Source organism: Panthera uncia, chromosome D1 (genome assembly GCF_023721935.1).
Source record: "Panthera uncia isolate 11264 chromosome D1, Puncia_PCG_1.0, whole genome shotgun sequence".
Lineage (NCBI taxonomy): Eukaryota > Metazoa > Chordata > Mammalia > Carnivora > Felidae > Panthera > Panthera uncia.
In genome coordinates, this window is record NC_064808.1 from 37,308,772 (window position 1) to 37,380,860 (window position 72,089).

Here is a 72,089-nt window from a genome sequence, read left to right on the forward strand (position 1 = left end):
CAATGCTTTGTCCCTGGCATCAGAGCTGCCTCTGCCAGGAAATCTCTCTCCGCTATTCAACAACCTTCCATGGCTCCCAGGGGCCTGTCAGACAGCATCTGGACTCTTTGTGTTGGCATTGAAGGACCTTGACTGTCAAAGCATACACTGCATTTTCAGCCTTCGTTCCCACTTCCCACACACATACACTATACTCCCAGTTTCATCCATCACTCTCTTGAAATGGTCTGTCTTAGGCCCATGCCATCACTTACGTGCTTTCATCCACCCGGAGAGCTCATCTTAATACCCTCTTCACAAACAACATCCTCTCCAGGTCCCTATCTCATGAAATCTTGCCTGATCCTCTCAGCCAGAAGGAATTTCTTCCTCCATACCCCCTTGATATGTTCTTATCCTAAATCCTTTCATGGCACTTGGTACTTTCCACTATATATTATGGCAACGTGTATACCCATCTTTAAGGCCCCACTCACTCTGAGTAAACTGGAGGGAAGGATCTAGTCTTACTCATGTTTTCCTTGCACATTGTTACACAGATCTCTGTTCCTTTGTACAGAGCCATTACTCAATATTTGCTCATTCTGTTAAAAAACCGCATTACTGAGTATCTACAATGTGTCACAAACTCTTAGGTACTGGAAACATAAACAATTAAGACCCTCGGTAGAGTGTAAAAGTAAATTAATGAATGAATGAATGGATCAATGAATAACAAAAATGTGAGTCTGTTTCAGTGTGGATCCACACTATATACTAGTCATTATTTTCTCCTAATCCTACAAGTGTCTGGGGAAGTTTCCCAGAAAACAGGAATGGGGCTGAGCTAAATGACTCACAATATCACAATTCTCATAAAATCACAGTAAAACACAAGAAATGACTATCCCAAACCACACATAGTCTCTGTTTCACACAGTAGAATGTGTAAATCAGAGAAGTAAATCCAATCTTTGTAAAGTTCAAGTATCTTAGAAGTAAACTGGAGGAGTTTCCTGTTGTAAAGAGCCCCCAAGGTGAATCTTCTAGGCAGTGACTACTCATCCCACATGGATCTCTTTGTAAATCCAGTTCCCACAAACAGGCGTTTGTAGAACTTGTGTATCACAGAGACTGCAACGAATGGCCTTGGAACTCCTTGCAACTGTGGATTCTAAATCTCTGGTTCCAGGAGAGACATCTAGAGAGAAGGAGGAAGGAAGCATCAGCAAAAGCAGAGGGGTATCAAAGCAACGAGCTCAGTGAGAAAAGAGTTGCAAAGTCCAGGAGACAAATAGCTGTGAAACAAATGGCAACAATAAGATAGATTGGTCGGAGGAAGACAGAAGAGTTGTAAGAGCAAATGCCATATTAGCTCCTTCCAGGCAGAGCCCTGCAACACTCTGCAGCCCACAGTCAATCTGTCCTGCCATAGATGCATGAGCTCTGTGCTTCCCACATCTTGTCATTGTCCCCATTTAGGGAAAGACTATTTAAAAGGGGGTATACGGACACATCAGAGCATTTCCAAGTAAAATTCTAGGGTTTCAGGGATCTTTTGAAATGTTCCAAAGAAATACCACAAGGTCACAGTTCAGAGTGGTAACAGGGACAGGTGAAATAAACTTGAACATGAGTTGATAATTATTGAAACTGAATGACAGGGACATGGAAGTTCATTATTCCACAGTCCCCACTTTTGCATATGCTTGAGAATTTTCAAAACAAAAAGTCAAAGGAAAACACAACTGAGCAATGGGGTTTCGAGAAAGAAATCTAAGATGACAAGCCAGCACCAGACTCTGATCTCACCAGGCACTCTTCTTCATCTCTCAAGACAAGGTCTTACACTGAATTTGGGACTTGCCACCTGGTCTGCCTGCTGAAGTGCATGGTTATGGACAAGCCTGAGTGTGTGGGTCAATCTCATTACACAGGACGGACATGCATGCTCTTGGCAGGTTTTGAGTCAGCTTGTAAGGCCATTTCTTTTCCCCCTACAGGTGGCCCAGCACCCCCCCCCCCACCCCCATCCCCCCTACCCTGGAGCCTGCCAACACAGAAGCTAAGGATAGATCAAGCTTCTGGGGTGGCAGGATCAGATAGGAATGCCCAGCCACCAGTCTCTGCACATGACCCAGGAACTCAGGGCCCATCTCTGGGCAGGGAACATGGGGGCTCATAGTCTTTACACTGGGCTCTGAGTTCCTTGAGATCTGGTGCTGTTCTATTTCATATTCTGTTTTGCCTGGGGTCTAACTCAATGCAGAAGCTACGTAAATGTTTGCTGAGTTGAAATACAGTTGAAGACTGACAAAGTGGTCATTCAAATACACCCAAGGATTTAACTCGCCCAGTCCCTGTGTTCAGATGCACTCAGAGTCTCTCGCTCCCTCCCTCTCCTTCCCTATGAGGGATAATTAATAATTCAGCAAACAATAGTGTGTTCTGATGATTAAGAATATAACAATTTAATTGATATTTGTTTCTGCAGCGGCGCAATATCTCATTTTCCCGGGAGGGCAGTTTTCCATTTCTGTTCCAGCTTTCTCTCAATAAAACAGATCAATCCTGGGGATACCTGAAGGCCATTTGTTAAGAAAGAAAAAATGTGGGTAATGGGTTTGAAATAAACACAATACTATTATCATCATGTTTTAAACACTGACATTTATTTAGGGTTTGTGAACTCATACATTATTAAGATAAATTCTAATTTATATCAGTATATAATAGGCAAATATATAATACAATAAATTGCATTTGTAGACATAAATACAAAATTTGAGGTAGGGCCTCAAGAATAATGACTTTTTAAATGAATAATGTACAGTATATAATATGTACTCTGTAAGATATATATATGATGCATCATTTGTAACATAATATATTTTCTTCATGTACAGTTAATGAAAAAATATAAGGACCTGATTAGGGAACACATCTTTATTCATAGGCAACAGTACCACATACGATGCCTGCATTTAGGACATTAGCCAAGTACACAATTTCAGAATAAACCTATTCCATGATAGGTCCACAATAAAGTGCAAAAAAAAAAAAAAAAAAAAAAAAAGACAAAACAGTTCCTAGTCAATTACTAAGTATCATCCTAACAATAAAATACACCTATAAGGCAAATGGTTACCTGAAGATGTATTTAATCCATGGCAGGCAAATCAAACCTCTGCTCTCAGAGATGATTCATGCCCAATCTGAAAATACTTTCTCTTTGGCTGCAGGCTGCTCAGAGGTGATCCAAGCCAAGACCACAATTCAAAATTACTTGGCCTTTCTGTACAGTTGAAGCAAACTCTGGGAATGATAGGGAGCTTTGCTTTTAGAAATCCCAGGGACACTTCGTGGAGAAATTACTATCGAGATTAAACTCACCCAAGCCTTTGCTCCCAGCCTGGAAGTTTCGTGCATGACACCCACCCAGTGTGAAACAGAGGAAATGTTCCTTTGCTGGCCTTGGCCTTCAGTGCCTGCAGGACAACCTGCCATACAGCATGCTCCCACTGGAGTCAGCTGCCTCAAAGACGAGTGTCACAAACCCAAATCCAGGTACGGCAGCAGCAGTGTGATGTTGCCATCAAGCACACATTAAGCAACCGTTATTGTGCAAGTCTCTGGGAAGAGGACGATGACTGATGGCCAAGGGAACAAAGAGGAAAGAAAAATTCAAATTTTAGGCATGGGAAGACCATGCTGACAGGTGAAGGTTGTCAGGCAGCACTGAGGCACATGTAGATAACAAAATAAGGACTCAGTTAAGGAAAACTCAACTCTAATGCAATATTAGCGTAAAGACAACCCAAGTCTTAGCCACTTAAAGATCATTGTATTAAATTATTTTTAAAGTGCTGCTCACTGAAGTACAAGTTACATTTCTTACACATTAAAAACACATGGGAAATTTCAAAGACGTTGAGGTCGAGATTTTGCACTGACCACGACTTTCATGCAACAAATGAATATAAAAGAAACAAACAAAATAAAACCAGACTGGACACATCTGTACATGACAAACACACAGCCCTAAAGAGACTAAAAGTTACTAATACGCAAGACAAATATTTGCATAAGAAGCCACAACACCAACAGTTAAGAAATATACATTTTTTTTCTCCTTTAAGGATATTACAAGGTTACTGCTTTTAACATATGGCTTTTGTTTTTCTCTGAATGGATTTCTGGCATTTGTCGGTGTTAGGAAATTATCTCACAAGTGGAAAATACCTCACCATTCTGCCCAGTAAAAACCAACGAAAATTTTTCCTCAGCAGCTTGGTTTTTAACTCAGTTTGAAGGGGAATGCTCAAGGAGCCGTTTTTGACAATGCCCTTCATTTTCTTCTTACTTATTCATTTTTTTCTCATCCAATTGACTGTGGAAGAAAACACATAGCATGGAAACATCCACCTGGTTAGCATCCCAGCCAAGTGTGCGGGGGAAATGTGGCTAAGGTTGATACATGATGACGAATCAGCTTGGATGCTGAACACCTGTCTGCCAGGGAAAGCCTCAAAGTTGAACATGGCTAGAGAAATGGGTAAAAACGGAGTTTACAAAGTCACCGTTTCCAGATAAGTTCGGAACCTTTCACCTTTCAGCAAATTTTACATGAAAATTGGCAATTGTAGGGAAAAGGAAAAACACTCTGGCTGTTCAGGGAACAGCTACTGGGTCTCAGCCTGGACACATCTCGACAAACACAAATGTAGCTGCCTCCAACTGTAACATTCACAGCAGAATGTAGCTAGCAAGGAGGCCCCTGCCCTCATAAGTCAACTTGCAGTTCAAGTTCATATGAGACAAACCTGGCAGCAGCCGTCGGGTACCCCACCCCTTCTTTTAATCACGACAGCAATAATTAGCAGAAATTGGGTTGGCATCCAGCATCGGACTCCAGTTTTAGCCAAGAGGCGAGAGAGGGAAGCCAAAATCATTCGCCCTGACACAAACACACCAGTCCCATGAGAGAATGCTAATTGATTTCAGCTCTTTTCTTCAGGCTTCAAATTGGAAAAGCTAGAGATAATTTCCAAACCTAAGTTTTTCCTCCCTGCCTCTCCAGCTCCACCAGTTATCACCTGGAGACGCTAATTTTCGGTACCACTATGTGAAATCTGCTACAGTAAGGGGGGCTTCTCATCAATATGGCTTTCTTGGGGAGACCAGTGTTCATGGCGGACAAGTCACTATGGGAAACACGGGGGCATGTGAGGCCGCAGCTCAGGTTCCTAACACTGTGTCTAGGGGAAGCTCAGTGTAGTCTCTGTGATAGATTCTAGTAAGTTCTAGCTTTGGGAAATAGGCAGAAAAGGAGAACAAAGAGGGGAAGAACAAACAGGCACTACAGACAAAAGAGATGAAAACCTACAGTTCAAAACCCATCTCTGTTTCCTTTTCTCCCATCCAAGTACTAACCAGGCCCGACCCTGCTTAGCTTCCGAGATCAGATGAGATCGGGCGCATTCAGGGTGCTATGGCCGTAGACTCTGTTTCCTTTTCTAAAGTTTCCACAGGCAGTTCTCAAAAACGGGAAAATCACGTACGTCAGTGTTGGCAAATGACAATGATATTTGCCCTAGAAAAAGAAGAGCTCGGTAAAATGAGTTGAGACCTCTTTTTAAACCAATGAAGTCATTTAAAGTAAAAATATGTTACATTAAGGTCTTTTGTTAGGGTTCACTGCTGTTGAACGGGATGAAAAGGTCACATCAATATACAAGATTTAAACTGAAAACTTTGCCTGAGACCCTGTTACGTGACGACAAACAAGTAAGAAAGTGATTGAGATGGTATCCCCTAAAGAAAACAATTTTAGGTTCAGATATTATTACTGTAAGGAAAAAAAAATCCGGACTACACTATTCTAAACTCACCATCTCTACAGTGATTCTTAAGATATTTATAAGGACAGAAAACACCACTACACATACAGACTACATGAACACATATCACATTTAAAAATCTCATATATGCATGTTCAGGATACAAGAAGATAATAAAGGTCACGGCTTCGCCAATCTCTGCAGACATATGATTCGCTCTCATTAGAGCACAGTTATGAGTATTGTGAATTGGGAAGTCTTAAAATTGAATCGGCTAAATGTAGTCTTAAAAGCTATAGTCTTAACTGGCTCACTTGCTACTTACCTAAGCTGTATTTACCAGAAATTTCTGTAAATACAGTGACCTAAAATGTACTACCAGCACATGGACTATCATGGTTGCTTTCAACTAAACTCTCCATTTCTTTGATTTCTCTATGACCACAGTTGGCATTTATTGTGAATGAAAAAGAGTAAAAATTGAGAAGTGTTCTGTCTTGTAGGAGGTTATGTCTTATATATAGAAAATATATAGACACAAACGGGTAAATCTTGTTTTCCCAGAGGTTGGAAGACCAGGGATCTACAGCTCATAGAAAGACATTTTGAGGAGAAGAAACATGGGATCGTGACACTGAACCACGGCGTTAAATGTCATGTAGAAACTAGAATGGAGCTCTGCTATGCCCATACAGAGGCAAATTACAGGATGGCTCCTTGTGTACAGGTGGAGGAAATGATGAAGAGAATTCACAAATATAGTTACTTCAGAAAAAAGAAAAAGCAGAAGACAAGTGAAGGAAGAAAACTCTCCACTGAGATTCGCAGTGTGCACAGACAAGTCTCTGAGTTCTTGGCACACTTGAGACAGTTGGCCCAAATGAGGGAAAACAGATCCCCAATTGTAAATGGAAATCTACAATTGGACACCCCAGCAGTGTCCACATCCACTGGTTTGTCTTATCCTAAACCATTTTCAGACCCCTGCCGACCATCTAAATATACCCTCCTAAACTTCCTGCATCTGAATGAAATCACTACATTGCTCAGTTCAGCAACACTATGGAGCCCAAACAACAGTCTTGTAATTCTGCCATTTTATATAAGCCTCCGTGGCACCACCAACGACAACACACAGTGGATACCCCCGCCTGCCCGGGTCTCGAGTACCTACTCGTGACTTCACCGGAAAGTGCCCACTCACCTAGTTGATCCACTCCTGCCGGGTAAAGCCTGAGCTTCCAACCCCTCTGGAAACTGACACCATGGACACAGGCAAAGCGCCTCAAGTGGTCTGTCTAGCTCCTCACTACAGCATGCGACACCGTGTCCTACTTTTCTATATAACCATTCTCATGCATGGACATGAACCAAGACGTGAGGAGAGAGAAGAAGATGGGAAGAAAGCCGGGGAAAACCTTAGGGGAGGCAGAGAGGAAAAACAGGATCAAGTCTGGGCCATCCCATGCCATTGGACTAGCACTGGGTACCCAGTTCCAAATCCTTCACTGGCAGTTTGAGTCCCAGGGAAGAGGTTCCCAAAGGGTCGATCATGTTCTTGTAACGCTCCCCACGGTGCTGAGCTAAGAACGGGCCCCAGTCCGGCTGTGGCGAGCACACCAACTTCAGCCTCTGCAAAGAAGCCAAAGACACACAGGGTCACAGAAGTAACACGCCATCCCTCCCCTAGGCACCACCCATCTATCCCCAAACTGCTTGACACCACTTTTGCCAGAACCTTCCTTAAGCCAAGAGGTCCCCGGCCAAGAGAAGCGGTTAGGAAGATAGCCCTCTTAATTAACGAGGTCAAGGGACGTTAAGGAGGAGACGGGGTTTGGTTCGCTTGAAGTTATTTACATCGCCCTGCAAGCAATATAACAATTGCTCGGAGTTTGCCTTGCACAAGATTAACAGAGGATAAAGGACCCAGATTTTAATTATACATTTTTTCCTTCCAAATGAAGAGAATTCGCAAGCTTCCCTCTCCACTGCCAGACGCAGTCTGTAAAAGACATGCGCTCAGTTACTTTTGTTCCATAGTCCCAACAGTAGGTTGTTACATCAAAATAATTGGATTTTGTTTAGCATATTTCCCCAAAGTATATAAATGGCCGGGGAAAAAAAAACACAACCCCAAAAACACACTGCCAAGAGTGAGCAAAGATTTTAATTATCTGTTGACAAAAAATATATGCTCCTGACTCGGTTCAGCAGTGTAGGCGAGCCAGAAATAATGGGACTGTCTCTGATCCTTCAACTGAACTTTTTACAGAAAACATAATGTGATGGGAAAATTTTCTAGAAAAAAGTTAAGAAAACATATTTCAGACTCCATAAGGGGGAACAATTATATGTTTATTACCTATTAAAGTGAAGCTATTTCTTATAGCTGTTAGTTTAATCTCCCCTTAATCATCAGTTTGCAACCTTTGTGTCCCAAATCAACCATAATAAATTTACAGAACCAACTCATCAGTTTAGGGAATTTCGGCCTAAGACAAAAGTAGCAGAGGCTACACTAGCTTCTGTTCAAAGGGAATGAGATTTCTGGGTCAGTTGGTGGGAGGTTCATCTGGGGCAAGAGGGAGACAGCCCTGGGGGTAAAGGGGCCCACAGTAATTTACCTCAAGGGGACAGCAGACAATTTCCTGAGGATGCAAACTGGAATACCGCTTCAGTAAGGAGACTCCTACATTCCCTTTGTCAACTCTGTCTCCATTTTCAGTCCATTGAAAATAAAAGCCACCCCCTGTGTGGGATGTTCCCAAGACCTCTCTTCCTCTTCTCAATCTGACCAAGAGCCAAGCCCATACACCTGTTCTTCGCTGCCCTCTATTGGCAGGTGTTTCTTTGCCTTGGTCTATCCCAAGGCCTCTGAAACTTGAGTGTGCATCAGAATCACCTGGTGGGCTGGTTAAACTACAGACTGGGGGGGTGGGGTGGGGGTGGGAGGTGGTTCCCGTTCCCCACCTCTGGTTCAGTGGAGCCAGCTGGAGCCTGCTCATTTGCATTTCCAACAAGCTCCCAGGTGGTGCTGATGCTGCCGGTCCCGGGGCCAAACCCTGAGGAGCACCGGTCTGGTCCAAAAGGTCCAACCTCTGGATTTTCAAGACAGAGGCAGTGCTGATCTATCCCTAGCACACCTGAGCCAGTGGCTTCTCATAAGTAACAAAAGCCTGACCACACTTCACTGGTGGCTGAACAAGTGGCAATGCGTTCCCAGACACCCTGGAGTCAGGGTGGGGATTTTTTTTTTCTTTAGAAATGAGGAAAGTATCCATCAAGGGATTAACAAGGACAGGTCTCACCTCACACCAGCCATGCCCCGGACCTCTCATTACATTGTATGGGGATGGTGACATGTTCATGAGCTTGGACCCCTCAGCCATTCTAATACCAGTCCAACAGGAAGGGGTAGTGATTTAAAACGTAATGGGAATAGATGTTTGGAGGGAGAAGACTTGGACAGAGATGCACATCAGGAAAGTGGGAATCTGACGTGTGGTTAAAAACCAAATATCAGATTGAAACCGGGGGGTAGGGGGGGGGGGGGGAGGGGAACTCCAGGAAAGAGGAGACATGATCGCTTATTCCCCAGAGCTGCCAGGGCACTAAGGAAGAGCATAACAGCTTGGCCTGCAGATCGGCTAAGTCTCTCCATTAGAGGAATAATACATAATAAAAACGGGTTTAATAGAAACGGTGGCAACTGTGATCACTTAATCACCAAGTCTCCCTGGAGAATAAGTTTACCGAATCTGTTATTTTTTAATGCACGGAGCTCTGAGAGCTTCTCCCTCGGGAGGGGATGGCAGGGAAAAGGAGCTGATGGAATTACCTCAATAAATCTGCCAGGGGCCAGATGCATTTTTATCACAAACATAATTGGAATCCAGATAACCGAACAGGCGAGCATCAGCCATCCAAGCACCATGGACCAGTTAGGGTAGCGATAAGAGCCATAGGTCATGGGCTCCCACTGGTAAAAGCTGAAGCAAAGGATAAACTAGGAAGAAAAGAGAAACACATGTGTTAGGCTGGTGATGCGAAGTGTTCATTCCTAACAGCCAGGTATTGAGCCCCTGCCATCAGTTTGCTGCTTTCCTATCTATGATCCCATGTTATATCCAGACCAACCCTGGAAGAGGTATTATTAATAATCCATTTTCCAAATGAAGAAACTGAATTTCAGGAGGAAGATGACACACACTTGGCCAGCTGCATTTGCCATCTCCCAGAACTGAGCAACGTGTATGGGTACACACACACACAGGCTGTGAAGACACTGTAAGGGCCATACATCAAGGGGACTGATGCGTGGAGCGGGGCGTATTTAAAGGGTTGTCTGTACTTTCTATAGTGGATAATCAAGCTTTTGTTGTGAGAAAGAATCCATTCAATGTATGTATTTAAAAAAAAATTTTTTTAATGTTTATTTAGTTTTGAGAGACAGAGAAACAGAACCTGAGTGGGGGAGGAGCAGAGAATGAGGGAGACACAGAATCTGAAGTAGGCTCCAGGCTCTGAGCTGTCAGCACAGAGCCCGACGCGGGGCTCGAACCCACGAACCGTGAGATCATGACCTGAGCCGAAGTTGGATGCTTAACCAACTGAGCCACCTGGGCGCCCCTAAATGTATGATTTTAATATTTTTAGAAATGAGTTGATGGGGTGCCTGGGTGGCTCAGTCGTTTAAGTGTCCTACTTCGGCTCAGGTCATGATCTCATGGTCTGTGGGTTAGAGGCCCTCGTCAGGCTCTGTGCTGACAGCCCACTCATGCTCTCTCTCTCTCTCAAAAATGAATAAACATTAAAGAATAAAACAAAAATAAATAAATAAATGAGTTGAATCTACCTTGACTTCTCCTTGAATGGGGAATGGCCCGTATCCAGGCACTGCCTTTAAAGCTGGCAGAGTGAGGCCAGGAGTGGTTGGCAAGCAGTGACTGAGCCTGAAGCTGAGTCCTATAATAAACCATGGGGCACAGAGTGGGTGCATGGTGCACTCTCAACCGACTCAGGATGAACAGGCTGTGTCACCCAACAGTGGGCCAAGAGCCAAGAGGCCAGCAGGCTGATCTCGGTTCCACCGCTAACTAGAGGAGGGACCCTCATGTCTCAGACTTCTCTGCTATAAAATGGATATATTTCACACTGCGTACACAACACACAAGGGCTTTCTGGGAACAATGGTCTGATATTTACTCAAAAGTCCCCTCTCAATTTGAAGAGAGGTGATGAGTCATTTTCTGCCCATTATCTGCATCACTGCACACTTCGGCAGGAGCAATGAGCACCCTCTGAAAGCAAGTTTAGAGCAGCTGAGAAGGAACAAGGGAACACCCATGGGAACAAGGGAACACAAAGAGAGGCACTGGAAAAGACAGAACAGGGGTTCTAACTGTTCTTGCCACACCTTTGGGGAGCACTGACCTGAGAAACTATGTTCTTGCCCATGTTCATAGAGGCAATATAGTGGCAGCCGAGAATAATGTACCTAATAATGATGACATAAGTCCTGCCTTCTCCACCCACCCCGCCCCTGCCACCCGCACATCTCATTCTATCTTAAGCAGTAAAATAATGGCCCAAAAATGATTGGAGGGAATTATGTCAGCAAAGATGATATATGGAAGTGTTTTAGAAAAGCATGAAGCAGTATACAAATGTAAGGCATATCTATATTATTGCTGCAAAGCCCAGGCTGCTGGGCCAAGTGATTATTTCAATGCAACAATAATTCAATGTATTGATCTGAAGCAACATGAGCCTGAAGACGGCTGTTGAAAACGTTGCTCCTACGGAAAGAGATGCCTTACTCTAGGCCCCTTTTTAAACATTTGCCCCTAGAGTTATAAACTTTATTAACCAGTCTATTGGAAGTATGGCCTAATGTAATTATGGTAAGTTACTCCATTTCATTTACTATATAAATAGCAATATATCTGCTTATGTGTGCACATAATTCAGTAACGTGATCTGACTATGTATACAATAATTGCATGGGGAATATTTATAGCTCTATAAATCCAAGAAGGCACATATAAAAATGATCAATTTCATTTCAGAGGTTTCTAAGTAATTTAAACCCATAATCTCAGTTCATTCCAGCATACCACAAATACTCGCTTTACAGAAGGGCAAGTGGCAAAAAATAAGTGTTAGGCTTGGTCCTTTGGTACCCATTTCCAGTTGCACAAATTCCACATCAAACTTATGTGTGCACACCTGTTCTTGCCATAAATTTCCCTCTTCCAAGCCAACTTTGATAAAACCCTGCCTGAGACAAGCCTGGCCATGAGAGATAATAATTTAACCACTGAGTCAGGCCCACCCTGACATTTTGCTGATGGCAGCCAAGGAAGGAAAGAGGTACATCAGTTGACAATGGATTTGACCGCTTCTACTTGTCCATAGCTCCCAAACACAGAAGGGGAATCTGGATCAGGAGCTTTTCTGGGATCTCTACAGGTTTCTGATGGGAGTTGCATAATTGAAATCAAGAAAGCACAGCATGGTTGAGAAACTTTCTCAAAAAACACAGCAAGTCCCTGCAATTTCTTTTCCCCGACTCTCTGCTCACAGAGATTAGAATTATTTTAATTCCAAACTGGCCAAACTCCACTTGGAAATGAAAGCACTGAGTTTCTAGAAATTTATTAGAGTGTGGGCTTGAGGCTTAGAAGCCCTGGATTCAAGTCTCAGCTCTGCCTCCTGAAAGCTTTGTGGCCTTGGTCAAGCTCCTTAGCCTCCCCGGGCCTCAGCTCACATAACTGTAGAATGGGGGGAAGAATCACCCACTAAGCAGAGTGGTCGGAAGCTTTAGGGGCAAAGTGCCTTCCTCCAAACAGACCTCCACAAATGGTGGTGCCGGTTCTTACATTTATGTGATACGTTTCTGCAAAATATAATAAAATTCTCTGAAGCTTAATCTCTTCCAAGACAGGAAGGAAAGTCAGGTCTTGATTTCACCCAAGAATAAATCATATGTGGTGGTGACTGGGGGAAATGGTGAAGCTCAGGAGAGCCAGAGAATGCCCCCAGGCAGGAGAGTTTCAAAGTCCCCCCCCACCCCCCACCAATTAGGTAAATCTGAGCTCTTCATATACATTTCAGTCCTAAACTCAAGAAACTGGAAAATCCATTTTGATTCTTTTCACCCCTCGTGCCCCAAATCTAGTGGGACTTTTCTGACAAATTATCGCCTCTAAAATGTGAGCATTGATGTGGGCCTCTCAGTATGGTGTTCATGTCAGTGCAGAGGGAGATAAATGCTGAATGGTTTTTCTGTCTAAACTTATGTCTTTTCGGAAATCAGTTGAGGTGTTTTGATTAAAATTCACTCTGTGACAGTTAAAAAAAAAAAAAGAGGGGCGCCTGGGTGGCTCAGTCGGTTAAGCGTCCAACTTCAGCTCAGGTCATGATCTCATGGTCCGGTCCGTGAGTTCAAGCCCCGCATCGGGCTCTGTGCTGACCGCTCAGAGCCTGGAGCCTGTTTCGGATTCTGTGTCTCCCTCTCTCTGACCCTCCCCCGTTCATGCTCTGTCTCTCTCTGTCTCAAAAATAAATAAATGTTAAAAAAATTTTTTTAATTAAAAAAATTTTAAAAAAAAGGAAATACATATTTTCTTTACAATTTTACTTCATCCTGTCTTGTTTTCCTTTAGAGAACCTGGTGCTGAAGTTAAACAACGGTCTTAATCTGGTTTCCAGTGCCACCTTCCGGCTGCAACCAGAACTACAGCCAGCTTCCCGCTGCCTTGCTTTGATAGCACCCATCACAAGCCAGGGAAGCGGAGGAAAGGCAAGGTCGCAGTCAATTACTGTGCTTGGAGAGTGAATTAAGGCAAAGCCTTCAGCCTGTATCACAATAAAGGAAGGGACGGGATGTGCATGCAAGTCCCTATGCAGATTTACTGACACATGAAGGGCTCTGATCTTTAAGAAGATGAATGTCAGATGATCTCAAAATGTCATCGTCACACTTGAGGATGATGAGATAGTTCTCAAAAAACAATAAAAGTGAACCATAAAGGTCTAATTTATGCTATCTTGGTTGTAGAGCAGCTCTACTGAGTAGTGGTTAAGAGCAAGAGTCCTGGAGCCTTTTGCCTGGCCTCGAACCCAGGCGGTGGTTGCTAATTATTAGGTGTGCAGTGCTAGGTAAGTCACATAGCCTCTGGGTGTCAGCTTCCTCATCTGTGAAATGGAGGCGACTGCAACGCCAGCCCCACAAGGCTGCTGTGAGGGAGAGATGTGGTGGCACACATAAAGTTCTCTGAACAGAGCCCGGACCGTGGTTAGCACGTGGGAAATGTGACTGTAATCTGTTAACAGTACATGAGGAAATGTTCTGTAAGGTTGCTCCAAACTGCATGAGTCACCGCTAAGCACCTTCAGGTGGGCCACTAGATCTCTCTGAACCTCAGTTTCCTCTTCTGGAAGGCAAGAATAATACACCTTGTTCAAACGTAAAGCACCACATACACAGGCGAGATCCAACTACACGATAAAGCGTGCAATCCTTACCGTTAAAATGGTTGGAGTTACAAACGCCCAGCAGACTTTCCAGAAAATGTTTGGCTGGAATCCAATCATCATTTCTATATCTTCACAGAATCTTTGCAAGCCTGCAAATAGACAAGTGGAGACAGCATGAGGTGCAGTGGCAGGGGGTTGGGGGAAGGGAGGGTAGAGGACAGGGTCTAGAAGCCCTCAAGTAAGTGCCATTGGCTAGGGATGGCCCCAGACTGGTGTCAGCATGACCCCTATTATGCAAGAAACCATCAGACAAATGATTCGCTGCCAGGAAGATTAGGGCAAACTGAACATTTAAATAGATATTAAATATGCTCTGCAGTGAGGGTCAAAAATGTCATCCCAAGGTAACATCTAAAAAGCTCAGTTGCAGTCTACCCCAGGCGTCTCAGCACTGCCACAGCCAGGCATAGTCACCTGTGCGGCTGTTTTCACAGATGGCCTTATGTGCTTAGCAACAACTTCGGCAAAATCCATTACGATCGTGGTCAATAAGCACAGTGTATTACGAAAGCCTTGGGATTTAGAGTGAGAGTCACTACATATTATTTTTTGTCCCCACCCTCCCAAGGACACTCTTCCATGAGCCAATTTATCTTCACTCTGTGTAAGATGGCAACGGCCACTGCCCACTCTGTTGGAGCTCAAAGGACTGCTGTCCTGGTCACCGATCAACTTCACTGAAGTATCAAGCAGAGGAGATGGTTATTCTCATGGCCACACATAACTACCATCCCCACACACTCACAGTTTACCAAGACCTTTAAGCTACTCCTTGGACGGAGGGGCCACTGAGGAAGGTTTTGGAAAGGGACAGCTTCTCACATTGTTTCCTGAGCTCATCAGAAGCATGGCTTTCCCCCAAGTGTGGGTCGCCATGCTGATGGGATGGGAAAGCTCCCTGAATTCAAGCTTCAGTGAGTCAGTATTTCTGACCAGGGGCCCAGGAGCCTCAGCTTAAATCTCCCCATTCCTTCATCCTCTGGTCATTTATGTGAAAAGTGGGTACCCTGCAGGTCAAGAGGAGCAGAGGCACTCCTTGGGGAAAGCCCCCATTTCCACTATGCCTCCTCCTTTCAGGAATAATCCCTTGCACATCTTGAGACCTTTTTGTTTGAGACATTGGCCACTTGTTCCTCCAGTTCCTGGGCTCTCCCAACCCCCTTAGGTTTCTGGGTCCTCTGCCCTTAGCCCCATGAGGAGCAGGGTAATTCAGTCGCTGGGGGCTCCCCTTCCACTCCTCACTTGCTATCTCTTACCCTTGGCCATCCACTCCCTGTGTAGTGCCTGTACGAGCTGCCTTCACCTGACCTGTGCCCCTGCCCCACCTCAGCCCAGAGTTATCCTCTAGCCTTGTCCCCTCAATGCCTGCTCTGTGCTGCATGGCAGCAGGAAAGAATAATGTGATATGAAAAAGCAATCTCTTGCTGGGGTAGAAAGCAGACACTGGTATTCCTTCAGGGAACAAAATAGTTCATCTCAACCCCTTTTTTAAAAATGACCCTGATAATATTCTATATCTTGATCTGGATGCTGGTTACCTAGGGGTAAAAATTCATTCAGCTGTACACTCAGTTATGTGTTCCTTCCTGTATACATGATGTTATACTTCAATATTAAAGTTTACCCTCAAAAGTCCACTCTAGCCATCATCCTCAAAATAATGGATCCTGAGACCTTCCATAGTCCTCAGCTCCTGTTATTTGCTTCTACTCCATGCCAAGCCCAGACCCAGAATGTCAGCTAACTCTCATGATCATGAATCACCAGGCCCTGCTGACAGCAGCCATGATGGAGGACAGCCAAGCCTGAGGTTAGCTATAGAGCAGCCTGCTCTGGGAACGGTGTGGGAGGTTCACCAAAGACAGCTGTTCTCAACTCACTCTAAAGTTTCTCAGGTGGCAGCTGAGCTTCCTATTCTGTCTTAAACCCTGATCAGGGTCAATCACAATGTGGTACAAGGGAAAGAGTGCTGGATGGGGAGTTAGGATCTAAGAAATTGAACCCCTGTTCCGCCTCTAATTCATGGTGTGATCTCAGGAAAGGTATTCTGTTTCTGAGCCTTTGTTGGTTTGCTGGGGGGACTGGAGAGATCAATCCATGACACAAAGAGGCTCCAGGTTGGTTCCTTATATTCACAGGCAAGAACTTCATGCCATAAGCAGCTGACCTGACCCTCTTTGGATTTGTTATTTGTGCATGTTCTTTAGTGTTATCAAATGCCTTCAAATGAGTGGCCTCTCTGAGCAGTGAGGGGAGAAACTCAAAGGAATAGAAATCAAAGCTAAGACCCAGAAAAATAGACACAAGACACTGAAGGAAGCCTGAGTGTTTAAAAAAAAGATTCTAGAAGTTTCTGCTACTGTTTTCAATTCTGTTACCAGATTATTCCTCTCCAATAGACCATCCCCAAGAGATGATGATGTACAGCTTGACTCGGAAACTGATTTGATGGAGCGCAGTGTTAGACCCGAGGAAGACACAGAGATGGCCTCCTATAGGAGGAGAGGGATGGCGGTAAAGAGCACTCCAGCTTTCCCAGAGGGGTGAAGGAGCTAGATGCAGAACTGTAGGAAGGGGCAGATGGGGGCTGCTCAGATTCAGCAAGAAGCAGAGTTTGATGCAGAGAGCATGGTGCTGGGATGGTGAGGGAGGAGGCTTGGGTTCCAGGGCCAGCTCAGTGTCCAGAAAGTCATGTCCCTCTCTGGGACTCACATGAGGGCTCTGGACACCTGGCCTTGGCCTCCCACTAGCTCCAGGTCCCATGATGGTTCTGCCCCTTCTGCCAACTTGTGGTCTGGCCCTGCAGGTATAGCACAGGAGAACGGGCTGAGAGCCACCAGGCATTCGTCCTCCTGCCTCCCACTCATTCCTGATCAGGCTCTCCAACCCTTCTACCCTCTGCTGGCTCTAAACCCAGTCCAGTGATACCCATCCCATGGCCGACTCACCCAAGTCCCCACCTGGGTCCCTTACTGTGTCAATGGCTACCTTCCTCTCAGGCCATTGTTTATGTGGCTTCCTCTTCCTGCTCTGTTCTTTCCATTGACTCAAATCCCCCTCACCCTCAAGGCCTAACTCTTCTTTTTTAAAAATTTACTTGTTATTTGAGAGAGAGAGAGAGAGAGAGAGAGAGAAAGGGAGACACTGCATGCGAGGGGCAGAGAAAGAAAGAGAGAGAGAATCCCAAGCAGACTCCACACTGTGAGTGCAGAGCCCAATGCAGGGCTTTATCTCAAGACTCTGAGATCATGACCTGAGCTGAAACCAAGAATCGGATGCTTACCCGACTGAGCCACCCAGTCACCAAGGCCTAACTCTTGATAAAAAGAATTGTTCATGGAGCCTGGGGCATATGCATAGGGACTTGCCTGCTGCATGATCTCGAGTCTGGAGGGGTAAGATAAACTCCAAAAGGGATCTGAGCAACTGCTTGTTACTGAGTTAGCAGGAAAACAGCAGAAAAAATGTGGTAAATCATGGCTACTATTCTAGACTCAACAAACAGATTTGGGGCTCAGAAATTGGTTCCCACAAGCTCCTTATAACAAACCAACCCTAAACTGAGAAATAAAAAACTTGTTTCAACCAACCAATCATTTTCACCCATGCAGCTTTGTGGCTTTTGTCTTTATAAACCATACCCTTGCCCTTGGTCTAAACATGATCTTCAGGGGGCTGCTCTCCCTCCTGTGCAGCCACAGCTGGCCTCCAGGCATGTGAGCTGTGCACTTGTACTGGGCCCCACACTCAGAAGGGTGCTGCCCCTGGATTAATGGTCTTTGGTTGCCATCTTGAAATTCTTAGTACATTTTTAATGAGGGGTTCCGCATTTTCACTTTGTACTAGGTCCCACAAGTTAGGCCTCTGGCACTGTGTGTACCTCAAATTGCTCCTTTATAACGAAGGCCCCATCTCTAAAAGCCAAAACCCTATGTGTTAGCTCATATTTTTCCCACCTTGGTTACCAATAAGCTCAACACTCACTAAATCTCAGTCTTTATTTTCTTTTATATCTTTTTCTCTCTCAGACAGTACCTTCTTGAGATTTTTCCTGGCTACTCTGGCCCTCCTTTTTCTTTGGGCAGCAAAAGCTCCTGACCAGGGATGTGCAGCTTAGTCCTGACCTTCCTCTCAATGTTAAGTGTGAAGTGGCCTTACTCTTCCTGGAGCTAGCTGGCAAATTGCCTGAATATCCCTCCCCACCTTCCTAGGAGCACACAGGACATACAGTAAGCACCTAATAAATACCTGTTCATTTACTCACACATTTACCTGTGTGAGTTATTAATGGACTGCAGCCTGTCTTTCCTAATGTTTACTGAGCCCCAGCAAATGTTGCTGGGGGAATTTGCACTCTGAATGAGAGGCAGACAGTGACATTTCAGTCAACAATGTTCTTAAAGAAGGTGGTGTCATGAGGAACAAAGTTAAGCTTGCATGCGTAGAGTTCTGGAGAGACTTGGTTGTTTTGTTTTGTACTACAAAGCCCTCGATGAGTTCGGCCTGCAGGATGGGTAACAAGAATTGAAGAAGGACATATTCCATCACATAAAAGCCACTGTTTGGTGTGAATCTAACATCCCTCATGAGGATGTGGAGAAAGACAGTCTGGGGGCTGAGATATGAAACAAGTAACTGACCAAAGTTGAAAACACAAGCAAGATAATTTAACATGTTGCATCTTAGAGGAAACACACAATGTAGAGTCTAGCAGATAGCAGACAGGAGGTCTTTGTGATAGCAGTTCAGGCACAAGGTCCCCCAGACAGAAGTCTCCTGAACTGATGAGCTCCAGGAAGGTACAAATCATTTTTTCCAAGTGACTCTATTTATTTAAAAATCTCTTAAAGGGATCTCACCTACACAGAACATAGGGAGTTCCACTTTTCAACCTGGATCCCTCAAACCCAGATATTGGCCTTTGAGGAATCCTGACTGTAGAACCTGAATCAGCTACTCAAATCCAAAGATAAAACTTGCAAAGTACACCCACCATATTTTATGTGTTCAAATGACCTCTTCCTCCTCTGGAATCTTGAGTCTAGAGACTATTAGAACCAAAAAGAAAACACAAATCTCTGCCATTCACTTGCTTAGTCAGGAAGGGAGAGCCTCACATCAGTCAGGTTCACTTTCATTCTTCACAGGTCTATGTTAAATGGCCTAAGACTAACTTTGCATTAGTCTGGCCTCATCATCTGAGTAAAGAACATACCACTTTCTGGAGTATAAATTATATACATGTTCAGGCTTTTCCTTTCTTCTAAGATTCACTTCTTAATATTCTATCCAGATCTAGGGCACCTGGGTGGCCCAGTCAGTAAAGTATCTGATTCTTGGTTTCAGCTCTAGTCATGATCTCATGATCTCACAGTTTCGTGAGTTCGAGCCCTGCATCGGGCTCCATGCTGACAGTGCAGAGCCTGCTTGGGATTCTCTGTCTCCCTCTCCCTCTGTCCCTCCCTGACTCAAAATAAATAAATAAACTTTAAAAAAATCTTAAAATTCTATCCAGGTCCAAATCAGAGGTTCATGCCGACTTACTGCGCTCACCCTGAGCTCAACACAGAGTCAGCCTGGTTCTGGAGGCAGCTGAGCGCCAGCTCTCTTAGAGTCCAGATAATTTTCTTGATGGTCCCAGAAAAATTAGCACAGCTCAGGGACTAAGGCACTCAGGGTTTATTTTTCCTTCCGAACCAAGAAATCTATCAGATTTATAATGGGGAGGGGGCGCAATTTCACTTCTAAAAACAGAAAATTTTAAAGGCCTCTATCTTAATGATGTATGTAATCCACACTGGGAAGCACTGTTTTATAGAATCGAATTGTGCAAGTGTGCCTTTTGTGGCAGTCGGCAGTAAGGACACAGAGTAGAGGAGGTCGAGACAGCTCTCTGTACTTGGTCCAAGGGTGCAAATGAAGTTCCATCCTGACTCTGCCAGCGGACCACCACGAGGGGCTGAGTCTCCAAAAGGGGGCCTCTGGGCCTCTTCTTGCCTCTCCATGGCAAAGCCTTTGGTGTCTGGGCACAGAGCTAAGATTCACAGTGGTACATTGACTGGGTTCCTGCCAGTGTCTGCTCAGGTAGAAGGCTCTCTGACACTTCACCCTGACTCAACGGCAGGTCCTCAATCAGCCTTCACTGCCGACTCCAGGCTATCTTTTCCGCCCAAAGTGCTGGCCCCATGCCTGTGGCCAGCAGAAACTAAACTCTCCCGGCAACGGGGATGTGATTTCTAGACTGAGACCAATGTCCCTTCTACCAACACCCAAATGACTGTAGTATCTTCCTGTTTCTGGGGCACCCAAGTTTTGCACCCAAGACGTTTCCTTTTCACATCGTGATCATCACCACCACCCCTCCATTTTAATGAAGTTTTCAGGAGAGCAAGAAGCTGTTGAGCACCTGTTGGGCAGGAAGTTAACAACTGCGTTAAAAGCAAGATGCTCCTACCAACGACAGATACCTGGCCATACAGTGAAGTTTTCTGAGCCCCCAGCTTTAATTAAAAGGGGGAGTTCTGCAGAGTTGTCTGGCCTGACCCCTCTTCCTCCAGACATTTGTCCTTTATGTGTATCGTGTGTTCCAAGTGATACCCTGAATTTCTTTTTAGTTTAGAGCATGCTGCTATGTCTTTTTGGTTTTAATATACAAATAGTCTCTACTGGCATTGTTCACATTCCTGGTTCTGGTGACCTTATCTATGTTAGGGAGGCCTTAGTCTGTGGATGGTTCTAAGACTTCCAGGTACGGAGAAGTCATTAGTGCCTTGAACCCAGTAGGGCTTGCTTGTGTGACTGGCAGTGCACACAAGGGGGCCAGGAGATCCCCTGGTGAGACACCCCCCCATCAAGCACAAGCACCTCCACACAAAAGGCAAAAATGGCATTTGCTGCCCTACGTTCCTATTGTTCTTGATAATAGCCCCCATTAATTACGGGATGCAGGTTGCCATGGTGATAATAGGACAGACTAAACTGTAAGGAAATTGGAAGTTCATTCCTGGGAAAAGCTCGGATTGAGTTCTTGCATCACAGACTTCCATTATGTTAATAAAGTTTCCTAAGACCAGTGAGCCTGGTGGTCTCTTTTCTCATTGTGGTATCTGAGGCCCAGCCTTGAAGCTACTTCTTGCCTCAAGCTCGATGAGGATTGCAAGACCGGGAAATAATTTCACACCTGCAAAGCAGCTTTCCTCCTCCCTAATCTGGCCACGTCCACAGATCCTAAGTCATCACGTGTCAGACCATACCCAAAGGCATGGTCTTAGGAGTTTCTGAAACAAAGAGGGATTTCTGAGTTTCACCATCAGCCACCTTTTGCTTCTCAGTTAAATTCGGATCACGGTGGTCCCGAGGCAAATTTGGAAATAAAGGTGCAGCCCTCTTATGTTTCCCAAAGAGCCGCAATTAAACCTGTCATTATCTTATTAAATATGGAAAACCCACTTGCCACAGATGCCTTATGACACTAAGTCCTCCCTTGGCAGTCAGCATGGCAATCTCCTTACCGTACACGTAGGAGATCCCCACAAGCTCAAAAATGGCAATGATGACGAGGGCGTAGGACGCGGCATACGTGTCCACAAGCTGAAACATGTAAATTCCGCCCTGGTAGGTAAAAGAAAACGATCAACACCAGTGGGCTTGGATCCTGGCTCTTCCCACTTAGAACAGCCAATCCTTGCCTTGTGGGGAGGAGAGTCAGATACAAGCAGGAGTCAAAGGCTCTCCCCTCCCCTCCACAGTGGTAACCTAATCCCAGTCTAGTATGCAGGCTGGGGGCCTTGCCATGTTAGCAAAGCAATTTCTCGAGAGAGACTCTGAGCCAATCAATAAAACAAGCACAGAAAAGTGATCTAACATCTCACTCTTAAAAGGCAAAGGTCAACATCTGAAGACGTATATGTGAAAGCAGGCAGATGGTTTCATTTTTGCCTTAAGCAATAGACAGCTCTACCCCTAAATCTGCACTCCCCTGACCTTCATATGACCTTTAGGTGTCATTGGGCACTCCTCACACATCCCCCTGCACCTTTACCTTGCTCTTTATGCCTCTCCATGACAGATGAGGCTTAGAGACTATCTTATGCCAATTCATCATTTTACAGATGAAGAAACTAAGGCCCAAAGGAGTGACTTGCTCAAGGTCACAGAGAGAGAGAGAGAGAGAGAGAGAGCAAAAGCAATACATATACTGAGCAAGCTAACGTGCAGGACTAGAAGGAATCCAATAGCTGTCTGACTCCCATGTGTAATGAGTAACCAACTGGGAATTTCTCTGGTCAGTAAATTTGGATTTTCATGTATTCTATTTTCTTAAAAGTAGGACACACCTGTCTTGTTGGCTCAGGGAAGCGACATCTCAATTATGAAGATGCTACAAGTAACACTAGTAGCCAAGGTGACGGGTTTTTATCTGTGGCCAGAATCCCTCATGACTGGGTGCTGTCCACACTGGAATGGCAGTGACTCGGCTACTACTAAGAGTCTCGAGCAGATAGCCATCGGGCCCCCACGTGCCCCACCCCAAGCCTGTGGCCAGCAGGCAGCTCACCTGAGTGATCATAGGGAAGCCCATGATGAAGAAACAAATGCAGCAGCCCAGAGTGAAGACCGGCTTGTGTGTGCGCAGGTACTTGGGGAACTCATCTGAGATGGAGGTCACGATCGTCTCGATGGTGGCAAACTGGAATGGTGCCAGGAGAGGGGCATCTGAGACAAACCACCCAACCCAAAAGGTTCCCAAGGTCCTTTGTGTTTCCCACCGGGGAAAGAGGTATTTGCATGAGGTTTGGTTCTTAGGACTGCATTCCCCTGATGGGTCTAAAAGGCTTTGTTGGGGTCCAACCCACAAGGCCAGCAAGGGGAATCCAAAAGGATGTGAGCTCTAGAAACTGCGTATCCAGCCCCCGGAGACTGCACACACTCATCCGTCAGGACATGTGAAGCTTCACTTGGTATTCATGAGATGTAAATTCCTTTCCTCCAGTTTACCTCGAATTTGATCTTCAACTTGAGGAAAACCCCTCTTTGCGCCAACCACTAAAGTCTGAGCCCCTGCCAGCAAGATCCGTGGCAGTCTCAGCCCCACGGCAATCTCCCTAAAATCGACTTCATATTATTCCCCCTTATCCAGCCCCACAGAATTTGCATTGGCAAAGTGACACCAAAGATGGAAGTCCACAGGCTAAAACTTGCATGGAGAGTGGAGGGAAGGAGAGGGAATGGCTTCTTTGCACGACCCCAGGAGTCACCCACAAATACAAAGTTGTCCTGAGCCCTGGACAGGTACCTCACCATCCTACATTGCTCGGGGAAATATTCAGAGACCACCAAGCCCAGCCTGGCCACAGGCTGCACAGAGGAAGCAGGCGAGGGGGTCTTCGGGAAGGGCCTCGGGCAGGCTCTTCCTTTGATAAGGGGACGCGGCTCACCATAGTGTCAAGTCCAAGAGTGAGGAGCATCAGGAAAAAGATGATGGCCCAGAACGGAGAGAGGGGCAGCCTGGTTAAGGCTTCTGGGTAAACCACAAATGCGATGCCTGGTCCTGAAAAGGAACAAGACAGATGACTGCACACAGGCCCAGCTCCGGACCCCCTCGTCCTGGAAGGAAGCCCACAGGGGCCTCTCCACAGACATATTATATGCTGCTTCCACTGGTTGTTTTTCTTCATCTCCTTTCATTTCCCCAGTTAGACCTCAAACTCCTTGAAGGGAAGGACTAAGGGAATCAGGCCCACCCTTCAGTGAACTCAGAGGTGAGGCTAAAAATAGTGCCACAGCAGAAACTCAGACTCCAAGGCCAGGCTGTATCCCGCACATACGCCACAAAACCCCCCATCTCTGTGTTGATGAGTTGGGGGAGCATATATAATAATTACCCTGTAGAACAGTGATTCTCAACCAAGGGTGAGTTTAGGCCCCCACTCCTGACCCAGGGGACGTTTGGCAATATCTGGAGACAATTTTGACTCTCACTACTGGGGTGGGGGATGATTATTGACATCTCAAGGGCAGAGGCCAGGGATGCTGCTAAATATCCCTCAATGCACAGGACAGTCCCCATGACAAAGAATTATGCAACCCAAATGTCAATAACACTGAGGTTGAGAAACCCAGTACTAGGTTAGACCACACCAAGAATGACATCATTTCCTGCCTTTCACAGTCTTCCTAGTCACTCCTCCAGGAGAAACCTTTTGCATAAATCATGAATCCATCTACTGCTTTTATTATCTTGCCTTCAAAAGCTTGGTAGAGACAGGGCTACATGAATCCACAGGTAATTAGTTGGGGAAAGGGAGCTGTGAGACACAGTGTAAAGGTTAAAGGAAATTGGACTCTAATGGTCAGACAGATCCAGGTCCAAATTCAGACTCTAGGACTCCAGCTATGCAACTCAAGACAAGCCATTTCATTTCTATAAGCCTTAATTTTGCCCATCTGTCAAATGGAAATAACAAAAATACCCCACAGGGTGTTTACGAGGAACAAATGAGACAGCACAGGCACAGCACTGACACCAATGCCTCACACATCATCAGAACCCACAGATTAATCACTGTGATTATGAGTGGATAAGGAACTTGGAAACTAGCGGTTCTGATTCAGGGTTTTCAGCAAATACAACACGTGGCCTTGGCAGAAGAGGTCTGAGCTGCCATTTCTCTGCTCTCACAAAGCCTGCCAGACATTCCTACCTGCCTCGCAGCCTCACTGGGAAGATTACTGTGACCCACGATCGCTAAAGACCCAGCAGTTACAGATTTCCTCGTAAACAGAAAACTAAATGATAGTGGCAGAGACAAGCGAATGCCAGGTTAATCCACAGCCACCGCACGTTTGGAAATCAGATATTGCAGCACCTGGAGTTTTTATAACTCAAGCATAACAGCACTTTTTTAAACTGGAATTTATCAGGTTGTTAGTTCCTAATGTTGCCGAGGGCCTTGGGGTATTTAAAATATAAAGCCTTGAATGCTTAAGATACCCCCGCTTTATGCATTTATTGAACGGACGGCACAGCCAGCCTCTGAAGGCTTCCTATGTGAACCATAAAAGTCTGTATTAAACTACAGTTCAAAATAGGTCTCAAATGCAGAACACCAAGGAATCCAGTTTAGTGCTCTGGCGACAGCCGGGCCCATAAAGCGGACAAGAAGGTCTTGAAACGGCCACGACATGAGGACCTGGTTGATTGCTTTAACAGGATTTGGCCCTTTGGGCTTTACTGCTTTTTCAGGGGGCAGGAAATGATTTCAAAATATTCGGCCTGCTTCTATTACATCTGCCTCCCTGAAGTACACAGGTGAAGGCATCACTTTCAGCAAACTCAGTGTATCTAAGGTGGCTGGGAAGTGGATTTTTTTTAAATACATTTTTATATTACTTTGTAGAGTTCAGGGTTTTTTTTCTCCCCCACTGGAAAAATGGATTGACTGAGCCCCAGCAGAGTTTTCCCCAAAGAGGCCCTTATGTCCCATAGAGTCCGAGTCCTGTTCCTCTCCTCTCCCACTGGGAGGCAGTATAGCCCAGTGGCTGGAGGGCATACTCCATTTCCCTTGTGGACTGAAAAACTGGCTCTTCCTCTTGCCAGCTGTGGGACTTTAGATGAGGCTTGTTCTCTCTGGACAGATGTCACTTTCCTTACCAATGTGGATAATAGTACCCACACTGGGCTCAGAACGATGCCTGGACATAGTGAGAACTCAGTACGCAAAGATCGTCAATACTCTTCCTATGAGAGGGGATCAAAGAGGTTCTGCATGTCAGCAACTTGGACAGGAGGTCTCTGTCTTGCTTTATCCTAGAGAGTCTCTAAAAACACAACCAGGGCTCTGGTCAATGCAATACACCGATCACAACACACCGGATATGGCCACTCTGCTGGGAAGCCTATTACGAATGGAAAAGTTCTCAGAGGATACACTGCCTGAACTGTGCCTTTGGAAGGAAGGACTGGCATCCAGGTGATAGACAGACAGTTGGATGGATGGTCAGTCCTGTTTGAGAGTATTCATTTTGATCAGCAGTGTCTCTGAATGATTAGGGACCTAGATCTGGGAACTCTAAATCCAATATGCACATCTGTGTTCATCTACTCTGGTCTAACCCAGTCTATCTGAGGGTAGATGAGCATTTCTGCTGCTGATAGAGCTTCTGGTTGGATTCTGACCATGAGTTTCAGCTCCATAGGCAGCAAAGAAGGTGGTTGGCAGGTGACCCTAAAGGTTGACTTCCCAGGAAGGTGCTTTTCTGGGGTAGATGACTGAGAACATGCCCCCTTCCCTATGCTCATCGTAAAAGCAGAGGACAGCTGGTGTCATCACTAATCCCATCCTCAGCTCCCCCCAAACCGATATGGCTGAGATGTACAGCAATGACTTTGACAAAAATGCCTCCCTAAGAAGGGAGTGGTAAACAAAATAGAATATTGTTAGGTCACTAAAGAGAACTTGTTTTGGAGTAAAGACCAAAACACAGTTACTAGTGTTGGGTCAGCAAAAATGTACCCAATGTCTGCATGCCAACATGGCCCAGCTAGGAGGGAGTGGGGCTGACATTGACTGCGGGCCCGACCCCAGATGTCTCTCCTGGATTCTGCATAGCATCCATCATACCTGAGAAAATCAGACATCCTGCCAATCACATTTAAGAATGTGTGTAAACTCAGATGAAGGGATAGCTGCCCCAGGGGGTCTGAGAGGAGGCCTTATGAGCCAGTGCCCACTCCCTCATGCGAATGAGGCACTCTGTCCCTGTGCCAGTGACAACCAGAGATTTAACACATTAGAACCTGTAAGAAGTGCTCTTCTCCCCATTTAAATCAGAGGAAGTGAAAAAAATCTGGAAAGGGGAAGTTTTCAGAAAGAAACATGGGCAATTGTCTTAGTCTTTCTTTATAAAGGAAAAACAAAATTCTGGTTGGGTTTTAGCGACAGGTGCCTCCAAATCCTTTTCCTGGGGCAGGAAAGAGCTCAGAAGAGTTAGCTAAGGTGGCCACACATCTCAGGAATCATAACCCTGCAACATGGCCACTGGTTCACGATGAGCTCAGGAATGTCACAAAACTCACAGACACTTCAGATCTGCTAAAAAGTGGGCCAGAACCTCCCTGCTCCAGCTACTCTGCTTAGAGGAAATGAGGACAGCTGGGGTGCACAGGCCCCCCCCCCCCAGGACAAGGCCTTCTCTCCCCTCCCTCCCCTCCCTGCTCCCCAGGGACTTGAGAGGTTTCAAGGAGGGCAGGGGGGTAGCATTCACTCAGCAACTCTAATTTAATGCAGTGCTGAAGAACCAAACACCCTGGGGGGTTAACATTCTCTCCTGGCAGAGGTAATTACCCCCCTGGAGTATGCCAGCTCTTTAACTCTTTGAGGCCCACTGTGCACCAGCAGCATCACTGAAGCCCTAATTAATTATCCTTGGGGAGCCAGCAGAGAGCCCAGCAGCAGCCCGAGGAGAAGGTGACATTTCTAGGGCTTAGTTCCCTCAAGTGCTCGCATTGGAGCATGATCTGGGAATGGCAGTGAGCTCCCTGGAGGAAGCCCTGTCCTGTCCCCACAGTCCCGGCGCAGTTCCAACACCAAGGCATCCCACGAACATCTGGTTAGAGAATGACTGAAATGACAGACAGTAGCCACAATGAAATCCCTTAATCACGGGATCCTTTGTGGAGTAAGGCTGGGAGGAAACAAAGAGTTAAATAAAAATATTAAACACTATCTACAAAAACGCTGTGCTGGAAATAACAGATTGAGATGAAAATGAAAGCTCTCTATAAACTCACGAGTACCCATTAATATGGGGATCACTTGCATAGAGAGTAAACATTTTTTTCTACATCCTTCCCACCACCACCATCCAACCTTTCCACTCACTGGGGGAAAAAAAAAAATTGCAGGTCTGCATTGCTAACTAAGCAGAAGGCCCTGAGAGCACACCTGACCTAACAAACAGAAAATGCTTTGTCAGGAAAACCTGCTTTGAAGTCGGTGCTCCGGGTAGTAGGCATCAGCACTTGGTTTCCACAGACCCCCTGCGAGGGATGCCATCGTGCAGCGGGCTGTGTCCACATGAGCTCCAGGGTGCTGGAGAATCCTCTTTGGGCGCTGCCCAAAGAATCCTCCACTTGCCCCTGACAGGCATAACAGGCATAGATCTTACTTATTCAGGCTGGAACTGCATTAAGAGAGGAAAGGGAAAACCAAAGAGAGGAGAGGAAGCAGGAACGGGGCTTCTATACCAGCCCCTCTGGTTGGGAACTGGCCAGCTCTGACCCTGCATGAGCTTCCTACTCAAGCTTGTCTGAGTCTCTCCACAAGGCGGTGCTGGGCTGTCCCACCATCTCCTATTCCAGAAGGCCAGTTTCCCAGGGGAGCATAGGTCAGGAGCTCGTGAAGTGAGCCTGGAGCCTGTCCTGCACCAGCGAAGTGACAAATGCACCGTACCTTGGTCCGCCACGTTCTCAATGTTGACCTTGCGTTCGTTGGCCATGAAGCCAATAACCGAGAAGATGACAAACCCGGCAAAGATGCTCGTGGCACTGTTGGTGCAGGTTACAATGAGAGTGTCCCTGGGGAAGAGACAAGAGTTTGCCATTAGGTGTGCTCTGTGAGCAGGAAGGGACAAGGAGAAGGACACACAAATGTGTGCCCCTGTGTTTGAATGCACACATGTATGTGTGTACGTGCCCATTTCTAAACATGTTTTCACTGTGGGCCGGAAAGGAACAACCAGTCTTGACCAAAGATTTCTCCTAACTGCCCTACTCCAGGGCCCCTGGGTCAAGACTCTAGTTCTACGTGCTCTCGAACCAGGGCTGCCCTCATCAAAGTAGCAGAGGCAAGACTGTCCATCAGAGCAGAAGCGGACAGGATGGAGCCTTTCAAGGACTCCAGGACAGGAATCATATATGAGAGAAGAGAAGGCGGTGGGACCATGAAATGCCACCAGGGTTTGAGGACACCTTGGGGTGGGGCACACAAAAGCCCAGGGGTTGAGGCAGGCTAGGAGACCAGCCCTCTGCCTTCACCCCGGCGCCCTCTACTGGCAATATGATTGCAGTTTCCCAGCCTGCCTGTCCAGCCAACCTGGCCAGACTCAAAAGAGAGGTCAAGCTAGATGGAACCTCAGAGAGAATTCAAATCCTGATTCTCCCACCTGTTGGTCACGTGACCTTGAGCAAATTATTTCCTTCCACAGTGATTTTAAATGGTGGCAATGACCCCACCTTTCTCATAGGTGGTTGTGAGGAGAGAACCATGTGATGTTCTGCACAGTGCAGAGCCTGGCACGGAGCAAGTGTTCAGTAAACAACCCACCTTATCTGGCCCCTTAGTTTACTGATAAGGAAACTGAGGCACAGGGAAAGAAAAGGGCTAATTAATTGTGGGTCAGGATTTGAACCCAGACCTACTGCCTCAGCCCATGTTCTTTCTGCCACATCACAGAGCCTCCTTTCTACCAAAGCACAGAGCCATGCGTCCCCTTGGACAGTGTTCAGACTGATTCTCGGGTCATAAGTTCACGAGCAGCTGTGACCAGAGAAGTTCACATACCTTAGCTGGCATTCCGGCCATTATGGGCTGAATTGTGTGCCCCCAAATTCATATGTTGAAGTTCTAATATCCCAGCTGCTCAGAATGTGACTATATTTGGAGATAGGGTCTTCACGCAGGTAACTCAGTTAAAAGGAGGTCATTAGGGTGAGGCCTGATCAAAATGACTGGTGCCCTAACAGGAAGAGATTAAGACACAGATGCACACCCAGAGGGAGGGCCTCGTGAAGACCCAGGGAGTAGAAGGCCATCTACAGGCCAAAGAGAGGCCTCAGAAGAAATCAACCCTGCCGACACCTCGATCTTGAACTTCTAGTCTCCAGCACTGTGAGACAATTAATCTCTGTTGTTCAGGCCACGCACTCTGCGGTATTTGTTATGGAAGCCCTAGCAAGCTAGTATAAAAGCTGTCTCCAACCTGGCCTCCGCCCAGCTCAGGCCCATTTCCTTCTAGCCTCCTGCATACACACCTTCTGTTCCAGTCCCACAGACCCGCTCCCACCTCACATCTCCATCACATTCAGTCTCATTCCCACCTCTAGCTGTTCCTGTCACCTGAAATAAACTCCCACCTCCCCTGCACCTGCTGAAATTTGGCCCAGTAGAGATCTCACCTCCATGAAGCCATCCCAACCACCTCAGCTCACAGCTTAACTATAATCTTTTCCTCTTCATTCACAAAATATCTCATACATTATTAGAAAATAATAATAATGGCAGCTTCCATTGATTCAGTACCTACTATGTGTGAAATATTGTTCTACAAACTTTGCATACATCATCTCTTACCTCTCCATTTATATATAATATTATATATATATATATATATATGTATATATAATCTGCATTTTATAGATGAAAGAAAAGAGGCTCAGAGACATGAGATATTTTGCCCACATCTCACGTGTTAGTAAATGAAGTCATAACTCAAATCCAATTCCAACTGACTCTAGCGCTGGCTGGCTTGCTTCCTTCCTCCCTTCCTTCCTTCCTTCCTTCCCTCCCTCCCTCCCTTCTTCCTTCCTTCCTTCCTTCCTTCCTCTCTCCCTTCTTTTCTATTTTAGATCAGCTCAACAATAGAATAGACTGTATTTTCTTATTGTTTGTCGTAGATGTATTTAACTTTCAGACGTCATCTCCTCCAGGAGCTGTCCAGGCTCTCCTGGGTGGAGGTCTTTGGGCTTCCCTAACATCACACCATCCAAATATTCTCAATGTCACTATGTATCAGAATCTCCTGAGGATCCTCTCTGGATATATAGATTCCTGGGCACACCCCACTTCCAAATATTCTGATTAATAGATCTAGAAAGGGACTCAAATCTTGCATTGTTTTTTCAGCTTTACTGAGGTATAACTGAAAAATACAATCTATAATATATTTAAAGTATACAACCTGATGATTTGATGCATATATACATTGTGAAAAGATGCCCACCACATCTACTAACATTTCCGTGAATTAACATGCTCATCAACAGAGTTCTCTTTCCCCTGTACCTTGCTGCCTTTCTTATTGGGATCTCTGGCAATGTATTTGCCAAGGGACAGTGACCACACTGCATCAGGGACCAGCATACAACTGTATCCATAGACTAGATAGCTCACAAATGACTATCCCGGGACACAGCCAGCTGCATAGCAACCTCTGGGGAGGCTCAACCCCATCACATAAAGAGCCACTGAGCTCATGTGTCAGAGTCGGCCCTGCAGGTTGGGGTCCAGGCCACCAGAAGCCGGCAGCTAGGACTTAGCAGGTGGTTCCATCTATGCCAGAAGCAACCCTCTGGCTCTACCTCACGTTAAGTGTGAGGGTATGGTGTGGCCTTAGGTGTCTGATGAGTCAGTCCATTGATTTGTTCCCAGACCTTATTCCCACGCAGCAGCCACCTCTGGGTTATCAAGTGCCTCCACGTACCTGTAGCAGTTGTTGTGGAATTTGTTGTAAGAAGAGAGAGTGATCAGGCCTCCCCATGCAGCAGACAAAGAGAAGAAAATCTGAGTGGCAGCATCCTTCCATACCTGGGAGGCAAAGGGAGAGAAGATCCAAGGTCACTGGAGGAGGGGAGGGGAGTCTCCCAAAGTCAGGGCCACATCATCTCCCCAGGGGGAAAGGCACACCAACACAAATGGGAAACATACATCATTTGTGCTGGCAGCCAAAAAGGGGCAGTAAATTCCCTGGGAGATTAAACCTCCATTCTAATCGAAGGAGAGGAAACCAGACTACACATACAGGCCATGCTTGTACGTCCTGCCACGTAGAAGTGAACAGAAGGGGACAGCCCTCTCTCTAGCTGCATACGTGCTCGATAAATAACCGGAACAGCAAACGTAGTCATGGGTACAAAAGAAATACCTTCTTAAACTGACGTCCTTACAGATTACAGCTGGTATTAAAACTCTAGAGTTCTACAGCTCCTCGCCTTAGTAAAACCATCTGGGCCTCAGCACAGTGGATTGCATGGTGCCACATCCTCCTCGAACTTGGCTGACAACGCCTCTTGGTTCTCTTGGTGATCTCTCTTAATTGTCCCCATAAAACTCCAGATGGCCACTCAGGAGTCAGAGCTAGAGGTTTATGTGATTTGTACAATAGACCTCCCATCATTTTTATAAATTAAACCCAGTGTTTAAATTGTGCTTATAATGTGCAAAGAGAAAGTTCAAGCCTGTGCTGGCAAGTGTGCACCTACCCCACCATCCACTGTCCCACACTCCTGAGTAACAAAGCTGTGGTCTCATGTAAAGACAGCCATTCATCGAGTGAAAGGACCCCCTCCCTGCATCAAGGGGAAGTGCAGCTACGAGAAGATTATCCTATGATTTAGTTTCTGACCAATGATGTGAAAAACAAGTATCATGTGGAACTTCTGGGGTTTCTCCTTTATTTTAAGAGAGGGAGGGTACCTATTTCCACCTCTTTCCGCACTCTCTTTGTGCTACCTGGAATGCTGGATACGATGGCAGGGGTTCTGGCGACTACACAGAAGTGAGTCACGTGAGGACAGAGAGAGAAGAGCCTGGGACTCTACGAAGCCACCCAACCAGTGCTTAACTATGTACATTGGGCCACTTCCGTGCATCAAAGGGAAAGAAAATTGTCTTGTTCACACTGTCATTACCTGGGGTTTTCTGTTACATGCAGCCAAACCCAATCCAAGCTATAGGTTCTTAATATACTGTGTATAAGCCGATTTTTCTTCAAGGTGAGGAAATTCACTTACCAGCCAATCACCCCCTCATTTGGAGGTTTTTGGGTTGGGAATGTGAGAATAGGATATGCCTGTACAGAATATGCAAAGAGGAAGTCCAAATGTGTGCTGGCTCCGTGTGGGTGTGCCAGAAGTCTGCAAATGTGCCTGAGCCCTTTAAGTTATAATTGCTGTGGTTTGCCTAGGTGCTGTTATTTTCCACCCAGCAAAACTCCATTCCCAACACACTATAATTAGTACCCAATGAGTCGTGTGAGGTGGCCCAGTGCTATTACGGGCATTGCATTCTTCATTTTCGCCTGCACCTCAACCCCGGATACAGGACAGCTATGTAGGACAACCACTCCAGGGATCAGAAAAAAACCCCAGCTGCCCACTTCTCGTTAAAGATTTCCCGAGTGCGTAATGGTCCTTGGTTATCAGGACCTTGTAAACGCGGACAGCGAGATACCCTGGGGGAGGAAGTCTGACCCCTTTTGTCAAACTGTCCCAGAGCGAGACTCATCCCTGGGGTGTGAATGAAAGCATAAGCCCACCGTGGCATCCGTGAGTTTCTCCCACTTAGGTGTGATGAAGTACCAAATCCCAGCGCCAGCTCCGGGCAGGGTGACTCCTCGGATGAGGAGGATCACAAGCACGACGTACGGGAACGTGGCCGTGAAGTACACCACCTGGAAGAACCACGCGAAAGAGTGACCACAGTGAGCATGCCTGCAAGACGTGTCCATGCCAAAGAGGCATCAACAGAAGTGGAGGGTGATCTGTCATCTGGACACAAGCACCTGACGGTGAGGGCGTCACAGTAGTTGTCCCCAAACTCTGCCAGGGCTGGGGACACAGGGAAGGCACCGGGACCCAAGATCAGAGAGGACCAGAAATAAGGTCTGTGAGGGGACAGTGAAGGCTGTGGGTGAGTCGGCTGCAGTGCGGAAGGTTGGGGCGACCTTACCCCGCCCAGCTGCTGAGGGGACACCTCTCTGAGGAACTACCGAGGGAGGCAGGCTAGGAGCCTCCCTCCTCCCTAATTCCAACCCCACCCTCTACTTGAGGACCCTAACTAAATCCACCGTTAGAGATGAGTCTTTTAGCTTCAGCTTTCCATCCTTGTTTATACAGACACCCTAGGTGAGGCAGCCTGGCCAGGTGAAAAGAGCATGATCTTAGAAACACTTAGGTTCAAATGAAATCACACGTCTGGCACTGAGTAGCCTTCAAGAAGCTCATAAGCTCTCTGAATCTGTTTCTGCAACTATAAACTGGACACAATAACACCTTTCTTTAAAAAAATTACTTTGTGGATTAACTAGCATAGCCATTAGCATAGCCTGATTGAGAATGGATGGCCATTCAGTGCAGTGAAGCTCAACTAGTATTTATTGACGGCCTGCTATGAACCAGGCACTGTGCCAGGTGTTAGATGCATAAAGATGAAGGGACTGAGGGCCTGCAAGACCCAGAGACAATGTCTGCACAGGGGGCCACACCATTTCACCTGGGACACTATGAATTCCGGGGGAAGCATTGTACTCAACCTGGGAGTTTACTAAAAGATTCACAGAGAGGACACCTGAGCCAGATCTAGAGGCCAAATACAACTTAAGGAGGTGAGATGAAGTGGAAGGTGGAGGGGGAAAGTGGGAAGGCAGTCGTGTGAGGGCAAAGGTCCAATGACTTACTATTAGGACAGCACAGAGTGGGGGCTAAGAGTGACAGGGGCGCTGGGAGGAGACCACACCATGGGAGGCCTTGAATGTCAGTCGAAGGACACTCCCGCATTCTGGATGAGAGGGAGGGACAGAGTGAAGAAACATTTAGAAGTAACATCAGCAGAACATGGGGACTGTGGTTTTGGATGGGGCTTATCTGTCAATCAAACATCTGGGTAAAGGAACAGCTTGGGATCAGGATCCCATCCTACGAACCTGAGTTCAAATCCAGCCCCATCACTTATGAGCTGAGCCAGCTGGAAAACGACTTAACCCCTTTGAGTCTCAGTGCCCACACTTGTGAAGTGGTGATAATGCCAGCATATTCCTCATGGGACTCTTGGAGGAGTACAATGGGATGATTCACACAAAGTTATAGTGGAAACAGAAGCACCACTTCTGTCTTACTCGGGAATTATGCCAATCCTAAATTTAATAACACTGACAACCCTCTGCTCACAAGCCAGTTGAGTCCCCAGAATGCATCAAAAGATCTTACAAGGATGAGACTCCCCCCAAACCCTCTCTGATCCTTGACGTGGGTGCATACAGCCAGCTAGGCAAGCACTGTTGGTCCAGAGCCTCCCCATTCCCACATTCCCACCTGTAGCCCTCCCCCCAGGGTACCTGGGACCCCTGTGTCCTGGGAGAGAAACAGAGACACCACCATGCACTGGCTGCACAGACTCCAGGACCTGGCGGGGGGGCTCCAGAATGGCAGGACCAGCAGGCACTGGGTTTTCAGGGGATGAGGACTGATTAAGGGACTTGCAGAGGTGGGTTGAGGGAAGGTTAGGATTTTTTTTTTTTTAACATTTATTTATTTTCAAGAGACAGAGACAGAGTGTGAGTGGGGGAGGGGCAGAGAGAGAGGGAGACACAGAATCCGAAGCAGGTTCCAGGCTCTGAGCTGTCAGCACAGAGCCCGATGTGGGGCTCGAACCCACTAACCGTGAGATCGTGACCTGAGCTGAAGTTGGACACTTAACCGACTGAGCCACCCACGCGCCCCAAGGGAAGGTTAGGATTGAGATTAAGATATAACTCTTGGGGTTGGGGCGCCTGAGTGGCTCAGTCTCTTAAGCAGCCGACTTCCGCTCAGGTCATGATCTCACGGTTTGTGAGTTCTTACACTGACAGTGCAGAGGCTCCCTGGGATTCTCTTTCTCCCTCTCTCTCTGTCCCTCCTCTGCTCATGCTTTCTCTCTCTCTCTCAAGATAAACTTAAATATATATATATACACACACACACACACACACACACACACACACACCAATCTATCTCAGGGTCATTTCATTAAGCATTTGGGTAGATCAGTAAATCCAGCAAAGGCCCCTGGCCTCAAATAGCTGACATTCTAGCTAGGATCTCCCTAGCCAATAGTGGTCATAATCATATTATCTGTGGCAGGTTACAAGGTAGTGAGTGTACTGGAGAAAAGAGAAAGTAGAGCAGGGTAGAAGGAGGGTGGGGTGTGCTGGGGAGGACGGTTGGGAAGAAGGCCATATTGAAATGGGCAGGGAAGGCCTCATTGAGAGGTTGGCCAGGACTTGAAGGAAGTGAGAGTGACCCAACTGGATATGTGGGAGAGCATTCTAGACAGAGGGAACGGCTGCAGTAAGGAGTGTTCCTGACTTCTAGTAACAGCAAGGAGGCCAGTGTGGCTGGCAGGAGCACAAGTAGGAGAGGAAGTCAGAGAGGTGGGGGCAGGGAGTGGAGACAGATCATGTAGAGCTTCGTGGGGCCTTTACTGTGGGAAATGGGGAGCTACTGCAGAGATTTGGATGGAGGGGTAACAGATCTAACATTTCCAGCAGCATCCAGTTGCTACACTTCGAGTATACAGCAGGGCGCAAGAGTAGATGCCTGGCCAGGAGCTAGGAGGCTGGGCTGTACTCCTTGTCCCGGGGACCGTGATGACTCCACCCAGGGTGTTTCAGTGCCGCTGGGAGAAATGCTCAGACACCAGATTTTATTTTGCTGGAAGAGCTACAGAATTTCCTGCTGATTCAGTGTGGAACGAGAAGAGAGAGAGGAGTCAGGGATGAGCCCAATGTTTCTGACCTCAGGAGCTGAAAGGGTAGAGCTGCCACTGTCCAAAAGCTGTAGGTTAAGGAAACAGCAGAAGCGACTGCTTCCTCTAAACCCAACCTACCATCAAGGTCAACTCTTTCCTTCTGGCTACAGACCAGGGACGGGTGTCCTTTTTCTGCACTGCTGCCTCCACTGACCAGGGGGCCTCTGCGGCCTCCCCGCTGCCCTTGCCTGGACAACATGATTACTAGGGGGCTATGGGGGAGGGCAGCCCACCTCCTCCCAACCCCACCAAACGCACCTCTCTCTTTCCCCTGAAGCGAAATCCTTCCACACACAGACCATTGTGAAACCCAAAGGTATCTGACATCTCAGGAGAAAATCACCTGCCTCAGGAGGGCTGGACTGTCCTCCAGGCTATGGGATGGGGCTGGGTGCAGGGATGATCCTGACCAGTCTGAACTCCCCACCCCACCAAGACAGTAGGGCAGTCCACAACTAAGGAATATCCGTTTCACCTCCTGACCACGGGGCTAGTGGGAAGTGAGGATGGAAGGAGGCAGGGGAGAAGAGGTGATTTGGACAGCAGGGGCCGGCAGAAGAAAACCGCCAGACTGGCAGCAGTCTACCCAGCTGAGACACCTGCTCTCATCTGACTACGGGAGACTGCGTAGACGCGACTGTTTCTGGAGTTCCCTCTACAAATCAGCTGTTAGTAGTCCCATTTTGCAGAAGATGAAACTGAGCCTCAGATTAAGTACTTCACAAGGGGTTAAATATCTCACTTAAGGTCTCCCAGCTGGAGCCAAGATCCACACCTAAAGCTTTCTAATTCCAAAGCCTTTGTTCTTCCCTCAAAGGCCACAAGATCACAAGTGGGTGGGGCAGAGCCGGGACTAAGGTGAGGCAAGAGAAAGCACTAAAGGTGTAATATTTAAGGAGGCACTCACTCTCAGGGGCCAATCCCACACACGCAGGAGCCTGAGAGTGAGCGCCACCTCAAATTTTGCCACCCTAGGCACTTGCTGGCCTCACCCAGCTCCAGGCCCTGATGTGTGGGAGGATGACGTCACTGCGGAGACGGTGATCAGGGTGAACTGAAAGGGCCCACAGTTTGGTTTATACATCCTGGGGATTTCGACTCAAGTGTGAGTCCGGTGTACATGGAGGCTTTATGCACAGCTTGTGTTGGGGGAAGGGGGCTCAGAACACACTTGTTTTCAGGATGTATTGTCAGAGGAATTAAGCTCCAACGGTAACGAGTTATATTTGGCAGGAGTGGCAATGACTAGTTGATCTGAGCCTGCTGCCCAGACACCTGGCAGCATCCGCCTCGCAGCAGGAGCCCCAACCAGGTGGTCAGGTAAGGTCCCACCAGCTAGCTAATTAGGCTACTTTGTGTTGTTGCCATAACTCTCACGCAGAGCGGCCCAAGGTCAGATGGGATGCATTTGACCTTCTGGCTGCCTGCTGTCACCCCTGCCCTTGGAATTCTAGCTCCTCAATGGGAGACCCATTCCTAGGAGATCTCCTAGGAAGCAGCAGACCATTCTTGTCTCTGACGGCCCTGAACAAGAGGAACTGAGCTCCTCTTGCTGCGGGAGAAGGTGGACATCTCTGTTGCTTAGAAATGACAGTCTTCGTGGAATTTCAATCACAAAGGAGCCTGTCATAATGAGGAGCGTCAGCATTCACCTTGGCTTCCAAACGATGCTCCATGACCAATGTCTGCACACCCCAGAGCAGGGTAATAAATTGTGATTCATTATTTCTGGTGGCATTCCTCATTTAAGAAAAATGATCAGTGATCCTTAGTTGGCACCTGTTCTCCATGATGCAGAATGATAAGTTAGCAGATCTAAAAGAAAAGCTTACCTGCTCAGGGCTCCTCAAAAATTCCCATTCCAGAAAACCTGTAAAATCTAGCACCAAGGACTAAATTCTAGCTATAACACTGTCCTAAAAAATCATGGACTAACAAAGCTAACAGGGTCTTGGAGAATATTCAATCTGACCCTTGAGTTTGTAGATGTGGAAACTGAGGCCTGGATGCCTCTGTGACTTGCCCTCCTGGCAATGACAGCTGATGGTGGCAGAGATGGGGTGGGAGTACAAGGGTCCTGGCTCCCAGCAGGGGGACTTTTATCCCCTCTGTGCAAACGGATGGCTCCACAATTCTGCATTCCCATATCTTCCTAACATTGCCCCTCCTGGGGAAATGATGTTGTGTAGTGGAAAGAGTCCAGGCTTTAAAGGGAAACAGAGGTAGGTTCAAATCCCACCACTGCCACTTAAAAGCTGTGTGACCTCAGGCAATTTCCTCTACCTTGATGTGCCTCACCTTCTCTATACATAAAATGGGAATAAATGTCCTTATTTATTCAATCTGCTGTTGTGCAGATCGAATGAACTAATGCGTGTGTAGCAGTTAGCGTAGTGCCTGGCACACAGTGTTCCACAAAGCTCCCTTTCTCTTCCCATTTCCCCACCACAGCTACCAGGATGTCAGAGTGCTGCAGTGGCCCCTCAAGACATCAGTCATTCATAATAACAAAGATGAGAAAAGCTAATGCTAGTGAAGAGCTGACCAGATACCAGGTATTATACATATACATATATGATCTCATTTAATCCTTGTAACAGTCCTATGCAGTAAGTACTGTTTTTCCCAATTTACAGATGCAGAAACTGAGGTTCCATGGGCCAAATAGTTGGTCCAGAATTACACAATGAGAAAGCGATAGGGGCAGGATTTGAACTCAGACTGATCTGACTCTAGAGCCAGCAGGCCATCCTTCCCCAGGTCACCAACAGGGCCACTGTTCTCCCTCCTCACCCATCACCTCTTCTCCTGCAGTCACCCCTTCTAGCTTATCCTGCTAGAGACTGTCTGCTAGAGACCTGTCTGGCCACTTCAACCAAGCTGAGGTTGTCCTGTCTCGAGTTGTAAGTGACAATCCTGCCAGTGAGATTTTGTTTGAAGAACACTTGGCCTCTCTTGCTAAGCAGTCACTTGGCTTGGTTCCAAGCCACAGAAGGCAAGGAGTTCGGGAACCTCAGGACACGCCAGCCATTGTTGTGAGGGTCATGTCAACATTTCCCCCATCTTCCTGCTGCCCTAGAAGAACAATCTAGTCTAACCCAGCAGGCTCCTTGGGAGTCATCTGATCCTAACTCTCATTTTACAGAAGGGAACACTGAGGTCAGAGGGGAAAACTGAGGTCAGCTCACCTAGCAAGTGTTCAGACAGATGTCTTAGACATCACCCAGCCTGATTGCCTTTACTCTAAAAATGGGGAAACTGAGGACTTCTGCAATAGTTAGGTTTCTGCTTTTCACTTTAGCAGAAAAACAAATAAAAGCTAAGAGCAAATCAGAACCTCAGCCAGAGCCCAAGCAGAGATATTCCTATACAGCAAACACCATGAGAAGTTCCAAAGGACTGGAACCCAGGTCTCTTCACCCCCAGTCTGCTTCTCCCCCAACCTTATGTGATTTTAGGTGTACCAATTACCTCCTGTAATCCTGACAATCCTGTGGGGGTCTACAGTTCAAGTCCCTGTGGTCCCAGATTACAGGGAGGGCAGCAGAAAGAGTTGTTATCAAAAGGTACCTATGAGCACGACCATGCACCCAGGAAGAAGACAGACTCCCCTCTGTACTGATGGGTGCCAAGTTTGGGTGCCTGGTGGGGGGTGTGAGGCCTGCCTGGGAGGTGGGAGGTGACAAAGACTCATGTGCCCTTGAGGCCTGATCCTTCCAAAGTGGGTTGTTTGGATATCACCACCGTAAGCCCTGGCTGGGACACCCAGACCAAATCAACTCCACAACCTATGGTCTGAGCCCACCACCACATTCTCATTCCTTGGGCCTTAAAGGCACATCGGGTTTCATCCCAAGCCACACAAATGGACTCTGAGGATGATTAAGTATCATTGGTTATCATTGAGTGACTGGTTAACTGTTTAATGGGGTTCTTCCCAAAGCGGCAGGAAAATGAGGGAAAATAACGTGACCCTTACAAGAACGTCCAGTGTGTCCTGAGGTTTCCTGGACTCCTTGCCTTCTGTGCCTTGGAACTGAGCTCGGGGTGGGAATTCCAATGTCTCCAAAGGGCTGGCCAAGCCACTAATCAGCAAGAGCGGCCAAGGATTCGCTCAACCAAAATCTCACCGTCAGGACTGTCCCCATTTAGTGCTCTGGGCACGCGGAGTGGAAGAGTGTTGGGCTGAGGGTCGCAAAAAGGGTGTGAAAAGTCCAAAATATGCTGGTGGGAGTGAGGAGAGGGAATCCACTTCACACTTTTGATCTTTTTCCAGCTTCTCAGCAGAAGCAATAACTGACCAGGCAGCCAGACCAAGAAGCAAAAAGCCAGCGGCACTAATTCTGGAGTTTAGGGAGAGTGACTCAATCATGCGAGGTAGATCCCATCTGGTGAACAAAGTGGCAGCCCCCGACAGGAGAGGAAGAAAACTAATCAGCAACCACACCATCACTCAGGAGCTCTGTGTGTATTTGTCTCATTTGATCCTTAAAACAGCCCTGAAAGTAACATGCTATTTATCCCATTTTAAAGGCAAGGGTGAAGTCACTTGCCCAAGGTCCCAGAGCCACTCAGGGCCAAAGTCAGAATTTGTCCCCACGTCTCCTGGCTCTTTTGCGGCTCCATAACACAACCACCCCTGGGAGTCCCAGACTTTTTAAGATAAATACACGTTCTTACTTTTCCTGAAGTCTTGATTCCTTTTGCCAGGGACGCATACACAATCACCCAAGCCAGGAAGAGGCAGAAGGCTAGTGGCCACCTGATCTCCCCAGGATATTCAATTCCAGCAGAAATCTTCAGCACAAAGTACCTAAGAGGTGGAAAGAGAGATCAGGGAGGGGAAGGAGGAGGGAGGGAGGTGAGAGTCTGCAGGCTTTTATCTCCCAGCAGAGCCAGGAGCCTTGAATAAACCCCAGCACTCTCACCGTCCTGGTTAGAGACCTGATGAGATCAGGGTGAGGGATGTGCCGATCTGGGTTCAAGCCCATACATTAGCACAGAGGCCAGTTGGATTTACTAGGTTTCTAATTATGTTGTGGGAAGCCCATTATGGCCCTGGCAGCCTCTGAGCAAGGCTAAGTCAGCTCTACTGCCATCGGGAGCTGCCCCAGTACAAGTGCAAGTCCAAGGGCATTGGGGGTTCTGGCACAAGCAGTCCCCTCCCCGCTCCTGGCGACACGAGGTAGCTGTAGGGACACTGAGTCATGACTCAGACAATCCCTTCAGCTCTGCAACGATCAAGTCCTGCACCCTGGATGAAGCTGCTGCGCTTGTAGCTTTCTGTGACCTGAACAAAAGGCCAGCCAGAATCCAGACTGGACGGGACTGCAGAAATGTCGGCCCAGGGTGTCCTGACCTGCACAGGGACGTGAAGGTGGTGGCTCCACTCCTGGCCTAGCTGGCAGCGGTGCCCTCTGGCAGCTAGTGGGTATGCACTTGGGAGGCTATTTGGCAGCGCATAGCCCTGCTTTTGGGAACAGAGATGGCCATACTCCACAGTGGCACAGCCCCAGCCTCTTTCGGTCTCAACCCCTGGGGCAACCTGGGCTCAAGAGCTTGGTAAAAGTGGCCAAGTGTGGAACTGGCCTAGGCTCCCCAAACTTAGGAACCATGTCTCCCAAGCAATAAAAAGTCCTCCCCCATGTCCCCACTCCCCAGATGGGTAAACCATCGAGGCAACCGTTCCACAGCATCTTGGCCATGTCAACTAGCCCATGCTTTAACGAGGGACCTCCCAAATGGCTCCTGATAACAAATCCTCTTGGAAATAAAGACTAGTCCCAGAGAATAGGTAAAGACCACCAAAAACATATTCACAAATCATTGTACCATATACCTAACCACATGGATTATGTGATCAGATTTCACCTAACCACCAAGTCAAGACCCAGTTTCCCAGTGATCGGGGTGACCCACTCTCTCTGCTCCTACATTATCTTCAAAAGGGATTAGGTTATCATTCAGTCTAACTCTCACTTCTGTTCTGCAGGAAACAACCATGACCCCTCTGAGTGCACACAGGAGAGAGAACCTGGAATCGGAACTAATGGCTATTGGGAGAGGTAGTGGAGACCACTTCTTACTATCTAAATAAAGGCCACAAACCAGGGGCCCACTGATATGGGGATTTCATTTGGCCCCAGTGTTTTATTTGAATGAATTTGCTAACCTCTAAAATGGGAGACACACGTAAGAAATTCAGATTTTATTTCCGACTTGTCTTACAGAATGAAAGCTCTAGCAGCACCGGCCTGCCTTTCCAAATGACACTTGGAGCGGAGCAGCCTCCCTCTCATGTGGCAGACGGGCTCTCCAGTTTGCCACTGTCCCCACCATTCTCCATCATCAGTTTGTATTTTAAAACCTCCCTGCCAAGCCCCCGGGCACATCCGAGTTTACAACCCCGACATAAAGCTTTAACTGGAGAACATTCCTTACTTACCCTCCACTGAACCCTGTCTACATTTATCTCCCTTAATAAATGATTCCATAAATTTTATTAAATCCTCCTATGGTGGCTAAGGATTTCCTACTATTCCTTAACTTCGATCCTCAAAGACTGAAAAAAAAAAGAATGTAAAAAGTACAAAAGTAAGGCAAAACTGTTTTTAAAAAGAGAGAGAGAGGGGCGCCTGGGTGGCTCAGTCAGTTAAGCGTCCGACTTCAGCTCAGGTCACGATCTCGCGGTCCATGAGTTTGAGCCCCGCGTCGGGCTCTGGGCTGATGGCTCAGAGCCTGGAGCCTGCTTCCGATTCTGTGTCTCCCTCTCTCTCTGCCCCTCCCCTGTTCATGCTCTGTCTCTCTCTGTCTCAAAAATAAATAAACGTTAAAAATTTTTAAAAATAAAAATAAAAATAAATAAAAAGAGAGAGAGAGTGTTCTTCTTTAAACTAAATTATGACTGTTTTCTTACTTTTTGCCTCCCTTCCCAAGTTTAGATGGAAGGAAAAAAAAACAAACAAGGGAGGCAAACAATAAGAGAGTCTTAAATACAGAAAACAAACTGAGGGTTGATGGGGTACAGGGGAGAGGGGAAAATGGGTGGTGGGCATTGAGGAGGGCACTTGTTGGGATGAGCACTGGGTGTTGTATGTAAGCGATGAATCACAGGAATCTACCCCCCAAAACCACGAGCACACTGTATACACTGTATGTTAGCCAATTTGGCAATAGATTATATTTAAAAATAAATAAAAATAATAAATAATAAAATAACAAAGTAAAATAAACAAAACCTAGTTCAGTGAAGGTCTGCTTCAGTCACGTTGGCTGAAGGTTTTACAGTGTTCTGTCACCAACACCAGGAGTGACAGCAATACCAGTTCTGTTCCCAAGAGCATGCAATCACGTCCCCTCTCCAAAGCCAAGAAACACCACAACTTGCTCTCAGAAGTCCAACCAGGGAAGAAGACTTCCTCCCAGATCACTCGAGTAGGTACGGAGGGCGCAGATGGAGGCAGCTCATCCCTTGGACCACCCACACCTTGGACCACAACTTGAAAATTCATTAATTCACTGGGTTTCCCTTAGCAAGTTTATTTAAAAAAAAAGTCTTACTTGAAGTACTCTTCACTTCCACTGACAAACGTCTTATTGGCCTGGCTGGTGAAGTTAACCATTGTCAAGTTGGGATAGGCAGTCATGCAGAAAGTGGAGTTCTTGATCTGTACTTTGGGATGGTCGCTGATGACACAAGAATCTATTTAGAAGAAGATGGGACAGACACAGTGAAATCTGTACAGAAATTACACACATCTCTCTCCTCTCTCTAGCAACTGAAGAATAAGAGCCAAAAGTATTTGCCAAATGCTAGAGACTAACCTGGAAAGTGTTACCTGAACAAAGGTGCATCTGTCAGGTGCAGATGAACCCCAGGATTATGTTTTAGTCATCCCAGAGCCTCCAGGACCCACAGCAGTGCCCTGTGCTAACAAAGCTTGTCATTTACGGAGAACTCCCTACGTGGCAGGAGCCATGCTACACATTTTGCATGGTTATCTCATTGATGTTCACAACAGCCTACAGGTAAGTGCTATTACGTCCATTTTTTCCTAATGTTTATTTTTATTTTCGAGACACACACAAACACACACTCACTCTCTCTCTCTCTCTCTCTCTATCTCTCTCTCTCTCACACACACACACACACACACACACACAAATACACACACACACAGCATGAGTTGGGGACGGCAGAGAGAGCAGGAGACACAGAATCTGAAGTAAACTCCAGGCTCTGAGCTGTCAGCACAGAGCCTGACACCGGGCTCAAACTCACGAACCATGAGATCATGACCTGAGCCAAAGTCAGAGGCTTAACCGACTGAGCCACCCAGGCACCCCTATTACCTCCATTTTTAAAGTGAGGAAAAAGGCTCAGAGGAGTTAAGTAACTCTACTCAAATCACACAGCCAATAAGGAAGAGCATTGGGATTCAAACCCAGATCCTAGGACTCCATAAGAAACAAATGGCTTGCAGAAACGAATCTGTAACTGAAATTTGAAAATTCAAATCTGCAATCTGAAATTGAATCAGACATAAGCAAACCTTCTGAAGGACTACCACAGGAGGCTTACTAATGAGTTCACCTTGAACCCGCCGCCTGGCACATGGCTGACAGACGGTAAGTGCCTTAAGATACATGCTGCGTCTGCCTTCCACACACACACGTGGGTTTGAGGAGGCAGAGACCATGCCATGTGCTTGTAAGCCTGCGACAAGACCTAACACGGTGCTTCTCAACTGGGGATGAATTTGTCCCCCACGGGGCACTTGGCAATGTCTGGAGACGTTTTTAGTTGCCATATCTAGGGAATAGGATGCTATGGGCATCTAGCGGGTACAGGCTACTGATACTGCTAAATATCTTACAATGTACAGGCCAGCCCCCCACAACAGAGAATTATCCAGTCAAAATGTCCAGGGTTTCGAGGCTGAGAAGGCCTGACTTAGGGTGGGATGGGGGGGGGGGGGGCTCACCACGTGGATCATAGTAGGTCAGGCACTCCCCTGGACACTTTAACAAGGACTATCCCATGAAATCCTCATCAACCTTGGGAGGTGTATATTAGTATGCTCATTTCAAATAGGAAGAAGCTGAAGTCTTTCTGACTATATTACAATGCCTCTCTGACAGCCTTAGAAATACCCATCACTTGGCAGTTTAAATAGAGTCTGCCAGGATACTGTTTTATCCCCAAAAATACTATTTTACAAAGGAGTGAAAAGTAATGATAACAATGGCTAACACAGGGCACATACCATGTACCTTTGTAAGTGCTTTATATGCACGGACTGATTCAAGCCTCACATCACCCCATGAGGTAGGTATTGTCATTGTCTATGCTGCAGATAAAGAAACGGGCACAGAGAAGAGCAGGTGCTTGCCAAGGTCATACAGCAAAACCAGGAGGCAAACAAGCATTCTTTCTTTGGGGGCCATGCTCTTAACCACTGTACTGTGAAGCAGAGAGCAGGGATCATAGATTCGAACACCTTCATAAACCAGGCTGGTGACACAAATGATGAAGGCATAAAATAGAGGGTGATAAGGAGAGGTGGGGACTCTGGCAAACCAGACGATACTCCAGACAAAAGGGGCCATGCCTTTTCCTTGTGTTCTGGCAAAAGATGCAGAAAATTTGGATATTTACATGAAATCTCTCCACTTTATTTTATTTTTTTACGTTTATTTATTTATTTTGAGAGAGAGAGAGAGTGGGCGGGGGGGGGGGGGGGGGTGCAGAGTGAGAGAGAGAATCCTAGGCAGGCTTGGCACTGACAGTGCCTGATGTAGGGCTTGAACTCATGAACTGTGAGATCATGACCTGAGTGGAAACCAAGAGTCAGACGCTCAGCTGACTGAACCACCCAGGTGCCCTGAAATCTCTCCATTTTAAAATGTTGGAAATAAGGTCAAATTATTTTTAAATATCGTGGACCAAACTACAACAAAAAAAGAGCACAGGGCCACCTGAATCTGGTGCATGGACTCCTAATGCATACTACCTGTGGAACAGTAAAGTGGATAAGACTATGGGTTCAGAGGCTCCTCTGCCCCGAGAGTTTAGAGGAGTTAGAGGAGTCCCTTTATCTGTCCAAGCCTCTGTTGTCTGATAATTGTTATATCTAGCTTACAAGATTGTTGCAATAACCGAAGCAAGTGATATCAGGAATGAAAAAAAAAATCTCACAATGCCTTGAGCGCTGCCAGACTCAATAAATTTTAGCCATAACTCAGTCATCATTGTCATACACTTTTATGGGGTGGGCATCTCTAGTCCTCAGTGACATCTCCCACAATCTCACTGGCCAGCCATAAATCACCTACCACCTCCCGCTCGTTCCTCCAGAATATCTCATTATATCATATAAAAACTTTTAAATAACAATTATAAGACTCTTCCCTCTGATTTTCTTTAACGTTTTCTTTAACGTTTATTTATTTGTGTGTGTGTGTGTGTGTGTGTGTGTGAGAGAGAGAGAGACAGAGAGAGAGAGAGAGAGCATGAGCGGAGGAAGGGCAGAGAGAGAGGGAGACACAGAGTCAGAAGCAGGCTCCAGGCTCTAAGCTGCCTGCACAGAGTCCGATGCAGGCCTCGAACTCACGGACTGTGAGATCATGACTTGAGCAGAAGTCAGACACTTAACTGACTGAGCCACCCAGGCGCCCCTATTCCCTCTGATTAGTTCTTTAAACCAGGGTTTTCAACAGCGGTACTACTGACTTTTTGGACCAGATAATTAATTCTCTGTTGCCAGGAGCTCTCCTGTGCATTGCAGGATAAACAGCATCGCTGACCTCTGCCCACTAGATGGCAGGAGCATCTCCGCCCCTCCACCACCACCCCACCACCCTCATTGTGATAACCCAAAATATCTATAAACATTATCAAATGTCTCCTGAAAAATCTCCCGGAGTTGAGAACCTCTGATTTTAGAGTCCTCAAAATACCTTCTAATTCAATATTATCTTTAGTCTAATCAAATAACAGAGTTCCGGAGGAGTTTTGACCTAATTATCAAATATTTACAAAGGGAGCATTTGTTTCCCCCAGCAGCAATCTGAATGAAGACAACAAAGGACCATCCACAGCCCTTTTCTGTAAGTAAGCGCAGAAGCTATCTCCTGTCCTCCTGCCAAAAAGTACGTCCATCCCCTAAGACTGAAGAAACCGCTAACACGCGGGCAAATGCCAAATCGCTTGCTTCCAGAATTGCCATTGTGAATCATGCGGGCAGCTTCCCTAGAGAGCTTCCCCGGACGTCTCTGGATCCCTACTCTCAGCGGCAGTGCAAAGTCACGCTGTTCCTGCGTCACTGCAGCGAGCTCCTTGCGGCCTCCAGCCTCCTGCAATGTCCCTTCCCACCATTGGGCGGCAGAAGCGTGCTTCCCAGCGCGCAGCGCCTTCAGGTGGGCCAGTGGAGGAAGGATGGGCCGTGTCATCAGACCTCCGCGGCCCAGCAACCCTGAACAAAGAACAGCGATAACGATTGTGCTAAATTGGAAGCTGTTCGAATGGGATTCTCTTTACTCGGGCAATTATTAATAAATGAAAGCACACGAAAGACCAGGGAGAAAAGGGATCATTTAATTAAAGTTCTAATGAAAATTAAGCCATTCCAGGAATAGAAATGGTATTTTTGTTGTTCCCATTTTAAATGACCCAGTCGGCTCCTAATTTCACAGAACAGTCGCTGGTCTCAGTTGGCAGGGCATGGATTAGCTATTCTCCATTAGACATCTGAAAGGTTGAGTCCTCCTAAGGAAGACAGTCTTACAACCTACACCTTAGAAACATGCTGCAAGCCCAGCCTCTAACAATGGACAGAGCCAGGGCTGGGGGGCTGGGGTACAGGGCCCTGGCATCCCGGTGGTGAGTCTGGCTCCTGGAGCCATATGACCCTAGCAATGCTGAGCCGGCCATGGGATAAACACTTCCTCGCTATGACTGAAAGTCATAACTGTGAGCTATCCAATCCCTCCTCTGAGACCAGTGGCCCGCTATCACATGGTAGGGCAGTTATAGGACAGAGGCTGAGCCTGGAGGTTATTTGTGGAACACTGCGCTAGGGGAAGGGATTTTTCCATTTTCTAAACATTTCTCAGAATGGCCATTTGGGAAAGGGTCTGGGATATCCACCATCTGAACTCATGACTTGTGAGTTCAAGAGAACTCAAGAGCAGCAAGTTCAAGAGCAGCCTGACTGCTGCAAGTCAGTCCACCACCGCCCTTTCAAAGTCACCCCAGGACCCCAAAGGACCAATACTTCCACAAGGGAGAGCCTGGCCTCAGTAATGGAACACAGTCATGTGCAGACAGCACAGCGAACAGATGGAGGGACTACACAGAGAAAGAGTGAAGATTGGAAACTTGCTTTAAAAAAGTGGGGGATTGGGGCGCCTGGGTGGCTCAGTCAGTTAAGTGTCCGACTTCAGATCAGGTCATGATTTAGTGGTCCATGAGTTCAAGCCCCACGTCAGGCTCTACACTGACAACTCAGAGCCTGGAGCCTGCTTCAGATTCTGTGTCTCCCTCTCTCTCTGTTCCTCCACCACTCGTGCTCTGTTTCTATCTCTCAAAAATAAACATTAAAAAAAATTGTTTTCAATGGGAGTGGAATTTAAAGCACTTGCTAAGAATAAGATAAAAATCTGTCCAGCCTGTTCATATGCTCCCAGGGAATAATCAGAGTGAAAAATGTCCATGATCTCTCTCTGCTCAGAGCTTGCATAGTTTTTATGGTTTGTACCAGTCAACTAGGAGCTTAGCTGTAAAATGCCATTACTTTGCCTTTAATGTTTCCTGGGTTATCATCCACCAGACTGGAAACTTCACAAATCCAGGAGCACCCTCTCCCACATTCCTGGTCTAGACAACATGCTCAGCTTGCTTCAAAAAAAAAAAAAAATGCACACACACGAATATAAGTGTGTATATATACACACAGACACACACTCTGGCTATAAAATAAATGTGTCCATGATAGAAAAGGTAGAAAAGAAAATATGGTCCCAAATCTGTCAGTAAACATTTTGTGTATTTGGGAGAGGATTTCCCCGTGTTTTATGAATATTCATGTTTAATGACTACAGAATACTTCATTCTATGGATGCACTACAGTTTATTTGAACTATGGGATTATTCAAGAATTACTTGCATTTTGGTCACACATTTAAGTGTTTCTAGTGTTTTCCAAGACTGTAAATGTGGCTACAATGAATAATCATGTATAAGTCTTATCTGGGTCTTTGATTTCCCCCCTTAAGATTGATCCCCAGAAGTGGATCTACTAAGTCAAACGACTGTTCGGACAAGCTTTCTTTTTAGCCCAGGGAATCTCAGTCCCTAACAGACAGTTAGGGAACACATGGACTGATGTCACTCTGCCAGGACTGATGGGGCAGAACCTGCTGGACCAAGGAGCCTTCAGGAATCCTGGATGAGCAGGCAATCAGGAATCATGACATCTAAATCTCGGTGCTGGTTCTACCTTTCGATTTACAGCCTGACCCTTCCACTCTCTTCAAGTTCACTTTCTCAACTGCAAAATGGTAATCATGTCACCTGCCCCTTGGAACTCTTAGGGCTCTTATTAGGAACAGCAGGGACATCTTTTATGAAGCTGCTTTGTAGACTGGGGAGCATTTGGCATGATGCTTTAGAACCGTGGCCTTGGGAGGCAGGCAAACTTAGGTTCAAATCCCAGGTCTACCATAGAGTTAGCTCTATGACCTTGAGCTCCAGCTTTTTCATCTGTAAAATGGGAATAATAATAGAAGCCATGTGTTGACTTGTTGTGTGTTGGTAATACAAGTAAAAGGGTTCCCATAGTGCTTGGCATGTCGAAAGTGGTGCTAGCTGTTATTTAAGTGTGAAGGTGCCACACAAATATTAGTGGATATGTTTGTTGAAGAGAATGTTGTTTCTGAACTACTGCCCCTCCCGGAGGACAGCTGTGGGACACTGATTACCATGACATCTATGGTTCCTGATGGAAGTCCCCAGGCAAACTTCCCATGGAGCCTGATTCAAGCCAGCAGTCCTCCTCCAGCAGGTTCTCCCTTGAAAAGTGACCTCGCTCCTGGGCACAATCTGGGAAGGACAGGCAAGTCTGGGGAATGACCTTGAGGTATTTCTGCATTCTAGAATCTACATCCTAGAAAATGTTCCAGGAGGGCACTCCAGCAGCTAATTGTTAGTTGTGACTCCATGAACAGCTTTTGAGTGGAATTCTCCCAGAGAACAGCTTTGTAGAGGTGACCACTGGGATGGCAGAAATGCAGGCAAGGAGAGGGGGCATTCCATTCCAAAAATGGTTAAGGGCATCTAAATTAATAAGAGGTGTGATCAAACTCCAACCTAGTGGTTCTTTGGTTCCTGGGCACTTTAAAACTATGGATCCTTGACTCTATCCCTAAATTGTCTGACTTAATTAGTCTTATGTGGACCCTAAGGGATGTCTTGATTTGTCAGTTCCCCAGGTGATTTGATGTATAGCAGCTTGGGCTGACAACTGCTGCCCTAACCCAAGAATCCACCAACACTGAGACTGTGAGAACACTGAGGCAAAGAGAGTCTAACGGACACTTCTCGTCGAGCCACCCACCTGGGAACCTCGACACACCCCATCCCCCATTCCTGAATACTTCCAGGTACACAGGGTTTGACTTTCATGGGCACATGTCTTTAGTTTTAGCTCTTCTTCAGTCTTAGTCAAAGCCAATCTAGGTAGAGGTTGGTCATGGCATGTATGTATATGCACAATGTGTGTAAAAATACTCCAGTGTGAATTACTGCCTTTAGGTATGTGCATGTCTCCAAGGATATGGCAGGGAAGAATTCATCTTTCTCTCATAACACACTCAAAGGGTTAAATAATGCCCTCATTCTGCAATGTGCTGGCTGTGAGGGCAAAGGAGCTGATTTGGGGGCCTACACTAAGAGCCAATCATGTAGAGATCACAGATTCTGACCTCAGCACAGATTGAGCTTAAGGGGAATAACAGATCTGCTGGAAAAAGAAGAAACTACTTGCTTATTTGTGCCCACTGAAATGACAGAGAGGTTTCAAAGGTGACAAAGGTGACCGAGGCACCTTCTATTTGTAGAAGGCTATACTTTTCCAGCTGCTCCCATATCCTTTGTTTCTGGCTTCCTTACAGCAATCCCGTGAGGTATGTAGGGTAAAGAACACTATTATTCCTACTTTACAAGTGACAAAAATGCAGATCCAGAGAGAAAGGTTACCTGCCCAAGACCCATGTACCGTCAAGGGCAAAGATGTCATTTAGGCCAGACAGCCTTGCTGACAAGTCTGCCCTGCTCCTCCTCACTTCCACCCACCTGCCTTTGACCCAGCAAGCTGACAGCTCCCCACAAGCCCTCACATCCTAGGGGATTTCAGGTTTGAACCGCCAGGAACTCTCCCTGACTCCCCAGGCAGACTTCTCCATTTCTAGGTACTACATTATGCACGTTTCTAATCTCTATCAGAGGTCTGCCACTCAAGTATCTGTTCTCCTACTTACCTCATGCACTGAGCAGTATTTTGTGAAGTGTGATCCAGGATCACAGGCATCACTCTCCTAGACTCTAGGACCCCATTGCTTTCAAATTGTACAGTACATATGAGTCACCTGAAGACCTTGCTAAAATGCGAATTTCCCAACCCCATCCAAATCTAATATATCAGACAACCCAGTGGGCCCCTAAGTCTGCATTTTTAACAAACACTCCAGTTAGTCATGGGCAAACAAAAATGTCATCACCCCTCCTCTGAGCCATGAGCTCCTTAAATGTTAGAATTAAGTATATTTGGTTGTTTTCATCTCTGCCCACCACTTAACATAGGGATATCCAAACTTACCTAATAAAAGTTTGGTTTTATCTTTGCATTCTGGCGTGTTCCAAGGGTTGTTGCAGGAGCCCCAGGGCAGCACAGACACAAAGGAGGCAAACAGGTAGAAAAGTGTGTAGCAAATAATCACATTGTAGTATATGGCTATTAAGACGGAGATGATCAGCATTGCGATGCCACAGCCTGTGGAAGCAAGATTTCCAGGGACTCATTCCAGTCCAAGTCCTAGGGAATTCTTACAGTTGGGCACAGGGAGGGGACCTAGGTCTTGGCTCTCTTTCACAGATGGATACACAAATAGTGGAGTGGATTCTGTGTCCATCAGGGAGATTGAGGTATTCTGCGAGGAATGGACCAATGCCAGAGGCAATCTTGGGCCATTCTTCAGAGGGTCCCAGAGGTAGAATGGATCAAATAAAGGAAAATGTGAGTTATCCTGTTCACAAAAGCAGGTCTCCCTCCTGGGGGCTGCATGGTGCCAGAGAGAGCAGAAGAGGGCTGAGGAGGCTGGGAGGCAGGGCGGACTCACCTTGTAGGGCCGGGATGGCCTTCCACACAGACACTGGCCCCTGGCTGGCAAACTGGCCCAGTGACACTTCTAGGAAGAAGATGGGTAACCCAGCCAGAGCCAGCATCATCAGGTAGGGGATGAGGAAAGCACCTTGGAAAGACAGAGTGAGAAGTGAGAAGCCCTCGGAGGCCAAGGCCACCTTGGCCCACATTCACCCTCTGAGGTGGGAGCTGGCTCCCCCTCATTTTCCAAGAAACTTTTGACATTCCAGCTCAACCACAGGGACCCCGGGACATTTAACAGCCTTCCTGTACCAAGTTCAGTCCAGAGTACCCAACAAACACACTACTTTTCCCAATTCCCTCCTGGATGGGTTGCTAGGGGTTGTGTCATGGTGGGGTTTTATTCTTTTCTCTTCTTTTCCTTTTCTTATTACAGCATTTCAACGTCCTCCAAATTAAGCTCTTCCAGCATTCAATAAATCCACACCCGTGACTCACTACTAGAGTCATATTTGGTGAAATCGTCTCAGCATCTCTACCCTCCAAGGACCCGATATCTACTAAGGTAGACTCCAGGAGCCCTTCTGTGCAATACCCTGAGTTACCTGCACACCTCCTGCCACTCAGTGCTGGGTCTGCTCTGCCAGACAAGTGGCTAGAAAATCCCTCTCTCCACCACCCCAGCCACCACACACTTCTCAACTTTCTTCTCCACATGAAAATCCCTTCCATCCTTCAAGGTCAACTCAAATGCTTCCTCCTTCAAGAAGCCTCCCTTCTCTGTCCTCCCACAATACTTCCCTAGGCACTGAGCACCTCCCAATATTTACATAGTGTCTTACCTAGACTGGAGCCCCCAGAGGTTATCAGCCCTTCATCTCTTTATTCCCTGGAATGCCCCCCCCGCCCCCGCTCCCTGCAAACAGGACAATAGTAGTAGGGAGGCTGCCTCAACTGATGGGGGTTCTCTGGGGTTCATTCCCTTCAAGAATTAAGATCATTTGGGAGGGCCTTAGGGAACAGCCATGATCTTTGAAATGACTTGGACCAGTAAGCGCTGTTGCATGGGTCAGAGCCAATTCAGGCACTAGGGATGCCAGAACCCAGAATGCTGTGCTCCAGGAAAGGAAAGCTGATTTTTCTCTGGTCTACTCTTTTTGGTCACCCTTCTTCCAACTTCCTGTCTGGGCTGAAAGGCCTTTCCTGCCTGGGCCCCTCCAGGTGAGGAAAGCCCAGCAGGGCCCTCAAGCTCTTGGAGAGTAAAACGGCGGGGGGGGGGGGGGGGGGGGGTTTGGGCTCCAAAAACCCAGCCTCTCCAGATGGGGTTTTGGAGAAGGGTGGATTATGCAATCCTTCCCCCTGCTCCCAGGAAGGAGGAGGCCAGCTCTCCACCCAGTGCTGTGGGCTTCAGAGCTGGGAGCCGCAGTGTAGAAAAGTCTGCCTCCCCCTCCCCGTGCATGGCTACATAAGGAGCTCCTGGAACCGGGAGCAGGAACCTGGCCACTGGGCCAGACGCAGACCCACCCTTTGCGGATCCCCAGGGGAGCAAAACTTGGGTACTTCTGGCATGCCAAACTGCCCTGGCTGAAAGGCCCTCCCTAGCTCCTCCCCCACCTCCCACCACTACATGTCACTGGAAGCCTTATTATAGCATCTCCGGCCCACTTCTTGCACCCTGGACTGGGATTCTTACAGAAAACCAAGCGGAAACCCAGCTAGGGTTCCTATTTTTGTGTGGCCAGCACATGTTCTTCTGTTTCCAGGGCACCTCCGTTTGCAAATGATCGGCCATCCTCATAAGTACTTGTCAATGTGTCCTAATTTGGAATTGGAGGGGAGAAGGCATATTTTTCTGTTTTAATCATCTGGTGGTGCAGCACCTGTCTGCTGTCTGGAGCTCCCCCAAGAGAAAACAAAAAACAAAAAAACCCTAACTTGGTGGGGAGGGGGTCTCTTTGGTCCTAGGAGGAGGTCCTAGTTGCAAATTCCTATTCCTAGAGGGGGACTTGTCAGTTTAGGCAATGTGGGGGCGAGGCCCTGGCCAAGGTGCCTCAAGGTGGAGAGCGCCAGCAGAGGACCTTGAATGAGCGGGCTCTCTCTCTCCTCCTCAGTGTGTACATAAGAGGTACACTGGATCCAAGGGGCCTGGCAGCTGGTATGTACCCAACTGGCATCCTCACCATTTCAGAAATGGTTTTCCTTCAAAAGCAGCTTCTTCCACCCAGTGAAGACAAAACGAAAACTATTTTTTGCCAAACAACTTGGCTAAAGTCAAAATATGTCCTGCTTGTGCCCAAGGGGATGTATGTGTGTGGGTACTTCTGAGAGGTTCTGGAGAGTACAGACCCCGGCCCCTCTGCACTCCCCAGCACCCTGCATTCTGCACAACTCAAACACCCATTTGCAAGGTCTCCTATGTAGGCTCGGATTTCCAGGTTATAATCTTAAACGGTCCTTAATTTGGTGTCCAGGACCACACAGCTACTGCCATTTAAGTGCACAGAGTGCGCTGCTACAAGAATATTTCTTGGCTAAATCAGAGTTTGAATTCTGAATGCAGCCATGCCCACTTGGCTCGGGAACCAGTCCCCCAAGCTGGACCAGTGGGGGATCATGGAGGCCCCCCTCTCTCCTGAGCTCCATCTTCAGACAAAAAGCCTCCTGGATCTAGTGCCAAACCCTTACGGTGGCTCCTGCCCTCTGGCTTAGCACTGATGCCTATGGGGGATGGAGCCGGAGCGAGGAGGCTGCTCCCAGCCTCCCCTCCCTGCCCTTTCCGAGGCTCCTGGTGCCTCCCCAACCCGCAAGTGCCCGCCCCGCCCCTCCGCAGGCGGAAAGACCGGAAAAGCCATACCTCCCCCGTTCTGGAAGGCCAGGTAGGGAAACCTCCAGACATTGCCCAGCCCCACTGCGTACCCCACCATGGACAGGATGAAGTCCAGTTTGCTGGACCAGTTCCCTCGGGCCTTATTCTCATCCCCTTGCTCGTCCTCCTGGGGGCGGAAAAGCACATTGTCGGATAACAGCCCCGGGGCCACCGGCAAGCAGGCCCCATTCCGCCCATCCCCCCTGCTGAGGGTCTTTCCCAGCAAGCAGGCCCCCATTTTCCAACTGAGGATGCATTGGCAAGCAGGACCCCAATTTTGAAGAGAGAGGATGCATCTACAAGCAGAGCCTTTAACCCTCACCCCTGCACTGAAAGTCTTTCAGCAAGCAGGCCCCCAATTCTGATATGAAGATTCATCTTCAACACACCCCTAGACCCCTCCTTCCCAAATCCTGCAGTCAGGGCACACCAGCAAGCAGCTTTCCCCAAACCTTGAACCTGTTGGTTGATTGCAAGCAAGTCCCTCCATCCCCAACCCCTGACCAAGAGTTCAGTTGGCAAGCAGTTCCCCAATATCATGCCTAGAATCCCCAGCAAGCAGATCCCTAACCAACCCCTCTCTCCCCAAAACCCTCAACACACTCCTTCCTCAGCCCTTTCTCCCTCTGGAGTCTGCTAGGTCAGAAATAGAGCCGCAATGCCTGAAGCCAGCCAGAGCCCCTGCCTCATGTTCTCTGCCAAAGCCTATAGGCAGAACCTACCTGATTTGCTAGTGTAAGGTGGGGGGGGGGGGCACCTTTCAACACCAGGGCAAGGGAAATGGGCTGGAGAGAGGTGTGAGTGTGAAACAAGAGGCAGAACAGAGAAGGTAGATATGGCAAGAGACAAGATATCTAAAGCATTGAGTTCTGGTCTAAACTTTACCACTAACCATCTGGATAATCCCAGGCAAGCCACATGCTCTCTGAGCCTCTGTGCTCCCATCTATAAAATGAGGGGCTGAGAAGAACTATCCCTTGAGGCGCTTTCCAGTTCCAACCATCTATGGATCTTTGAGGCTTGCCTCTCCAAGTTCACACTAAGATGCTCTCTTAGGGGCGGTATCTCCTTCTGGAATGCCTCACTACTAAGCAGAAAAGGAAGAAGATGAAACCACCTCAACAAATTCTAAATGTTCAGGACGCCTGGACACCACACCAAGGTTCCAAGGACCCAAGCCACTGCCCGGCCTCTACTTCCTCCATCACACTCCATTTGCTATTCTAGCACTCTGGTATGTCTCACACTGTTCCACAGGCTGTGGAGAGTAAAGGAGCTGTCAGGAGAAGAGGAAGTCTCTGGAAGGGAGGAGGGTTGAGGTAGGTGTCAGGAAGGCAAGAACAGAAAAATGGGCAGAGCTGAGAGTAGGCAAATGCAGGGCTTAATCTACTCTGAACATCTTCAGCATCCCCCTCCAGAGTCCTTTGCCAGGCACAGCACCTCCAACCCCACCCACCCTCCAATTCTTCTCAGGCTAAAAGGGTGGGAGTTTCAGCCGCTTTTGCGCTTTTGCCGCAGTGCGGAGGTTAAGCAAGGTATTTGAAACAATCTTCTGCCTCCATCTGGGGTCACACTGTTGGGCACATGCTGTCAGAGGCAGTTAATATATACAGACAAACGCTCCAGAAGTGGACACCAAAAACAGGGGCAAGTGGGAAGGTCTAAGTGTATGTTCATTTCTAATTATTATTCCAACAGCTGGGTTCTTGAGGTGTGGGCCTGTGTGTGTGTGTGTGTGTGTGTGTAAATACTAGAGTGTCACCGAACAGAAGGGCTGTATAAACCAGAAATCTCACATAGGCAGATGTTTAGATTCAGGTGCTCAACACATGCCTAGCCCCCCAGCCAGGGGAAGGAGAGGAGACAGCAGAAAGGCAGGGGATGGAAAAGGAAGAGCTCAAGTAGGTGAGACAGGACAGAGAAAGAAAGAGATCAGAGGAAGCAGAGAGACTAGAGGGAAATGGAAGACAAGAGCCTGTATGGGAGAGAGTAATAATAAGCAGTAGTAGTTGCCTTATCCTGAACCCAGGATTGGTATTTGCTCTGTGAGTTTTTCATGCCTCTCATTGAGTGTAAAGGATCAAATGTAGAGGCAGGTCCAGGCATGGAGCTAAAGAGATAGATTCTCTTTAAGAAAACAACAGCAACAACATATACAAAGTTATGATGAAAAACTAGGTACTGGGTTTTGGAAGAGCCCTGAAGCTTAAGCTTCAGTAGTAGCTTCACGTACACCCACCTCTCCTCAATGAGTTCTCGTGTGATAATTTCACTCTAAGCGAAAGGTACTACTGCACTTAAACTGTTATTCCCTGCAGGGGGAGGGGAAGAGGGTTCCTCTGTATTTCTTAATTTTTCTAATTAAGGAAAAATATTTTAAAGAAAAGACTCACTCATGGACAAAAGGGGGAGTCTTGTTTTCATAATCTATCTGTCTCAACCGCTTCATGAGCCTGCATGAATTTGCGCGACTACTGAGGTTGGTAAGAGACAGGTCGTGGCGGCTCCTGAGATCGTGATTCCTCTGGCAGGGTCACAGCAGCCCTTGAGCCCTGAACTGGGGACCCCAGCGCAGCGCGAGCTTCCAAAGCCCCAAAGCTGCCTCCCGCGTCCATTACCTGGCACTGCCAACCGGTCTCCCCATCAGCACACGTGCACCCACCACGTCCCGGCTCGCCTCGCACACCTAGGGGGCGGGAGGCGGCGCGGGCCGAGCACGACCTGCTTACCTGGGCGGCAGCGGTGGCCACGCTGCCCGGGAGCACGGACGTGATTCCATCCGTGCCCAGCACCACGGTGCTCTGGCTCATATTCACCCAGCCCACGGCCGGGGTATTGTTCCGCTCCAGGGTGCCCTTGCCCACACTCACGTTAGCATCCCCCTCGGGGCCGCGCAGGGCCGGAATCTTACAATGCAGAGCGTTGCCGGGCCCGGCGGCCCCAGAAGGAGCTGCGGCCTGCGCGCCGCGCGCCTCGCTCAAGTCCCTCAGAGCTGCCGAGGCCGCAGGCGCCCGCGGGCTACTGAGTTTGCAAGCCCCCACTCCCTGCCGCTCCGCCTCACAGGCTCGCGCGTCAGGGGACTGGAAAGTTTGGGCGCCGGTGGAAGCGGACCTGGGCACACGCGGCGTCGGCGCCACGGCGGCGTCGGCGGCGGCGGCGGGGGGAAGCTCCTGCTCCGGGCTCGTCCTGGGCGCGCACGGGCCAGCATGGTGGCCCAGCGCCATCGCCGCCCCCAGGCTGTTGGCTGGTTGTTTATTCATTTCCTTGGGAGCACCGCAATCCTGCAAATACAACATGAAGTTCGTGCACACACAAACATACACACACGCACAGAAAGTCACGGTAGCTCTAAAAATACCTGTATCTACATGTAAAGACGTTCACCACTCAGGTCCAGACACCACTCGGGTCCGTCCGTTCACCACTCAGGTCCCAATATCTCGGGAATAAACTGGCATCTGGATTTTTTTTTCCTTCTCCAAGAAAAACTGTATTTCTCAATTTGCCTGTCTTGTCAATAACCAGATGGCATAAAGCAGTTAATATTCTCCTCCCTGATGGTGGGATAACTAAGAAAATAGGCAGAAATGTGTTTTTGTAGGGGGTAGCAAAGGAGGGTAGAAATAACCCTACAGCCATGAGCTCCCCGCCCTCTTTGGATTTCACATCACGGCTGTAGGGTGCCCACCTCCCCATCACCATAGTAGAAAGATTCTTTAATTTTCCGCCCCATTTCCTTTGTCATTCAATAATGCACATTGCCTTTTTTTTTTTTTTTTTAAATAAGCTATAGGCAAGCTGCGGCCACAAAGCTGATGCCCTGGCACCTACGAGTGTTTCTGGCCAAATGGGTTGAACGAATCCCAGCATTTCCAACCCCATCTTCGCCCTCCAGGTAGCAAAGGCAGGAATAATGATCCCGAGCAAAACAAGAACAACAACCACCACACAATAACCATAACAAACCAGATGTAAAACACAAGACAGTAACCAGGTTTGTTATCTTACACAACCTACATTCACTCCCAGATTTCCAGATATGTAAAAGAACATGCAAAGTTTTTTGGTTCTCTTTCTCCCTCCAGTAACTAGTTACAAGAGTGTCTAATGCCCTTCATGCTTGGGGACCAAAACTCAGGACTAATTTTCATTTGCTTTTTCTCAACTGAGTTTCAAATTAAAAGATCTGCAAGTGATGGTTTTTCCATCTGGTTTCTCCACTCGTGTAATCTTTCAGGGCTTCCTGAATATTAGCACCAATATTTACTATTACACTGTAAGAATGACCATATTACCTTCACCTCAACCTCGTGCATCTCGTCTAACCGTCTTTCATAAATGCACAGGTTGGAACTCATTAATTTGCACCAAATCTAAACACCTTGTCTCCAGCAAGCATTGTTATCTCAAAAGCCTCTAGGACTCAGCGACTAGCCTCAGTACCGGCACCTGGCTTTTCAGCACCGAGGACAGTGCCTGGGATCACAGAAGATAGGGATCTCGGTTCTACAGAGCTTCAGAAACCTCTTTCCCACCTCAGGTGATGCTCACAAGAACAAATACCTACGGCTGTGAAGATTGCCCTCCCTTCCTCTTCCAAAATGCATAGAACACTTCAAAAAGAAGTACTCTAAACGAATCTGCCCTTCCTCCACCCGCAGCTCCCTTTCCTCTAAAAAGAACAAAAGCAAACACTCACCATGTCTGACACGGGCAACAGATTGAACCGGCAGAGAGTGAAACCAGCTATTGAGAAGACTGGGTTTGACTCCAACAAGAGAGGCGTTCTATATCTCCTTGGGAAAGGCCAGGTTTGCGTCAGTGCAAAGCAAGGTGCCCTTCGTTTGACATTTTCTTGATAATACAAGTTTGATAAATCATTACCCCCTTGGATTCGAGTTTTAAAGGGACAACAGCAGAGAGTACGCTGGCCAGTTTTCCCTCGGGCAGGAGGGGGCTGCGTGTTCGGCGTGACTCATATGGGTCTGATTACTAAACCGAAGCTGGCGGGAGGGGATGACAGAAGTTTGCCTCCTCCTAATTAAGGGAAACATGGGAGGGACACGTCCCACTGCACCCAAGGCGAGGCGCAGCCGCCAACAGAGCAGATTGGGCTACGAGGTGGGCGAGGGGGAAGGAATTAAATTACTGTCATATTTCTGCTTTTCTCTTCCTCTGGTTCCCTTGGCTGTCTCTCTGAATCTGCAGGCAGCGGGTTCCACAATATTACCCTGAGATCGAGGGTCTGCATGTAACGGCACAGCTCTGCGATGGCCAGTGCTCACGGGTCCTGCATTTATAACATTTATAATGGTGTACCTGCCTGAGTGTATGTGGGCTTCAGATCCTCACAGCTCTACTCGCAGACAACCACTGTTAGAGGGCTGTTAGCCCTTCCAGAAAACTAGGAGTTTCGCTTATACGTTGAGGTCTAGTATTTGCATTCCTATTGTATCTCTATTAACACAAAAGAAATTCTGAGTAAAATTATGACTGTTCTCATTGTATTTTTTAGACACCTCTGAAAATACTTTCGACAAATGAAGAGGACATTATTTCCAACAGTGATCTCGTTCTTAGGTCACTTTCAAAGTCAAACGGAAACCCATTCTTTTTTCATAGCCCTCTCAATAAAAACCCACCACAGCCAGGCCAGATGTGGAAGCGCAAGGTCTGAGAGATCCTCCAGAGAGCGATCTTCAAGAGCCAGGCGGCAGGATGGCCAACCAGGAAGCCACAAGAGGACGTTCTACTGTACTGCGGGGCAAGTGAGGGGTGGCCCTAAAGATAAAAAAAATGGATTTTCTTGGTATAAAGCAATGGCTACCATCAGAAGAAAGGGAAAACACCTTTGCAAAGAAGGGTTGGTTTGGAGACTCCAAGGGGATTGGTAACAAAACCAATGTCTCCTTTCTGGCCAGCCTCATTCGGGGAACGCCTCGCCCCGGAGGTGGGGAGCCAAGGAGGGCACTTTGTCCCTTCCCTGACGCTCGCAGCCCGGCCCACAGCCTCGGGGTCGGCTCCGTTGCACTTGGCTGGGCCGTCCCCACGCGGCAGGAGGACAAAGCCGCGGAGGCCGCAGGCGGAGGCTGCGGCGGCAGATTGCGGTGAGCGCCCGGGGCACTGCGGGGGCCCCCTCCCGCCTCCTTCCGAACTGCTCGAGAGAGCTCGGGTGCCGCCGCTCACCGGCTCGCCAGTCTGGCCCTTCCGAGGGCAGCCAGCTGGGGACCCGCGATCTGCACTAGGATGGAACGATGCGTAGGTTTTCTTGATAAAGCCTTCCTGGCGAGCCGCCTTGCGGGGTTCAGGACGCTTTTTATTGTAGTTTGAGTTAACATTTATTAAGCTCTCAATATTGAACCATTGTGCAAGAGCTTTCCATGAATTATCCCATTTAGCTTTGGTAACAACCGTTGAGAAATTCCTAGTTCTAAAGCCCGGGAAACTGGGGTCTAGAAAGTCGCTTTCAAACCCGGGAAATTTTCCCCACCCTGCCCATTGGGACGTCGCGGGGGCCCAGTTGCACTGTCTCCGGAGGCCCGCTCCGAGGGAAGTCAGGCGGGGTCGGGGAGGAGGAGTAAGGGAGACTGGTGTGGGATCGGGCTGGGCTCTGGCTGGAAAACGGTCAGCACAACAGGCGGGGCCGAGAAGCCCGCAGGGGCGCGTGTCTTGGTGGGCGCTGGGAAACATCCTAGACTCTGGGAACCACCCGGAAAGCCGAGGGAGCCTGCTGGGCGCTTCTTCCGAAACAGACCCGTTTCCAACGAGCCAAACGAGGATAGGAGAAGGGTAAGGGCAGGCCTGACAGCCCCCACTTCCGCGCCAAGAGATGCGCCCCTGGGTCGGATTAGGCCCCCCCTCTGCAGGCCCTGGGCAGACTTCCACCGTGGACAGTCACGACTTGGAAAGGCTCTGGCCTTTCTTCGTGCGTCTGAGCCTCCTCCCCCGCCAAATGCGGAAGCGGGTGGAGCGTCCACCTGCACCCCCAACATTCCGGGGCGCACTGACGTTCCAGGCTGGGGGGGGGAGCCAGGTGAACTGCGGCCCTGAGCATAAGTGACGCTCCCGCCCCCGATCGGTCCCCAGGCCTGACGTGTCGCCTGCGGGCCCTCCCTGGCCTAGTGCGCACTTGAGTTCCAGCGTGGCGCCCGTCACGCGTCAGGCAGTTCAGAGGCGGTTGACGCTCAGGGAAAGCTGCGGGGTGGGGGCGTAATGGTGGTGGAGACGCTGCTTGAGCTCCCCACCTCACCCCACTTCTAGACGCAAGATTCTAGAAAGGAGGGGCTACGTTCCGAGTGGAGGCGGGGGTCTGGGCGGGGAGGCCAAGAGGGGTAGCTCCTAAACCGGCGGGGGGTCGGGCACCGTCCAGCAGCAGAGTGGGGGTGGCAGGGCGGGAGAGAGCCAGCCTTCAGAGGCTGGTGGCCCGGGGCAGCTCGTCGTGCGTACAGCTGTGTGTCAACGCTTGGAAGCGCCGGGATGGAGCCGCAGCATTAAAAAAGAATTAGAATAAAAAGCGCAAGTCTTCCGGACTTGGGTCTCCGCCCCCGCCCTCCGCGGCCGCCTGTTTGGAGTGATAATCCGGCCCGCGCGCGGCCGCCGAAGAGGCCGTAAATCCGCATCCATCACCGCGCAGCCATTCGGTCGGAATTAACCAGTCACTGTGGCCTTAATTACTTTGTCAAAGATGAAAAATAGTAATTGATTTCGCCCTCGATCACTTTGCCCCCGCTCCTTGCAGATAAGCAAATAAATAGCTGTTTTTGAAAACCCATGTCTCTCCGGCATTTGCTGGATGAGAGTGGGGAGTCTACTGAAGAAGAGGCCATCCCGTGGCAGTCCTGACCCAGTGTTTGTGCCACGACATTTGGGGGGCAAACTGGAACCCAAGAGGGAGAGGGCCTGGAGGTGGCCCTGCGCATTCCAGGTGCTGCCCTCCACAGCACTGGGGAGCGGGGCTGGAGGGAGAGGAGCCGGCCCTTTACACGCGACTGCTCTGGGGTTAGCCTGGCTGGCGGTACCCTACAGCCTCCTCGCCTCCCCAGGGCAGCAGGTGAGAAAGAGCTGAGGGACTAATTTGAGAGAGGAAGAAACTTGCCCAAGGCCAGCGGGCAGAGCCAGGACTTGAGCCCAAATCTGTGTTGCCTCTGGTCCACCCCACCACTCGGGATATAATTATAGCGAGCGCCTGTGTCGGTGTCCAGCTGATTTTGAGCCGTGAACACATTAAACTTCTATAGATGGTGGATGTGAGGGCTCTCAGTGTGGGTTTCAGGTGACATTAACAAGATAGTTAAGAAGCCCCGTGCAGTAATTTTGTCCCACTTGCCCACTACTGCTGAGTTCCCCTGCAGTGTTGTTTTGTGCTAAGAATATGGATTCTGCAGACAGACTACACCACCTCCTAGCCTCTGTGACCTTGCAGGGGGAGGGGGGGGATCCTCGATCTGTAGAATGAGGATAATAAGAATATTAACCTACCTCAGGGGTTGTTTGAGGATTGAGAGTAGGCATGTGAAGTGCCTAGAGTGAGGTCAGCTGCCTGGTTTGCTATCAATAAGCAATTATTATTATTCAGTCTGGAAAAATGATCTGCGTGAAGTCCCTCAGATTTAGCAAGTAAAATCATTGTTTCTCCTGGTCCGGATGGTTTAAAATGGATAGACATGCACGGAGCAGAAAGCCTTACAGAGTAGATCATCATTTTGCAACATTTCCCCTTCTCATTCAGTAGTTTGGTCACACAATAATCCAGTATTTATCTTCATTAAAGGAAAATTGGGAGCATTCTGAAAAAGTGCTCAAACACAGAGGCTGCTATGGATGTGTCCTGAGACACCTTTTGTTTAGATCAAGGTAAATCTCAACAAAAATGACAGAAGCTTAGAGCTGTGTAATCAGCTTTGCTGTCCAGCTCTCATTTGGACCTTGGGTGTCAGGGAGAACCCAACTAATCAAAGGCAGCTTCCCTCACCAAGGCATTTCAGCAGAGTCTGAACTTGGAAATCAAGGGCTCAGTGAAGTGACTAGTCTGTGTGCAAAATGTAGGTCTCAAATCCTGAGACTCAGACAGGCAGGGCGTTTGTTCCTGAGTCAGCAGTAGTGATGATTCTCACTACACTGCAGCAAAACACAGGGCAGTGGGCGCAGGCGCAGAAGCAGACAAGTTTAGAACAAGCTGCAAAGGACATTCAAGGTCATCTATAGTCCCACACGTCTCCTTTTGCAGTGAGAAAACAGAGGTCAAGGGAGGAAAAGTGAGTGCTCAAGGTTACTTGCAAATTAGAAACAAATAGTAGCATCTATTCTTTAAAAGGGAGAGAAAAAGAAAAAAAAACCTATGCTACCCTTTGATCCAGCAATCTCGCTCTTGGCAACTCACCCAAAAGAAACAACAGCATGGTGCAAGAATGTTTATTATAGCATGGTTGATAAACAAAGGACTAGGGGAGAAATATCCACATTAGATCAATAGTATAGCTAAAATATGGAATGATTTCCAGCTGTTAAAAAGAGTGATTTAGAGCCACACAGTTGGCTCAGATTTTTATGAGGTGTGAGAAATTTTCACTGTGTGAGAAAAGCCAGATGCATTAAAGTGTGTATAATATGATCCCATTGTGTGTGTGTGTGTGTGTGTGTGTGTGTGTGTGTGTGAGAGAGAGAGAGAGAGAGAGAGAAAGGCACACAGACTGGCGATCAGTGTTGTAATTGTCATATTTATACATTTATGTAAAAAATGTATAAACAATTTTTTTAATTCAGTGCTAGAAACTACTAGTTTAATTAATGAGGATATTCACCAAACAGGCTACTTTTATTAGGAAGTACTCAGCCTCCATCTATTTTACTGTCTTCCTCTGAGGAGCAGAGCTCAGAAAAAGGAATTCAGTTAATTAAGGACCCGAGCCACTAATATTTGGCTAGTCTTCCTCCTAAAGTCCTGGCATTTCTATCTCCTAGCTCTGTTGGGTAGAACCTTTAAAGAACATGGTCTTGGGGAATACGAAGATGATCTTCAGTCTCCCACCCCCATCCTTGTAGAGTACATTAAACTATGAAATAAACTAAAATTACACTAAACTAAATCAGAAAATTTGATTTCTAATCCTTCCATAATGACAACATAGATGCTTTTCTGGTAAACAACATCTTTATTTCTTTCCTCTGTCCCTTTTTCTGGTCATTCTTTGGCTAGTCCTTTATACAACTGCTTTACTAGTTGTATACGCTTACTAATTAGTATTCTCCTTCCAGGTTCAAGTCTTCTATGTTTATTCATCTGCTCAAATTTCTCAAACCCCGAAATGGGAGATATCAGCCTTGTAGCCGAGGTCAACTCTCACATTACTGGAAATAAGAAATTTCTAATACATGAAGTACAAGAAAATTGCTATTTTATGTTTACAGTGTTAGTAAAGAAGATTCTTTTTTCTCTTGAATGTTCCTTTTTCCCCTAGCCTTCTGTTGCTGTCCTAGTTAGTGAGATTAAAAAAAAAATTGAGTTCAACGTCATGCAAACCTAGCAGGAATTCCCACAAGTAGAGCGGAACAGATGTTGGGAAGCATCACCATAAAAGCAGTTGATGGAGTTAACCAAGGCTATTGAGTCGAATCTGAACAAGGTTCAGGAAGGCAAAATGGTGAAGAGAATGGTCCAGGATGTGGGACTTTGAAAACTCAAGACTCTTTATACACCAGTAGGCAACACAGATAAGTTTCAGGACCTTATAATTTTGTCACTTGGTGGTACCCTTGTAAATTGGGCTTAGAGGGGCCATGGACATTGGCATCAAATTTGGTAATGTTGGTTCTAGCAATCTGCAGCATTCGATACAAGATGAGGCTATATAAAACACTGGCCAGCTCAGTCTACGATCTTTGACAGACAGCCCAGAGTTAATTTATCATGATGGTAGTTGTCTCCTGGGATATCACCATTAGAGCTTAGAAATGATCCATGAAATCTTTTAACATAATCTCTCAGGGTCTACATTCTACATTCTATTAAAAATAGAGTGTTTCTATTTTCAATCTCAATGTCTTCCTGGGTGGGATTAATATGATATGTTTACATATGTTGATCTTTTTATGGTAATTTAATATTAGACCTAAGTCCAGCCACTTACTAGCTGTGTGTTCTTGGGCGGTTACTTATCCTGTGAGCCTTGCTTCCCTTTTCAGTAAAATGGGGTTTTTGTAGTGATTAAATGAGATAAAGTATATGAAAGCGTCTGTAATAGTATTTGGCTCAAAGAGCTCCTCCTCCCTTGGGATAATCCAGTTTTAGTGGACTTGAAAGTTACTACCTGAATTGTGACACTATTCCCCTGGACAAATAAGAAAATGACTCATTTCTGTAGATCTTAATATTACTGGATTGTTGTCTAGGTTTTATTCTCCCTATCTTTCTTGATGGGACATGAACTTTGCCTAGTGCCTTTTTGTTTTTTTTTTTTTTTTTTTTTTTTTTTCTTTCTTACAAGTGTCAGGCCCAGTCATGTCTCTCCCTCTGCATCTGCAGTATCCTTTACTCAAAATGCTCTTCCCTCCAGGGTGAATTTCTAACTACACCTTTAGACTCATCGCCAAAAATGTATCTCCTCTCAGAGGCTTTTAATGAACAGAGTTAATATCTCCATCCCATGTGCTTCTCTAGCACTTAGTGAATACTAATTATTTCTGTGTATGTCTTTTCTTCTACAGAAGCCACTAGCCACTTGTGGATACTTAGGTTTAAATTAAGTGTAAGTTCCATTCTTCAGTCACACTAACTACATTCTTAGTACCCAAAAGCAACTTGCACTGGACAGTGCAGAGAACATTTCCATCATTGCAGAAAATTCTATTAGATGGTGCTATTCTAAACTGTGAACACTTCAAAGGCAGAAGAGCTTGATTTTTTTTTTAATTTTTTTTTAACGTTTATTTATTTTTGAGACAGAGAGAGACAGAGCATGAACGGGGGAGGGTCAGAGAGAGGGAGACACAGAATCTGAAACAGGCTTCAGGCTCTGAGCTGTCAGCACAGAGCCCGATGCGGGGCTCGAACTCACGGACCATGAGATCATGACCTGAGCTGAAGTCGGACGCTTAACCGACCAAGCCACCCAGGCGCCCCAGAGCTTGATTTTTTAAAAGCCTATGTATTTCTACTTGGACTGACACACAGTAGGCACTTAGTGCGTTTGAATGAGTGCCTTAAAAATCCTAGAATAGCCTCCTAATTTCTTTTTTTTTTAATTTTTTTAATGTTTTATTTTATTTTTGAGAGAGAGACAGAGCCTGAGTGGGGAGGGGCAGAGAGAGAGGGAGACACAGACTCTGAAGCAGGCTCCAGGCTCCAAGCTGTCAGCGCAGAGCCTGATGTGGGGCTGGAACTCACAAACTGTGAGATCACAACCTGAGCTGAAGTTGGACACTTAACCGACTAAGCCACCCAGGTGCCCCAAGCCTCCTAATTTCTTATATGTCACCTTACTGCCTTCTCTAAAACCTATTATTTTGTGTTTTTATTAGTTTTCATTTTTGTTTTTCTCATTACAAATATAATACGTTTATTACAGAAAATTTGGAAAAGCTCAAAGAACATAAAAATATATATTCCACCACCCAAAAATACATCCTATTAACATTTTGCTATAAGATTTTCTAGACTTTCATGTGTAGAAAGATGGCTTTTGTTTTTACAAAACTTAGATAATGCTATTCATAGTCTTTTGTGACCTGTCTTTTTTTTTCCACTTATAATATAGAGTTGATACATCTCTGCCCTATTGCCATAAAATGTACATTATCATTTGTAACCATTTTTAATTGCTACACAGATTTCATTGTACACAATTTAACTAAAAAATAATTACTTCACATTTGCATTGTTTCCAATATTTAATATAAGTTATATATAAATTACTATTTAAAGGACTTGCATATTTTTGAAAATTGGACCTATCTTATCGGGACCAGATTTTTTTTTATGTCTGACCCTAAGACACGGACATGGAGCTGCCTATGAAGACGTACTTGAGCTCTGAGCAGAGGGTGACAGTGCTCTGTGGTTTGTTTCCATTTCTCTTCCCAGAGATGCCCAGCAATCTGTGAATCCCTCTGGCTATAAAAAGGCCATGGGAACAAAAAGCTATAGTATGTTTCCATAAAGACTAAATCAGTTTCTCTTTAGCATAAAGGAGTTTTTTTTAATGGAAAGGATATTACTTGGTAAATACAAATATTTGTAATTGTCAGTATCACACAATATCCAAATTTTACAACTATTAGGACCAAACAGATAAGCCCATCTGTTTACACAGGATTTAATTAAACAGTTGTGAGAAATAATGCAAACATCATTGAAATGTGCAGGATTTGTGAATGCTTCCTCTGCAGTGGAAATGCCTGATTCAGGGCTCTCTCTGTTTTTTACAGATTATATGGATGATGGCATGTTTTTCCAAGTCATTAACTTGGGCACAGCTTTGGGGCCAAATGAGAAGCTACATCCAAACCATTCTAAGAGTCTGGGTGATTGGTGGAGCTGACAAAGGAAAGGCCCTCTGTCACTCAGCACTGTGGGAGCATTTGGAGAGTGTGATTGCCTATGACAACTCATGGTTCAGTGATTCCATTGTTTCATGAAGGCCTGGTTTCACTGATACTAAGAGAAAAATGTGGGTTGTGCCCCCACATGGGTTATTCAAGGTGACATTGTCAAAGACATTTCCAAAAATTGTTTTCTCCTTTGGAACTTTATTCTGTCATTTTGGGCATTAAAATGGGTTTTTTGTTTTACACTATAGAAAAATATAAGCATAAGGAAGAAAATAAACATCATCTCACCAGGACTCTTTTGTTTGTAAGGGACAGAAACAAACTCAAAATTACCTGAAGCGCAAGGTACCAAGTAATGGCGAGGTCAAGGTACAAATGGAATGGACTTCAAGGTGGGCTGGATCCCAAGCTGCCCACAGTATCAGGATCCTCGCTCTGAGTCTTGGACCCCATTGGTCCATCTGCCACATGTTTTCAGATTGTCATGTCATAGAAGTCATGCCATCCAGAGTTCTAAGTTCCCATTTTCATAGACTATCGTCTACAGGGAAAGAGAAAGCTATATCTCTACTTCAGTTTGGGAAGTTTTGGGAAAAGACTGTAAAAGGCCAGACCCTGAGACAAGGCCTTTGATGTAGGTGGATAATTTGGGAGGGTGTCCTAGATGAGGGAGCAAGGAAAGTAAGACAGGGGTGGGAAAAGAGTCAGTAAGGAGAGCACTAATGAGTGAGTGAGTTACCACTGTGGGAAATTGTAGTTTAGGCCCACTGGGGACCCTCTGAGGCACCATGTGGAACAATGGCAGAAATCTCCCACCAAGGGACAAGGAAGGTAGGAGGCAATTTGTCACAGACTCTCATCGCTTCCTGGCTGAAGACTGTTCCTGAGGCTGTTAATCCCCAGTTCTTGTGGGTACTCTGCACTTGAGCTGGGCAGGTTTCCATAGTGCTGGAAAAAGTTTCTACAGTTGTAAAATGGAGATAATAAATCTTGCCCAACTCTCAAAACTGAGGCGAAGATCAAATAAGATAATAGAATGGAGAGAGCTAGTCAATTGTGAAATACCATGCAGTCATAAGAACTTGAATCTGCTACTCCACTGTTCATGGATCTGAGGCCCATAGATCCTTTCTGAGTCACACAGGTGTCCATGTATGTATGTGTGTTGCAAGACAAGGGTGTTTCTTGAAGAGGAGCATGATTGAGAAAGTCACTTATCCTAAGGATAGGGCCACTGATAGACCTAGAACAAGAAAATGATCCCATGAGCCAGATGTGGCCATCTGCTAGCTGTATCCTCCACTATTTGTACTCTTTTTCTTCCATAGTAATTGGGTTTAGCTGGGCACATAGCAATCCAGTTAAAGATGACATATCCTTATCTTCCTTAGAGCTCAATGAGCCCTTGTCACTAAATTCTGCCAACGAGGTGTGAGCAAATGATGTGCACCTTCAGGATCTTGCCTTAAAAACCTTGAGCGTATGCTCCCCCTTCCTGTTGGCTGAGAGATGATGAGAGCTGCAACTACCTCTAGACCCACAAGTAAAAGCTACATATTAAGAATGGCCAGGCAGCCTACCATCTCTTAGCTAGGACAGGAAAGACAAATAAATGTATCTAGTTAAACGGGTGTCCTTTCAGGTTTCTTTGTTATAGCAACTTACACTTTACCCTAACTAACACGCTGCATGTTCCATACAATGTGAAACTGAGCTTGCCCTAGGTGGGAGCTTGAGTCTTCTGTCAAGTTGAGGCAGTGTCCATGCAACCGACTACAGGATTACCTGCCGTTCTGGTTGATTCGAAAACCAATGGGCCATTTTTCTTAAAAGCCATTTTCTGTCAGCCTGCCCTGCCAAGGTCACCTAGAAGAGGCAAGCAGTGTCTATATCAGATTAAGGGCAGAGCATGTGTCAAAGAATACTCCGTCATTCTGTGTGCTGTTGAGCTGGCTCCCATTAGTTAGCTGTACCCCACTCATGAGAATAGGTATTTGTGTGCCTGCTAGGATCCAGACACTGAGTTTGGTACTTCATATCATAGCCTTAAGGCAGGTGGTATTTTTCAGACCAAGAAACAGTCTCAGAGGTTGAGTGATGCAATACAGAGCCTAGGTGTCAAGGTGGATTGGTTCAATCTACAGCCTGTGCTTCTTCTACTACATGGACTGCCTTCAAATAAAACGCCTACTTCCAAGTATGGTTTGAGGTTGCTTAAGTAAAGATGGCATCTACCTATTGAGATGAGAATCCTAGGGCTTGGAAGTCCTTCCCCCAAACCATTCACTAGTCCCTCCCCAAAACCATTCTAGGCTTTTATACTGTGAGAGGATTTTTAATGTCTGTGAGCAAGTGTGACTATGCACCTATGAGCATG

General features: G+C 47.0%; 1 protein-coding gene across 1 annotated transcript; it reads right to left on the minus strand.

The window, feature by feature from the left end:
* Positions 1-2,670: 2,670 nt before the first annotated feature.
* Positions 2,671-60,483, minus strand: SLC6A5 (solute carrier family 6 member 5). Its single transcript, XM_049639912.1, has 16 exons — positions 60,463-60,483; positions 58,897-59,448; positions 56,156-56,294; positions 53,318-53,449; positions 52,798-52,971; positions 44,483-44,624; positions 41,603-41,735; positions 33,675-33,809; positions 31,842-31,945; positions 28,814-28,938; positions 23,798-23,910; positions 22,918-23,049; positions 21,872-21,971; positions 14,349-14,449; positions 9,658-9,825; positions 2,671-7,451 (listed from the first exon to the last, which is right to left on the minus strand). Exons 1-16 carry the CDS (start codon positions 60,481-60,483, stop codon positions 7,296-7,298), a joined length of 2,427 nt encoding a protein of 808 aa, XP_049495869.1. The 3' UTR covers positions 2,671-7,295.
* Positions 60,484-72,089: the final 11,606 nt, after the last annotated feature.

What these genes read in the sequence shown, in the direction of transcription:
- SLC6A5 (XM_049639912.1), bottom strand. Translation starts at nt 60,483, where the DNA reads ATGCACGAGGTTGAGGTGAAG. An exon ending in GAATCAAGACTTCAGGAAAA is followed by an intron (nt 33,810 to 41,602) that starts GTAAGAACGTGT and finishes TGGTTCTTCCAG; the next exon opens with GTGGTGTACTTCACGGCCAC. An exon ending in GCTTCCCTATGATCACTCAG is followed by an intron (nt 21,972 to 22,917) that starts GTGAGCTGCCTG and finishes TTTACCTACCAG; the next exon opens with GGCGGAATTTACATGTTTCA.